Below are 53,482 nucleotides of genomic sequence, written 5' to 3' on the forward strand. Positions count from 1 at the left end.
ATGCTATGAAAGTAACTCCAGACCCAGGCAGGTGGGGAGGAAGCGGGGACAGGAGAAAAGGAGACATAAGTGGAAAGGCCAGAGGCCAGTCACCTCAGCAGCTCCGAGAGACTTGTCATGTCTGAAAGTGCAAATGTCAATGGATTTTAACCATCTTGAGGTGGCGATCTTTTTAAAAGCTCAATGAATATGGAAGTCAACTCCTTCAAATGCAAAATAGCTGGCGCTCTGGCTGGAGGCTTGTTGGGTTAGGGGTATTTCATCCCCACCTACCTCCTTCTCCCACCCCCACCCCACCCCCACCCCCCCCCCAAAATAGGTACAAAAGGTTGCAGTTCTGCAGCATTACCGTTACAGGGAAGGCACTGGTTACCCACCAGCAGGCGGAAGGAAGACAGGGTCGTGTCACTTCAGAGCTAAGTGCCATAGTGCCTTAAGTCTTACTAGGGGCTGGATGTCTGTCAGGGAGAAGGTGTAAGGTGGGGTAGAAAAGGTGGAGAAAGAGGAATAAGGGAAAGAGGAGTGGCAGCTGGGGGAGGGGCAACCAAAACCATTAGCATTAAAAATCTTCCTACAAGCTGGATTCTCAACCCATTAAAACATCTAGTATCCTAAAATATTGATCTGCATCTGGTTTCGTTTTTCTTCTTAAACAAATCTAGACCTTTTCTGATTAAGGCTCCTAAAAAATCCTTCCCTCCTCCCACCCACTTTCTCAAGCCCCTCACTTTCCCATCTAAAGTATCAAACCCAAACCTACCAGCTTTCGTCTGCAGGGCTGCAGAGCCGACCTTACCAAGCTGTCAGGCATGAGTCTTTAGCACTGTGAGTCACATGCGACATCTGTGTGTATGGTGGGCACCAGGGCTGCCTCTCTTGGTCCAGTGGAGTCAGGGCCAGATGTGACAAGATGGGGTGAGGGGTGGAGGGCATGAGGTGAATATCAGAGATTTCTGGCTGGTGGTCTGGCTTACTGGCCCTGTTCCCCACCCTTTCGCCCCCTCTGTAGAGGAAACAAGGCCTTCTGCATTCCTCCCTGCCCCACCTCCCTCCTCCCTGCTTCCTCTGGATTTGGGCGGCACAGCTCTTGGGGCTTGGAAAGCTTTCTTCTATCCAGTGAGGTAACAGCGTTCTGCCTTCAAGCGAAGTACATGGTGCGCAGAGTATCCTGGTGAACCTGCACGGCTTTGGCCAGGGCCTGGGGGTCCCGCCCATTGCTCTGCCCCGATATGTGGCTCCCCTCTCCACTGAAAAGGAAAAATGAAAGAAGTCCTTCCAGGTGAACTGAGCTGCTACTAATTCCTTCCCCCACCCCTAGGATGCCAATTCCCATAACAATTTAAGAGAAAACCCCAACCCAGATTTGGGCTGACAAGCCCAAGGACATCAAATCGGACAATATTCATCTCCTACTACCCAAGGAAAATTGAGAGGGTCTGGTACCAGAGGCTGAAGCAAAAAGGAAGCCAGCCTGATCCCAGGCCTCACCTGTCATGCTCCTTGTCCACTAGGTGGTATCGTGCCCGGAAAGCCACCAAGCGGGCATAGTAGGCAGGTGCTGGAATTGAGACGGAGCGTGTGCATCGTACATAAGTGTGGCACAGCTGGTACGTCAAGATCTGAAGCTCATCCGCTGTGAAACGGTTGTCATCCCAAAGGACATAGTAATGGGATGGTCGGCTGGTGCCCTGGGAAGATAGGAAGGTGAGGGGCCCCAGGTTGGGCAGAGGGGATGGTTGATGATAAGGAACAGGATCACTATTGAGAGTATGGCTGGGTTGGAAGACTCACCCATGAAAAGGCAGACACAAAGCCACCTATGTCATAAAGCACCCATCTTATGGGCAACCTGCCTAAGACGTTCAAAGTGCACTTATGTTCAAGTGCACAAAGGGCTTATTAAGAGAACAATCCTGATTTGAATGCCACTCAGTGAGGAATGATATATTCTAGAGACAGTGGGAATAATCAACTAATCTTTGACCCATTGGAAACCCCAGGACATAGCCCAGCTACCTGGATGCCTGCGTGGCTGCACAGATAGAAGTCAAACTCAAATGGGTGGGTGATGTTGGTGTCCACAGTGGTCCCAGCTGGGATGTTACCACTCTTCCCAATCTGTATAGAGACAAAGACAACCGAGATCCCAAGATCTGCACGACCCTAACTAGGGCCCCGACTCAATTCTAATCTGATTCCATCAGAATCCCAAGAGTAAAGTAGAAGTTGCTGTTCCCAGAGGGTACTGGGAATTGAAATAATAGGCTTCTAAAGTCACACAGACCTGTGTTTAAGTGCTGCTTTCACAATTTATTAGCTGTGTGATCTTAGCAAGTCATTTAACCTTTCTGAGGCTAAACTGGAGATAATAACAGTACCTACCTCACAGGGCTGCTGTGAGGAAGACGCCTTGTACAGTGTCTGGCACATAGGAGAAGTTCAATAAATGGAAGTTCCCTTTCCCTTCTCTGGGAGCTGGTCTATATATGGGGTCTATAGGCCAGGGAGCTAGGAGGAGGGAGATGAAGTATAAGGGAAGGAGGGGAGAAGGGGGAAACAAAGGGAAGGAAGCAGCAGAGCAAGGACCACAAGAGCTAGGGGGAAGAAAGGGGCCAGGGAAGATGGACAGGCCAAGGACTAAATCCCCAGATTTATTTCAAGGGCTTCTTCCGTATTAAGAGAAGGGAGACAAGATAAGGGTATGGGTGGCTTTCTCAATCCCTCACTCACTCGCTCATTCTTGTCAGCACAAAAAAGGCGGGTGTGATGGCGTTTCTGCACCACAATATAAGTGATCCCGGGCTGGTAGTCCTTTTCCAGTTTGATGCAGGCATCACGAATGGCCAGCAGCTCATAGTGGAGGATCTAGGCACAGGGTGAGGAGGGAGACAAAGAGACATACAGCTCCTCTTGAGTTCACACATCTTTCTGAACTAAGGGGTTGCCACTTGTAATACGGCTTTTTATTCAGCCTCTCTTTATAAGCTGACACTCAACGATTAGAGATGATAAGCCCTTCCTACCAAAATCAGCCTTATACAGGCATACCTCAGAGATATTGTGGGTTCAGTTCCAGATCACTACAATAAAGTAAGTCACACAAATTTTCTGGTTTCCCAGTGCATATAAAAGTTATGCTTACACTATGCTATAGCCTATTAAGTGTGCAGTAGCATTATGTCTAAAAAAAAAAAAAAAAAGTACATACCTTAATTAAAAAATACTTTATGGCTAAAAATTGCTAACTATCACCTGAGCCAGTGAGTCGTAGTAGTAACATCAAAGATCACTGATCACAGATCACCATAACAAATATAATAATAATGAAAAAGTTTGAAATATTGCAAGAATTAACAAAATGTGACACAGAGACATGAAGTTAGCAAATGCTGTTGGAAAAATGGTGCCGACAGACTTGCTGGACGCAGGGTTGCCACAAACCTTCAATTTGTAAAAAATGCAGTATCTGCGAAGCACAATAAAGCGAAGTGCAATAAAACGAGGTATGCCTGTAGACAGTTCACATGATATGTTCCTATAAAACCTAGCTGGGAGGCTTAGTATCAGCAGAGAGCACTCACCTGGTTCCTATGTATAATTAGACCTAACATCAAGACACAGAACCAAGGTTCAGAGAGAAATCACAATGCCCAAAGTAAGGCTGAATTTAGGATCAGAAGGAAAATGGAAGTTACCCATGAGCTCTAAGAGCAGACAGGATTGGGACCACCATAGAAGACTAGACACATAGTTCAGAAATGGGTATAGAGGGAGTAGATAAATTCAGTCCTGAAAAAAAGCAGTATTATACAAAAATGGACTAGCTAAAGAAGCCACAGGTGAAAAACCATAGTCAGTAGTTGCCTTGTGGCCTTGGATGTCAGGTATAGGGAGTAAAAATTGTATGGCAAAAGTAAATACAATTTAGAATCAATTAGAACTAGGTTTAAACCCAAGCTTTATCTAATTTTATTACCTTGCAAGTTACTTAACCCCTTTAAGTCTCATTTTCTCCACATTGACTAAAGTTACTAATAAGATCAGCCTCACAAAACTGTTGTGAAGACTAAAACAAATAATTAAGTAAAAACATAAAAAACCTAGTAGTGGCTTAATAACTGCTGACTGCTTTGCTTATTAAGCAGTTTGAATTTTAACCCCAGGCTATGTGAGGTCACTAGACATCTCTAAACAGACATGTTATGATAAATGCATCTGGTATTTTAGGAAACACTGTATGACTTGGAGGAAATTGAGCATAATGGTTAAGAGCATGAACTTTGGAATCTAACCAATTTGTTTGAATCCCAGCTCTACCACTTATTAGCCTGGATGACACTGAAGAAATCATTTAACATTTTCAAGCCTCAGTTTCATCATCTATCAAGTGGAATAATAATTATTTCATAGGGTTATTGTAAGCATTAAATAGAATACATACAAAGTGCTTAGCTCAGTTTACGGCACATAAGAGGTACCCAATAAATGGTAGTTATATTACTATGTATTAAATGGTAGTCAAGGAGACCAGTTCAGTACACTAATCTAAACAACAGAATATGAAGGCTTAGCAGGGAGAAAGAATAGGAGGAACATCGTGAAGGTCAGTAGCAGTGATTCTCAAAGTGTGGTCTCCAGACCAGCAGCATCACCTAAGAACCTGTCAGAACTACAAATTTTAGGGCCCCATCCTAGACTCACTAAAGCAGAAATTCTAAGGGTAGAGCTCTGCAAACTACTTTAATAAGCCCTCCAAAAGATTTTGATGGATGCTAAAGTTTGAGAACCACTGGTCTAAAGAATCAGTCTTCAACAAGGACCAACTAGTAAAAAGGCACTGAGGGTCTTTTATTACAAGAAGAAAGGTCTATCAGTGATTGTACAGGCCATCTCTCAATTGTGATCTCTGCTTCCAAGACTACTCCATTAAGCAAACCTAAGTAGTAGCACCTCCCAGTGTCAACAGCTCAGAAAAGACAGCAGTACCCTCTGCTACCATCAGGCCCCTTGGCCTCAATGTGAAGGTTTTCTTGACCTATTGTGGGCCCTACCTGGGGGAGCTGGCCTTCAGGAACCCCATCTCGGTAGAAGATGATGCGGGTAGGCTTGAAGCGGGTGGACTTGTAGAACTGGATGAGCAGCTCACGTACCATGTAGGATAAGTCTTCAATGATCTCCTGCCGTGGTCGCTGCACCCGCACAGTAGCACAGTAACGGCTGGGGTGGGCATCCATACTGCCTACCACCTGATAACCAAAGAGGCAGGATCAGCTCCCAGAACCTCCACCCTCCCAACACTGTTAGGTTCTGGGTTTGGGGAAAGGCCTCTTAGCAAAACAACTATGCAACTGAATGAGGTTTTTTGGATTCAATAAGCCCTGGTTCAATCTCTGTTCTATCACACATGTGGAAGTTACTTAACCCACGTGATCATCTTGTTCCTCCTCTGAAATGGAGATAAGAATACCACCTAGTTGCAGTGCTGTTGTAGCACATATAAGTCATCTTGCACAGGGCCTAACCCACAGTAGGTACTTGATAAGTTTGATTTCCCTACTCCTTGCAGAGGGGCATGTGAAGGTTTGGCACTACTAGCTCAAAGAGTGACCTCATTCAAAAACAAGTTTATCTTTTTTTCAATTCAAGTGCTAATCTACGCTAGGAACCATAGTGAAGAGTGTTCTTGTGGGTGGTGGGAATAACATCATTTTCTAAGGGGACAATAGCCAAAGCCTACTAGGATGGATGGCCACAAGGAAATTAAAGATAAGCATAGTATAGGGTTCCCCACATTTACTGAGATAGGCCCAGTCTGCCTAGAGAAACTTGAGGGTTGAAGAAAGAGAAGTGGGAAAGAAGGCCTGGTCCCTTTAGCCAATTCAGAAGCCCCTATGAGACAGGGAGCAAAGATGTCAGGAGAGGGATTGGAGAGCTATCTAATCTACTAGGTGGATCAGGGGTAGGGATGGGGAAGAGTAAAGGACAATCGCAGCAACTAAGTAACTCCCTTAAGAGGGATTTCAGAGAAGAGGTAAGTTCGTTCCCATATTCCAAAAGTGGGCACAGAGAGAGAGAGGGAAACTCGAACACAGAACAAAAGTGATGGAGACAGGGCCAAGTCTCTGGCCACAGCCTACACTCTCACTGCTCTCTCTCTGAAAAGAAAATGCCATGCAGAGTTAGTTTTATTAAGAAACCAAGGGAGTGGTTAATGGGGATGATCAGCTGAAATAAAAAGATCTTCTGAAGGGTCAAGCACCAGAGCTGAGGGAAGGAAATCATGTGTAATCTTGGGGGCTCAGAGCTAAGAGAAGAACCTTATGAGGAAGTTGGAAAGTATCACTCACTGCTGTGATAGAAGGTTTTTTCCCATCCCCTGCTGGGGGGTGTGTAACATCTGCTCCCAGGAATATCACTGGTTGTTGAAAGACAGCAGAGCTAAACAAGGAAGAGAAAACAAATGGTGAGGAGTTGGGTCTTCTCTTCCTGGCACCATCTAGCACCCACTTTGGTCCTCTCTCCCTTGTGTGTGATTCACTTGGCCTGGACAGGGTCCTATTGTTTCATCAATCACCAGTATGGTACCTTGCTTGACAAGGGCAAGTGGGCAATAGAGTTCATACCGTTGGTGTGGAACTAGGATGTTGTTAATGCCACCAAGTTTGACATTGATCTTCAGGCAAAGGTTGGACAGAGTCTGAGGCGAGGTCTTGACCACATTCTTCACTTGCACACACTGTGTAGCCATTCCCAAGAGTGTATCTCCAACACGTTTCACTTCAGCTATGAGCAGGGAGAGAAATGATTAGTGCATTCAACAAATATTTACTGAATGCCTCCTAGATGCCAGGAAGTATATGAGGTGCTAGGGAACACAATGATGACCAGAAACACACAGGGTCCCTACTCTTATAGTGCTTACTATCCAGTGACTAATTTTAAAAATCATGAAAAGTATAACAATGATAAATGCTACAACAGAAAACTTCATGGAGCTATGACAGCATATAACGTGGGGGTAATAACGTAGTCAGGAAAGGATTCTTGAGTAAGTAATGACTGAACTGAAATCTAAAGGTAGAAGAGAACTTAGAAGGGAGAGGGAATATGGGAAAGAGCATTCCACGCAGAGGGAAGAGCGTGCAAAAATGTACTCTGATAGGAGAAAGCAACATACATTTGAGAAACTGAAAGGCCAAAGTAACTACAAAGGAGAATAAAGGAACCACAGTGTGAGAGAAATGTGGTCATTAGACCGATCTAGGGAAGAAATGAGGGTAGCTTAAGAAGGCAGCTGTCAAGATGGAAAGAAACAGATTCAAGACACTATATACGTAAGGGAAAATAATTTTTATGGATAACCTCTGAGTTTCTAGATTTTTATAATAGAATAGATAGATCATAAGTTCTTTTTGAGACATTTTTAGTTTGAAGTGTTTTTTGGTCATCCCAGTGAGGATATCCATCAGGCAACTGAGTATAGTAGTTGGAAGTTCAGGAGTAGTCTGAAATGGAGATGTAAATTTATGAGATATTTAGGCACAGGCAGTAATTGAAAACATGATCTTGAGATCACCAAGGAAGAGAACAGAGTGAAAGGAGAAGAGGGCTTAGACCTGTATCTTTGAACTCACAATACTTGCAGAACAGGAAGATGATGAGTCTGCAAAGGACAAAAATTCAGAGAACCAAGAGAAAGATCAAGACAGTATTATATCATGAATGCCAGGGAAGAAAGAGTGTTTCAAGAAGGAGCAAGTGTTCAACTAAGTCAAATGCTGCTAAGAGATTGGTAAAATGAGGACCAGAATTTTGTGATAGTGAGGCAAAAATTAATGTATAGAGGCAAAAACTGTTTTTGGTAATACAAAGTACCAAGGAGGAGATGTAGGATCAATGAACGGTATGATATGTTTTCAATGGGAGAGATTTGAGAATGTTTAAAAAGCTAAAGGGATCATTTCTACTTCCAAGAGATAAAGTTAGAGGCAAACCAGTGTCTCTGCACATAACATTCAGAAAAGCCAAATAAAATATAGAAATCATCTTTTTGTAGGCAGCAGAGAAGTGCTAAGACAAGAACTGGAAGAGTTAACACTGCAGAGAGGGAGAGAATCTCACAGAGGTGAGCCATCTGCTGCAGCTGCTTTTGCCCTGGGTACATTTGCTGATTCGAGGTGTGGGCAGGAGGCTGAGATTCTAGGCTTTGCACCAAAAGAGGAACCACTGCCAAGGGACAGAGAAAGCAACAGTTTCTGGCGAACACAGGCTAGTTCTAAATGTGAAAGGTTAAAAAAAAACATTTAAAAGAAAACACAGACTAGTATCTTCATGACCTTGGGATTTCCTAAACAGGACTCAGAAAGTACTAGCCATAAAGGAAAAATATTGATAAATAGGACTACATTAAAATTTTAAATTTCTGTTCAACAAAAGAACCCATTAAGAAAGTAAAAAGGCAAGCCACAGATATGTATAATACATATAAATTTAAATAAAGGAATTATAAAGAACATCTATAAATCAATAAGAGAAAGGTTGTGAAGCCAGTAACAAAAGGAAAAGACTTGAGCAGCCACTTCTCAAAAGAGGCTCGTGAAACAGCCAATAAAAATATAAAAAGATACTCAACTTTATCAATCACCAGAGAATTCAAATTAAAGCAAAATGCAGTATCACTAAACACCCATAAGAATGGCTAAAATGAAAGCGACAATACCAAGTTTGGTAAGGATATAAATAACTACAACTCTCATTTGCTGCTGTTGGAAGTATACATTTGTACACTTAAAATCCCTCCTAGTTACACACCCAATAGAAATGGGCACATATGTTCAAAGGACATGTACAAGAATGTTCACTGAAGCATTATTTATAATAGTAAAAACTGGAACCAACCCAAATATGTCCATTAACAGTAGAATGTATAAATACATGTAAATTGTGTTATCATATAATGGAAAAATTGTAGCAAACTACAGCTAAACAAACATGGATAAATCTTACAAACATAATGTTGAGTGAAAGAAGCCAGACACAAAAAAAGGTACATGGTATATGACTCCATTTATATAAAGTTCAAAGACAGTCAAAACTAATCTATGGTGTTAGAAGCCAAAATAATAGTGGTTAACACTGATGGGGAGTTGTAGTGATTGGTAGCCTGGGATTGTGGTAATGTTCTACTATCAGAACTAGGTACTGGTTACCTTGCTATGACATTTTGTGAGAATTAATTGACTGGACACAAAAGATCTCTATATGTATATTGTACTTCAATAAAAAGTTTACATTAAAAAAATTGTACCAGTTTAGTGGAGGAAGGAGTTAAAAATACTAAGGACAGGATGAGGTATGGTAGCAGATTAGAACTGGACAAATGTGACACTATCCTTTTACACTCTCAGGGCAGTCACAATGCATGTGGACCTTGCTTTGACCATCACTTGGCCTACCAGGAAGGAGGATGAAGGATCTTTAAAAGAATCTGACTGTTCCTCTTATCTGCAGGCTTAATTCCTAGGCAATGCCCCCATTACCTAAGTGGTATTCGATATAATCAAAGAACAGCATGTAAGTGGAAGAAACCCAAGGTCCTAATCAAGGTATGAGACTGGAGAGAGGTATAACATGACTGAGCCCAGGGAAGGGAAAATTTTCTGAGTAAGCACTGACTTCTCCAAGCATGCCGCACTATACTCCACATGCAGGCCAGAAACACTGGATTCTCCCTTTATGGAGGAAACCAGAAACATGGATAATTATTCAAGGCAGTTCTCCTAAAAAGCATCCGATAAATCATTAAGAAAAAGGTAGTGAAGCCAATAAAAAAGGAAAAGACTTGAGCAGGCACTTCTCCAAAGAGGCTAGTGAAACAGCCAATAGAAATATAAAAAGACACTCCACTTTATCGATCACAAGGGACATCAATTTATGGCCCAAGAGAGACATGGATTGGAGGTCAACCAACTTCCATAAGTATTGAGTATCATGTGAGTGGAAGGCTCTACCTTGGGTATATATGTGCAGAGGGAAGAAGGTTTCAGAGCAGAATCAGATCCACTCCATGCTCAAAACAATATCAAACAAGACCGTAATTGATCAGCAGCCTGATACAATTTCTAGAGGAATCCAAAAAGAGACGAGTTAATCCTGTAGGTAGGATGACAAGAGAAAGCTTCCAGGAATAAGTACATTTAAACTAGCATTTCAAGGATAGAGAGAATTTTAAGGGCAAGGTGGGGGATAAAAAGAGTACTTAGATATTCTAGGCAAAGGCAAATGATGTAAGCAAAACCAGAGACTAGACAGCAGAGACAAGGAATAAGCATTTAGAGCACCTACTATGTCACAGGCACTGTGTTAGATGCTGCCTTTTATATAATTAATTAATGAGGCTGAGAAAGGTTAGGTAATTTGCCTAAGACAGTAAACTGGCATAGCCAGGATTAAAATCCAGTTCTATCTAATTCCAGAACAAGTGATCTTTCTGGTATGTGTGGCAAAGGGAACAGTACATGAAGCTGAAAAGGTTAAACTAAGATCAGGGCCCTAAAAAACTTTTATTCTGTGAATGGGGGCTAATGAAGGTTTTTTTTTTTCTTTGAGAGTACAATCACAAAAAGTCTCATCCAGTAACCTATACAAGAAAGATTTAAGAAGAAATGTTAGAACTAAATTGAGAAGAGTGGGTGGAGAGCAGGGAATACATCTTAATACTGTAAAAAAGAGCATTAGAGGTGAGGCAAAGAGAAGACAGACTGTCCCCAAAGTCTGGATGAAGGTACCCAGAAGCAATTGTGATGCCAACACAGAAGAGAAAAGTAAAGAGAAGGGCTTACTGGTAGACAGAGGAGACAAGTTACTAAAGAGATGGTTCACCAAAACACTTTGTAAGAGCAGACAGCACATCTGTTTTATCCACCAATGTATTCGGGATCTAGCAGTGTTTCTTTTCACACACAGTAGGTGATCAATAAACTCTTGTGGAAGGGAGATAGGTCAAAGGGAGAGATCGGAACTGCAAAGAGGTCAAGGGTGGAATCAAGATTTTAATAATACAATATAACATACAGTAACAATAGTTGATCACTGAAACAACTGAAATGGATGAGAATTTCACTAGAATGAAAAGGCAGAGAGGGCAGAGTACAGAAATCTGGAAAATGCCAGGCATTCCTGGTAATGACAAAAACAATTAAGGAGAGACAGGAGAAAATATCAAGAAGTCAAGAAGAGAAAGGTCATTGGTGACCCTCTACAGAGGAGGTTTAGGAGAATGGCAGAGGTAAAATAAATGAAAAAGGCTAAGGAGTAAGTGGCTGGTGAGGAAGTGGGGGTAGAAAATGTAGAGAACTCATTTAAAAACGCTGATGAAGAAAAACAAGAAAATAGGAAGAAAAAAGCTAAAGGAGATGGCATGACTGTGGTAATGTGCTCTAGCGTGGGGGATCTAAAGATGTTTGAGGGTTCAAGGGTCCCAAAGGTAAAAGGATGGAATAGAAACAAGAGCACATGTGGGTTCAGTAAGATAAAAGCAGAGACACCTCTTCCTTTGAAGAGGAGAGGTGGAGAAGGAAAAAAAGAGTAAGAGAAAAGCACTGAGTCAGAGATGTATATAGTCATTCTCATTCTGAAAAGAGAGGAAAAGAGAGGGAAAGCTTCTCAAAAAGTCTACATCATTCCCAGCAGTGGAACACCAACAGAACCACCACAAATTCTGCTTGGGTGTGCTGCCCTATGTCCTGACAGACAATGCACTCCTAAGAATAGGAATCTGGACTGACCCATCTCTGTATCCGGCTCAGCTTAGCCTGGCATACACACCAGCACACAGAGGACCCCGGTAAATGTCACTGGGAGGAACTGTGAGCAGGTAAACAGGACCAGAGATGACTAACTGGCTCATATAGGCTAATATTTCTCCTCTAAGAAGAGCACTGACGCTAAGGAACAGCTCTGGCTAGAGCCAAGAATCCACACTGAGTCGGCCCTAGGATCTTCCAGGGAGCTACCCTGAGAAGAGTCCTATCATCGTAATCACTGTCCCAACAGAACTGTACCATACACTGGCGTCTTCCCTGGCAGGATGACGATAATGAGCTGCAGCCCTGAGTAGGTGTTCTTGAGATGCCGGAACATGGGCTCCACGCTGTCTGCCCCCTGCGCATATTTGCAGAAGCAAGGCTGGCCCTGGATGGGCATCCCTGCATCCTTGGAAATCTTCCGCAGCTGGTCTGTGAAGTTCCTGCAGCACAAGTATGGTCATGACAGGAGGCAGGTAAGTCCCACTTTAATACCTCTAACCAAATGCCTCCATCTTAGGGGCCTAGCACTATGACAGGCACTGACAGATTCTAAGATGAATGAGACATCATCACATCTAGTGTAAAGAGCACATTTACAGTTGGATAGGACAAGACAGAGCTTGCTAAGTGTTCAATGGTACAAGCAGAGAGCTGAGGGAGCCCAGAGAAGGGACCTGTGGGAATTCTCAAAGTCCCCCCATGTTGTCCCATTCAAGCAGCTGATTCCTATGTTTTAAGTCTACAGCAATAGGAAGATGCCCAAGAGGAAGGCCTCTTGGCTCAAATTAAAATAAATAAGGTTCCAACAGTGATCAGAGCACAGGAGATGCTCAGAAAAAAATGAGCTCCCTCCTCCCCTACTGGTTCTTTGAAGCCTGAGAGCAAATAATTAAACAAGCGTCTTTCTTTTGGCTTTAGAGCTTTACCCTAGGAAAGGAAGACAAAGCTGGAAGAGAGGGTTCACATGCAATAGATTAAAAAAAAAAATCGAGCTACATAAATATAATGACAGACTGAAAGGAGCAGCAGGAAATTCAATTTGTGAAAGTCCTGCATTTAGATTAAAAGCAACAATGTACAAATAGAGAACAAAAGCAATTGTTTAGGGGATGTTATTATATAGCATATAAATATCAATAAGATGGATTCAAAAGCCTATACAGTGAGGAAATACATTTTTTACTTATTTAGTTAAAAAGAAAAAAAAAACATAAGATTAATACAGTACAACACTGCTGTATAAAATTTTAAATCACCTATATACATATAGGTATATAAAATACATAAATTGGGTAGGAAGGTTATAATAATTCATGACAGTGACTGCATCAGAAAGGAGGAACGGGACTAGAATGGAGGATATAAAGGAATGTCAAATTTATCTTTAATATTTTATTTAGTTTTTAAAAAGCATAAAATAAATATGACAATACTCTGGATGATGGACACATGGATGTTTTCCATATTATTCTATTTTAAAAAATTTTTTCAAATAAACATTAGAATAAAAAATACAACCTATTATTTCATGTAAATAAGAGCCAGGGCTCTGATGGACAACTAACAGTGTTTCTTCCATTTCTCTGCTTTGTATACAACTACAGTATAGCTATTAAAAAAGCCAATGTGTTACCAGATTCCATCAATAAGTGGGTCTCTACTTCAAGGAAAGTGGTTTTCCCTATCTTCTATTACCAGATCACACTTGGGATATTATGTCCAGTGCTGGGGGCCACGAAGTGTTTAGAGAACTCTAGGATGGAGAAAGTCTTAAAATCCTGTCCTAAAAGTGATACAGCTGAGGTAACAGGGCTTCTTTAGCCAGAAGAAAATTCTGAGGGTTGACCCTAGGACTCCCTTATACCTCCCCAATTACCAATTTCTCCACCTCATCTCTTCCCCTTTTGTCTCAGTGGAAAGGATGGCTTTTCCTGTGCTTTGGATCCCATTCCCTCATACACATGTAGGAACTTTGTTCTATTTCCTTTCTAGTTTCTCTGGGTTCTATTTTCAGCCTCTGTTCACTATGCACATTCTCCCTGGACAATCTCATCCACTGCCACAGCCAAAAACTCTCAAATCTTAATCTTTAGCCCAGAACCATACATGCAACTGGGTACCCTGACCCAGGTGTACAAGTCACATTTTTACTCCCTGAATCTAGGGATCATTGCAAGAAGGGGTTGTCTGATGAACTGACTCCTTCCAACTCTGAGATTCTAGGTTTATCAGTTTCTGTACCCCAAAATATCCAAAACAGCAAATTGCTTCTCAAAAGAATGGGACAGGGGAAGGACACGGGAATGAGAGAGAAACACACCAAGAGTGGAGCTACCAACAATGTGACACAAAGGCACAGAGCTGAGAGCCTTTCTAATATTGGTTAAGGACCAGCCTTCCAAAGCGTGGCCAAGGCTAAGAGCAGCCTGGCCTACATGGGGCTAAAATCCCAAGAACCCAGGAAAGGAGACAAGAGGAACACATTTAAGAGAAACTATAATTGTGTGGAAGTAGTTATGTATCTGTGAGGGTAGGAGGGCCAGAGTCTCCATATTCATCAGGGGCTGCTGTAACTAATTCTTATGAAAATCCCAAGGCCAGCTGAACCCCCCAGGGCACACATCTCTACTAATTCTCATCACTGCCCGAAGTGGTCAGCTACACTGATTCTTTCTCAGCCCCAGAGTGCACTGACCTTACTCCAGATCCAGAGAAAAAAAAAAGCTACCACTTCAAAAGACTGCAGGAACACTGAACTGTACACTTTAAATGGGTAAATTTTGTGGTATTTGAAAAATATCTCAATAAAGCTGTTTTAAAAAAAGAAGACTGCAGGGGAAGGGTTGGTGACTTCTTCACTTACTTATTCACTCATTCAAGACCATTACTCCCCTAACCTGTTCCTTTAAACCATTTGGCTATATCACTTTCTTGATTGCTGTCATCTACTCCCAGCCACTCAGCCACAGGTGGCTCAGAGGCCCTTACAATTCATGTTCACCTAATTCAGGTCACTTGGACCCGACTGAACAAATTCTGTGCACAGGAAAGGACAGCTCAGAGTACCAGCTGAACTTTTATTTCCAATTAGGAATATAAGCTTTGAAACCTCAGAACTGATTTGATCCCAATCTGACACTTTCTTGATATGCAAACCTTGTACAAGTTACTTAACCTCTTTGAGCCTCAGTCTCCTGAAAATGGAAATACCACCACCTACTCACTGTGAAGATGAAATAAGAGAACATAAAATTAGGTACAATGTTGGCACAAACATTATAGTCATCACTACTACTGTTTACCACCCATGTTAATAATTGTAACAATAAAATAATTCAGGTCTCCCTTAGGAGATTCATGTCCTGAAATCATCATCTCTGACACAGATATGGCTCCTTATCAAGACTCCTGACCACAGATGGACAGAAAAGAAGCAGGCAGAAGTGTGAGCCAGACAGCACAGGGGGGGAGAGTCAAGACTCAGAAAGAACAGACTACAGATCAAATCGTGGCCCCTTGGGAGTAGAGGAAGTTAGGCAGCTCTAGGGTCCTTCCCACCCTCCCATCCATACACCCAACCTCCTTACTTGAGCACTTCTTCTCGACACTGTTTTTGGGGTGCGAAGCAGGCAATGGCCCAGACTTTGATCTCAATCCCATTGTAGAACTGTTTCCCCCGCATGTCCCAGACACCCTGATTGGGTGTGGCAATGGCCCGGTTCTGGGGATAGGCAAAGGGGGCGTCCAGGTGAGCCTCAGTAGAGCCAGGTGGGTAGGGGAGCAAAAGCCACTGGCTATACAACCCAACCTCCCCCCACATGTCCCAGAGATGTTGTCTGGCCCTGACCCTGCTCACCCGGCCGCCGTACTGCAAGATGGGCGCCGGCAGCACTCGCCCCGTCACCTCCGTCATGTCATCCTTCACCTTGATCCCAAATTCCTGGATGTAGGGATCTAGGTTGTAGCTGGCATTCTTCATCTGTAAGACAGAAGAAGGGGATCTCAGGAGAGCAGTAGCTTGGCAATACTTCTCACCCTCCAGGTCCCAAGCAGAAAGCCCTGAAGAACAGCTGAGGCTGGCAAGAAATAGCCCTAAAAAGGGGGTTGGGGGGAAGTGGAAGATGAGGTAAGTGGGAATGGATAACATAGGGAAGTAATACAGGAGAGAAAAAGAGATAGGAAACAAAGTAGCTACAGGGTCAAGAAGCAAGAGCAGTCCTATGGAGTCCCAGGTAACAAATTCAGACTTTTGTTTTCCTAAGGGTCCTGCCAGGGCAGAAAGGCATCTATGCTACCAGGGACTCCCATGACTGAGCAACCAAGCATACGTTTCTCTGCATCCTCACTGACCAGGCGGCTGATCTCCTCTTGTCTGTCTGGGGCCGATCTAGCTGTAGCCTTTATCATGGTTGAAGTCTGGTTGTCAGTCAGCTTCTTAATGCAGCGCTGCCCAGCCACAATGTTACAGACCTAAGGAAACAAGAATAGGTACCGCTGGCTTGAGTATAGTCCACCCTATACCCAGAGCCCCATAGTAAGGGAAGAGAACTTGGCTGTCAGTCCTGGGAAACGGACTAGAATATCCCTTGTTCATAGACAGGTAAGTTAGAAAATATCCACGTGCAATACAAAAGGTAATACAGCCACTTGTGATTAAGAGCTTAGGATCCAGAGGCAGATCTGGGCTCAGGGCTCATATATTAAATAGGGAGAACAGTAACGATCTCCTAGGACTGTCTGGAGACTAAATTAAATAAAGCACTTAAAGAACCAAGTACAGTTCTGAACATAGTAAACACTCAGTAAGTTGTAGCATAAATTATTATTTACCAAAGGACCCAGTCTAGAGCTCTTCTGAATACTAAAAAACACAATACACACAAACTGGATGCCTAGGTAGTAGACAGCTCTCCAATGGTAGCAGGCAGTCAGTCGTTCCACACTGCAACACACCAGGAGAACTAGCAGTGACTCTTAACTCTTGAGCCCGAGCCTACAGATGATCACTGAGCCCTTGGACTATAGAAATCAATGTCTGTTGACTGCCAGTGTGCTCTGTTGGTGTGAGGAACATCCTGCCACATGGTTCCTCTGTATTGGGCCCAAGAGAACACAATGGAGATCAGAAAAGACTTTCCAGTGATATGTAAGACTTCCATTGCCCAATATACTATATTCAGGAAGCAGTGAACAGGAAGCCTTTTGGCAAAGTAGAGAGAATTCAAGAACACTTGAGTTTGAAGTCCAGCTTTGCCAACTCTAGAAGATGCTACCTTGGGCAGGACTCTTAACCACTCTAAGACTCTGCTTCTTTAATTTTAGCCACCGGAAAAAGCACTAGCTGTCTCTTGAAGCTGTTGTGAGGATTTAGATGAAATGAAATGTAAAACTTGTTCCCATAGGGCCAATAAACTAAGTACTGCTTCTCTGCCTAATTTCCAGAGTTCATGCTGAACAATGGTAGGGAAAACCAGGACAAGGTCACCTGCCCTTAAACTCTGTACCTCAAAGAATTAGTCAATTCCCTTAATGAAAATCCAGAATTGTTAAAATTTGTGAGGTTGCTCTCTTGAAGGTAACTTAAAGTTGTAGAACTCTTTACGGATAATTTCAACTACAGAATCAACACTGGGAAAAAGACTAAAGCAGGGATGTAGAGAAATTGGACCCCTTGTGCATTGCTGGTGGGAATGTAAAATGATACAGATGCTGTGGAAAACAGTATGGTGATTCCTCAAAAAATTAAACACAGAATTACCATATGATCCAGTAATTCCACTTCTAGGTATGTACTCAAAAGAAATGAAAGCAGGGACTAGAACAAATATTTGTAAGCCTATATTCATAGCAGCATTATTCATAATAGCTAGAAGGTGAAAGCAACCCAAGTGTCCATCAATGAATGAATAGATAAACAAAATGCGGTATATACATACATGGAAATATTATTCAGCCTTAAAAAGGAAGGGAATTCTGACGTATGCTACAATATAGATGAACCCTGAAGACATTATGTTAAGTGAAATAGGCCACTTAAAAAAAGGCCATATATTATATAATTCCATTTATATGAAATGTCCAGAATAGGCAAATCCACAGAGACAGAAGTAGATCAGTGGTTAGTAGGGGCTGGTGAGGAGGGCAGAAGGAATGGTAAGTGACTGTTAATGGGTATGGGCTTTCTTCTGGGAGCGATGAAAATGTTTTAGAATCAGACAACAGTAATGGTTGCGCAACTCTGTGAATTAACTAAAACCCACTGAATTGTACATTTTAAGAGGGTGAATTTTATGGAATGTGAATTATATCTCAAAATAGCAATTCTAAAAAAAAACTATCACCTACAATAGCCTATGTGATTTGACCCTGTACCTCTCTCCAAAATCATCTCCTACTACTTCTCCCCTCATACACTACATACCAGCCACTAAGCCTTCTGTCTCTCTAAGAAGATCCAAGCTCCCTGCTGCTTTAGAGTCTTTGTACTCGCTATTAAACTCTTGCCTGGAAGGCTCTTTCTTCAGGTTGTAAAAGGTTGGTTCTATCTCATAATTTGGGACTCAGCTCAAATGTCTCCTAAAAGAAGCCTTCCCTGGTGGTCCAATGGTTAAGATTCCACACTCGCACAGGTTCGATCCCTGGTTGGGGAAGTTCCACATGCCGTCAGTGTGGCCAAAAAGAAAAAAAAAAAAGAAGCCTTCCCTGACCACAATAACTAAAGTGAATCTCCAACCCGCTCCACCCTTATGACTATCCCCTTAACCTGTTTTATTATTCTTATAGCACTTACCACCAACTGAAACTATCTTATTTATCAATTTATTACCTATCTCCCCCTTCTAGATTATAAGCTCCATGACAGCAGGGACCTTATCTGTCTTGTTAATCTCTGCTTTCCCCACACCTAAGAGTGTATGACTCATAGAAGAAGTTCAATAAATATTTGTTAAATAAACAAGCAACAGTAAAAATCAAAATACATAAGTTATTCACCTTGGAAACTACTGTTTAAACAGAAGTAATGTCAATTTGCTAACAAATCTCAGCTTGCAGTAGATATTACCCAAAGCCTATCTACTTAGCTGTAATTGCCGTTAAAGACTTCTGTTTACATCTCAGAGAACATATTGTCTTCATCCCACTTTCTGTGCATCAGCAGCTATTACTAAGTCAGAGTTCTTGGGCTTTGGGATCTCTTCTCCCTTCAGCCTAATTTCCTCTGGTTAGTTCTGAAATCCCAAAAGCTCACAGAAGGCTTAAGTTTTGGTCCCAGCTATCTGACTCCTGCTGTTAGAACAGAGTAAGATGGTAATCTAGGCTAGTGCTTCTCCAACTTAAATGTTCATATGAATCCTCTTTAGATTCTGTTAAAAGAGATACTGATTCAGTAGGTCTAGGTGGAACCTGAGATTCTGCATTTCAAACAAGCTCTCAGGTAATACCTATGCTCTTGGTCCACTGACCACACTTTGAGCAGCACTGGACTAGACGATGAAGCAGTCAGAGATAGTTTCTCATTAGACATTTTGGCTAGTGTATAGAAAACCAAATACAGCCCAGTGGTTCTCCATTTGCATTCTATGACTTAATGCAAATGACTTAAGAGCATTACTATTCTTTAACTGCAGAATTTCAAAGGTCTGCTGAAGCATAAAAATGTGACAAATCTTGGAGCAAACTTTTTCAAAAGGAACACATTGGGTTTCCCTCGTGGCGCAGTGGTTAAGAATCCGATGCCTGCCAATGCAGGGGACACGGGTTCAATCCCTGGTCTGGGAAGATCCCACATGCCGCGGAGCAGCTAAGCCCATGCGCCACAACTACTGAGCCTGCACTCTAGAGCCCTTGAGCCACTACTGAGCCCTTGAGCCACAACTACTGAGCCCGCGTACCTAGAGCCTGTGCTCCTCAGGAAGAGAAGCCACTGCAATGAGAAGCCCGCGCACCGCAACGAAGAGTAGCCCCCGCTCGCCACAACTAGAGAAAGCCCGCGCACAGCAACGAAGACCCAATGCAGCCAAACATAAATTAATTAATTATTTTTTTTAAAAAAAGGAACACATTGATCACTGGGGATATAGGATTCACGTTACAGGTAACGTTCATGTCCATTTTCTGTAAAATAACGTATACTTGTATCTTTAGGTCATTTAGATCCCCAGCTCCGGACAGGGAAAGAGAAATTAAGAGGACATGAGTGTAGGTATCTGAAATCTCTGTCCTGAATGAACTAATTACTTATTAAACAATAAATACAGCTTTCGCCTCTGCCTGGCAGTCCTGAAAGAATACGAGAGCAGGATGCGGGATAAGTAAAGAACTCAGCAGTTAAGAATGAGGCCTGGGGCTTCCCTGGTGGCGCAGTGGTTGAGAGTCTGCCTGCCAATGCAGGGGACACGGGTTTGAGCCCTGGTCTGGGAAGATCCCACAAGCCGCGGAGCGACTAGGCCCGTGGGCCACAATTACTAAGCCTGCGCGTCTGGAGCCTGTGCTCCGCAACAAGAGAGGCCGCGATAGTGAGAGGCCCGCGCACCGCGATGAGGAGTGGCCCCCGCTTGTCACAACTAGAGAAGGCCCTCGCACAGAAACGAAGACCCAACACAGCCATAAATAAATAAATAAATAAGTGGATACATGTATTAAAAAAAAAAAAAAAAAAAGAATGAGGCCTACATTTCACAGAATGACCTCTCAGAACATCAATTTTCCAAACCTAAAAATGATGAGAGACTACAAATAGAAGAACAGACCTCTGATGATCAGTGTGCAGGTACCATGCTTGTTCCCCAGCCAGGCCATTACTTGGCAGTCTCACCTCTAGGGGCAGGTAGGTATGCTTTTGTTCCTGGCCAACTTGCAGGCAGGGCAGGTGGGGATACTTGAGCTGAAGGTTATATTTCTGCTTGAAATACTGTGCCACTGTGCACTCCACAGTCTGTCCACTCTCCAGCTGCAAAGGAAACCTGTTTGGGGGAAGGGAAAGAGGTGTCATAGCCCAGCATTCAGTAACACCTTTCTAGACCTACAACCATGGGAAGCGCCAGACTTGACTTCATCCCTATCCAACCTCTTCGAGCACTCCCACCACTCATGGGAAAGCAGAGGAAATACAGGGCTCCAAGAGTGAAGCCAAAGATTTGAAAGGCAAGTTCCACAATGGTCAGATCATATCTGACTCATCTGTATTTCTAGTGTTGTACATGAAGCCTGACACACAGTAGGCACTCATAGTCCAGCACAGTCTGAGGTGAAGAAGGTACATGGAATCAGTGACAACTTTCCCAAGGGTCTAGCCCAGGATCTCAACTTTCTTTTTCAGGAGGAAGAGTAAGTTGAGAGAGATTCTAACATTTATAGAACTGAGAAAGAAGCCAGAGAAAGACACCTGCTCTCTAGCAAACGCCCAAGAAGGAAAGGTGGAGACCAAGAAGGTAAAAATGGTAGGGAGAGTATCAATGGATCTGGGAAGGTTAGGGGAGGGATGCCAAATTCCCACAGCTTATCTTCAAAAACAGGGCTCATCCTCAGGGCCAGGTGTGGGTGCAGAGAAAGTGAACAGAGTATGTTGAAATATCGGCCCTCTTCTACCAACAGTATGGCTTAGCAGCCGTGTCAACTTACGTCTGATGGCTGGCAGGGCGGCGGGTAACATTACACACGCGGTATTTCCTCTTCATCTGTCCACAGTGGGTCACTTCCACCTTCAGGCCTGGGATACACACACTGCTTGTCAGGGTTGGAAAAGGTTGCTCATGTGCCCAGGCTTGGCCTCTCCCCTGAATATATCCCAATGGGATTTCCTTTTAGGACTAAAGAGAAAGTAGCACTGATTCCCCTCCCCGCCTGGTTGGGTCCTCACCCTTGATCTCCTTGGTGAAGCGCACACGCTGAGAGTCCGTGAGGGGCTTGGGCTGCTCATCTATGTTCCTGATGTCCAGCACCTCACACATGAACTCAATCACTGGCTGCGCCTTGTAGAAGGCAGTGGCTGAGACTGTGGGGACATGGTAGGTACAGCTCAGCTCAGGTTCTGTCTTCCAGAATAAACAGAAGCACTGCTCTTTACACCCTCTTCTTTATAGGGTATTGGGATGGGGGAGGGGTCCCAGGGCTGTCGGGATTAGACTAGGAGTGTGGTTACAGAGCTGGGAGGGATGAGGCTGGGAGTGTGGTCACTGGACTCAGGGTGCCCCTGGCTCCATAGCTCTCCCCACTCACCATCAATGTTGAGCATCATCTTCCACATGGCAGGGCGCACAGACTGGTGAAAGCCGAACCAGACCTCGCGCCCACCCCCCAGCGGGTGGTAGTAGCCCTCAGGCGGTGAGAAGAAGGAGCGGCCCACAGGGGTGTACCTGGCAGGGACAGGCAGAGAACTGGTCCCTCGGGCACAGGCCCCCACCCTGTGAGGCATCCTGGGCACGGAGGAGCCCTGGCCTGGAAGGCAGGACACCAGGGCTTTAATTCCAGCTCTGATCCTTTACTAGTTGTGTGACTGACCTTGTGCAAGTCTCTCCCCTTTTACTGCCCTGCAGGGACAGATGGGGTGAGGTCCAAAGATATCTAAAAGGGACAGGGCCAAAGTTTTAAACCATCTAAATGTATATGCACACTTGCCTGGTATATGGTAGGGCTTCAAAGAATTTTTTATTTGAAAGGCACACGGTGGGACCTTAATATATGCTCATTCCCCTCCTCCTCCCACAGCACTTCTGCCACCACTTGTAGCCCAGATACTAACTACACCCAGTACCTCATGGATGCCAGGTGCCTCATGGCCACATCCAGGGCTTGCACAGACTCCAGGGGAACGGGGATCTGGCCACTAACCAAGGCCTCATGCAGCATGCGCCAGCTCACAATGGCTAGCCACTTGATGGAGACCTTGAAGATTCGATCCTTCCCTTCCCCAGGGATTGTCACCTCGAAGTCAACCTTCAGCAAAGAGAAAGGGGTGAAAGATTGCTGATGCTGTCCCACAGTCCAATATTCCTTGCCTTGCCCCTATTATCCTTCACCCCATAGATTTCCCAAGAATCTCCTTCTTAAGCTGATAGGGACTCACAATGAAAACTTCAGAGTAAATCCAGCCCCTTAGTCTCCAGCTACCTTGGCTCAGTGTATCTGTCCCTCTCATCCACACTTAGTAGGAAGTCCCTTAGGTCTATTTTAAGTCTAATCTCAGTCTGTTTGGACAGGAACAGACATACAGGAGGCTAAATAAACATCAGCACCTACTCATCCCTCACCCTAAAACACACTTTCTCAGCACAAAAGATGAAAGGGATCTCTGGACTGCCAGACTCCAAACAGGCTTAGTTGAGTTCTGTCCCTCCCCAGACCCCTGACACAGGTCCAACGTGACTCCCAACCTTACCCGTTCATTGCCAATGGGCAGTGCTGTGACAGTGTAAATGTTCTTCTTTCCATCATACACGGGCTTGCGATCACCAAAGATCTGAGGCTTGAAATGCTGGACCATGTATTCCACCACTTCCCTGTGGGGAATGGGAAAGGCCAGTGGAAGCTGAAAGACTACCACTTCAAGCTCTTGGAAGTAATTTAAAGTCCAGGCAATGTCCCATCTGCTATATTCTGTCCTACCAGCTACTAATCTCTACTCTATAGCAGTGCTTCTCAAGCTTCAACATTCATATGAATCACCTAGAGATCTAAAATGCAGGTTCTGATTCAGCAGATTTAGAGCAAAGTCTGAAATTCTACGTTTCTAACATGCTCCCAGGTGATATTTTTGGTCCTCGGATCACCAAGGCTCCGAAGGACCTAAAAGAGTAGTTGTGAGTGCCTTCTGAGCAGAGGGGGAGGCTGAGGGGAGAAGGGCTTAATCTCAGGGTCTGTCCAGAATTAGGAACAAAATCTAGGCTGCTCCAATCCCCAAGCTGTTAATCAAGAAAGGTAGATGGGGAAGAGACCTGAATTGGAATAGGAATAAAGTGTGGAAGACGAACCTCATCTCTTCCATCTCTCTGAAGTCCTTAGTTCTACCACCCTGTTTTCTCTCCATTATCGTCTCTTTCTTGATTTCACTTCCTGTCCTCTGCTACTTAGATTCCAGAGTATCCAACTAGCCTTCAAAATCCCAGTCCATCCAGCTATCTGAACTCTTCGCTTTCTAAACCAAAGCTCTTGAATACTATTAGATAAAAAGACTCAAACTATACATTGGAAGCAACTGTAAACATATGGTTTTAATGCCAATTAGGCCTCAGTGCTGCCCAGCAATCTTTTTCATATCTCTGATCACTTCCATCCTCATAGATTGTGTCAAACCTTCTCCACTACCCCCCTAACGACAGAATCCATTCCTACCTCAGATCAAACAGCATCTTTAATAATTTTGAAAAGAGTAGAACATAGAAGGCAAGGCCACCCTCAAGTTCCCAGACATATAAACAAATACATTTATATACACTTGCCTCTTTTCCTCTTTCTTTCCTCTCACACTTGAAATATCCCTTCCATATATAATTTTTAAACATCTGAAAATATGTTCAACTTCACTCAGTAGAGAAATACAATTTAAAATTAGACCAAGATTCTCTACTTATCAGAATGCCGACAATTAAAAAATCCAATATACTGAATTGGTGCGGATATGGGGGGATACCTTACTGATGGGAGTATAAATTGGTACAACTTACCTTAAAAAAAACTGGCAACATCTCAAAAATTTTAAATGTATTATGCCAGCAATTCCAGCCTAGGAACTTATCCTACAGATACACTTGTATTTGCGTGCAAAAATGTATCTATATTAATATTCTACACAGTTTCATTTTCGTAGCAAAAGTTTAGACTCAACCTAAATGTTCCTGAATAGATTCATTAAATAGGTTATAACATATCCATTCAATGGAATATCTATGAAGCTATGCAAAAGAATGAGACAGATATGTAGGTACTGATACGTATTACTTTCCAAACTATATTGTTCAGTGGAAAAAAGCAAGGTGCAGAGCAGTGTACATAAGATTCTGTATTCTGTGTGCTTTAAAAATGTTCTATAAACATATATGCTTGCATATGTACAGAAAAATATCTGGAAGTGTACTCAAGAATGGTAATAATGAATGCATCTGGGGAAAGGGACTAGGAGACAGGAGGCCAAGGTAATACGAGACATTTTTCATTGCTATTCTTCCTGTAATATTAAAATTTTTTTTTACATTGTGCATATATATATATGTCCTCCTGCCTCAGCAAGGACATCCCACTCATTCCTCTCCTCTCTGTCTTGTACTTTTAACCTCTCCTGCACTAGTTCCTTCTCGGTTTATAAACATACCCATGTCTCATTCTTAAAAACATTTCATTTATTCATTTCAACAAATAATGAAATGCAGTAGGCACTATACTTGACCCCTATAATCTTCTCTAGCCAACATATTCCCTCTCTCCCCATGCTTCACTATCAAGCTATCTAGAAAAAAGCTATCTGTTCTCACTATCCCTACAACATTACCTTCCATTTATTCCTTAACTCACTGTTAGATTTACTAGCCTAACTCCTCTAATGAAACTACTGTGGCAAAAGGTACCAATTGTCTCCTAATAGCCAAATCCAGTGATATTTTTCAACATTTACCTTACTTAGAATCTCTTCCTCAAGAACTTTCTTGAATTTGGTGATATCACCCTCTACTAGTTTTTCTTTTACCCCTCTGGATTCTCTTTTAAGGCTGCGAGACTCAGGAAAATAAGGACTACTGGACTTAGTGGCTTAAACGTGCATTACTTACCGGTTGACTCTGCGAGGACACTTATCCGGCTTGATATCCACCTCGTAGTGGTAGACGTCAATCTTAGGGATGTCCACTTCAAAGTAGTTGGCCAGGAGCTTGATCGGTTTCCCCACGGTGCCAATGCCAGGCCGGCGAGGTGCCTGGAACACCTGCTGCAGGGGGGGCAGGTAGGCGCCTGCAGCTACAAGACAGAGAGGCTGGTGAGGGTAGAGTCTGGTAATCTCCTTACCACTCTGATCAGAGAAGGCACAAGGCCTCCTAGAACGGGAGCAGCAAAGTGTAGGAAAAGCCTCTTTCCTGCCTACCCAACCCAACTGAGGGCTTCCACTGGCTGAAACAACCCAGGCTCATTTTTTAAAAACTCTTTCCAGTTAGGAAAATTACCCTTGTTGTCTATCTTAAATTCATCAAATGAGTATGTAATAACTTCCTATTACACGTTAAGTAGACGGGCTAAATCTGGCTCTAGTAACAAAACTCTTTCTTCCCTCTACTAGATGAAGACTCCATCAGGTATCTAGCAGACCAAGAAAGCCCTATTATCTGTCAGCCAGATGCTCACTTCACTCATCACCATTCTGAACACAAAATAGTATCATCTTAATGCTCCTCTGCACTGCAGGCAGGAGGAAGACCTAAAGAAGGCCAAGTGCTGGGGCGGGGGGATGGGGGGAGGGCACGCAAGGAAGAGGGCAGTGTCTGAGAAAAGATTAAGGCAACCAAATGGCTGAGGATGGAGCAGAAAAGGAGAAAAGGCTAAAAGGATAGATTTTGGAGACTAAGGAAAGTAGAGAGGCTGAAACACGGAGCTGGTGAAGAGGCTGGAACTGGAGGTCACAGCCCAAAAATGCTTGAACTGGGAAGGAGGAAAGGCTGGAGTTAGGGGCTGAGGCAAGATAGTTTAGAGTTGAGAGCCTGGGCAAGAAGCAAGGCTGCAAGTGGGGAGACAATGAAGAAGAAGTTCAAAAGAAGAAAAAGCTAGGGAATGAAGACAGGCTAAATATAGGAGACTGAGGCAAGAGTAAACTAGAGTAGAGGACTTGGGAAGGAGGAGCAGACATTAGCATGCTGGAGAAGACGAGATTACTGGTTCTGGGAAGAAGAATACAAGATTCTTTCCAGGCCCACAGCTCCTTCTACACAGAGGGCCCAGACAGTAGCAGAAGGGGTTTAAGACAGAGGCAGCCCTTGGGAAAGGGCTAGGGCAGGGTCAACTCCCACTACTTTCTCCTCCACTGCCACCAGCCTGATTGCTGCCCCTGGTTTTATTTTCTAGCTTGAGGGGGAAGGGAAGAAAAGAGGAAACTGACTAAGAAAACCCTCCGTCAGCATCTACTATTGTCTTTGCCAGCAGAGGACCAGCCCAGGTGGGAGGAAAGAGGGACAAAACAGCCCAGAACCTCCCATTACCAGAGATCTGCTTTCACAGTTGTCGAGGCTGGGGGGATGGGGCATATCCTCAGCTGGGGGGTCAGGAAGAGGTCAGAACCATTCAAGGGAGGGGCATGCTTTCCAGAGCTAAGCTGCTGTGTCTCCTTCTAACCACCTGTCAAGCCTACCCTACTCCACAGACAGGGAAACACAGACGGGAATGGCAGCCCAGCCTGGGGAGAAAAGGCCTTCAGGATTCAGCTACCTGGGGAAGTGAAAGCTTAACTACTAGCACCTGGCCACATACCCCAGAAAGAGCTGAACAGAAATTACACACAAGCCATAGATAGACATACACATCCAAACACATACTTAGACCTGGACAGTGTACCTTCATACACATACGCCTCACCAGCCTAGATTGTGAGTTCTTCAAAGATACAGACTGTATCTGCCTTGGTCACTGCTCAATCTCCAGTGCCTGGCATATAGGTGTTCAATATACAGATACTAAATGAATTAACAAACAGATCCATAGACACACCACAAAGAACACACAAGCATACACAGCACACAAACACACAAACACCTGCACACTGCTCAGAAACAATTATAAACCCGGCACAGGACAAACATGACCCTAGTGGAAGTAGCTGGTAAGAGATACCCTTTCCCTCCCCAAGTTCTTACATTCCATTCACCTCCTTAGCCTCCCAGGCTGAATAATTGTTAGGAGCCTTGGGAGAAAGACATCCCCTAGAGCTAGGGGCTGGGTAGAAATGATGGGGGATGGGATAGACACTCTAGCCTCAAAGCCTTCTCTTCCCCAGAAACAGGACTACACACCAGACTTAGCCTTAGGCACCCTCCACTCCTAGGAGGCTTTGGAAAAACAGGGAGCCCCCACCCTCCCCTTCATACCCAAACTAGGGAAGGCAAGAGGAAGAGAGAACCTCTCTCCCACTCCACTCCCCTGCAAGCCTTACAGCAGTACAAAGTTCCTCCCCTAACCCCACCCTGCCCCCAGCTTTTAGTCTGAGAAAGGGAGACACTTCCCTTCAGACCCAGACAGGGACAGACGGCCACTTTGTGATGCAGATGAGGGCCCCAGCACAGAGGACAAAGCTTGGGCCTTGGGGGAAAGGGGCGGGGCCCTTCCCTGCAGACAAAAGCAAGGAGGGAGGGGCTATGAAAAGGACACTCCCCCTCCCCCATCCTCAACCAGCCCTGAGAAGGAAAAGTAACAGAGCTGAAACGCCTGGCTCAGGGATTCCTTCCCTGCAGTTCTGAGGCCCACATACCTCCCAATAAGCTAGACAGCCCACTCAAAAGACAAACTCAAGGCTGGGTTAGCTGTCCGGTAAGCAAAGAGTAAAAGGCCAATCGCTCCAAAAAGAATTTGTCCACACACTGAGTACACACAAATTATTAAATATCCACACATGTGCTTAACCATTTATGTTCACACTGGAATGTGATTCAATTCAAAAAATAAAGACGTACTTGTGTCAGGGCCTAGACATTGGTTGGTTCCACAGATAAATCAGACACCACCTCTACCCTCTGGGAGCTCCCAGTCCAGTATATGTGCTTGTAACACACCTGAGCACAGAAGGCACACCTGGCCATAAGCCCAGTGAAGCCAGCAACAATACCTTGCTTTGTGTACGTACTGTGTCTCCAAGAAAATAGTCTGAGCCTAGTAAGGAGGCAGTTATGGGATCCCTCCACTCACAGCTTCCAGAATGAATTTCAACTACACCTCTTGATGAGGTAAAGCCTGCCCCATTAGGCTACAGCTAACTCCAGATACCAGGCTCTAGTTCCTTCCCTAGAAGCTATAAATCTGTAGCATGAACCAAAAAAAAGTCAACTTTTTCATCACTCTAGAGACCATTAGGAATTCATCATAATAGATCATTAGCAGTCTGGTATGGGTGCCAGCTCCCAGCAATCCATCTGGACCTCTGTGACCTCTACTACTGTAGTCCCTGGGTTGCTGCAAGTAGTCTCCAGCCCAGAAAACCAGGAGAGCTCCTGGAATGGAGAAAGGGGCCTAAGGGAAGGAGGAAGTAGTTTTCTAAAGTCAGTTGCTCCCTGCATTCCACCTTAAGGCTTACACAGCCTTTACAAGGTTGTTTTTGTCCTGGGGAAAGTAGTCACTAAGTACTTATAGATCACTGAATGGATGACTCGAATGAGTCGGCAGGAGCTATTTCCTTAAGGGGATTAGATCTGGTATAAAAGACAAAGATGTTTCAACCAGAAATGAAATTCCTGTCCCAAATGGAAATCCTATTCCCACCCCGAGATCAAATGGAAGGAAGTAGTGAGACAAGACCTAAAGGATTCCCAGGTCCAGACTGCTCCTCCCATCAAAAGGGTAAGAGACAGGACACAGGAGGTGCCACCACTACACAGCACATCCAGGGACTCTGGTCTTCTTGGGGCAGCCTTGCCTCAGTTTCTGCTCTATTCTTACCGCCTTTTCTCCTGATTGTAAATAAGGAGAAGTTAAGGCTATCACCTGGGACACCATGGTGAAGGCTATAAACTTCCCCCTACCCCAAACAACTTATTTGTGACAAAAGGCTAGCTTGACGACCTTGGGTCTAATAACATGGCCCTGACAGTTTCTGGGGACTAGAGAGAGGAAAAAGAAAAGATACCCAGTGGGGGACAACAAACATAAAAATATTAAGGTATAGAAAGATTAGGCTGTCGACTCAGGAGACATTCAATACAGAGGTCATTTTCCTTGGATTAAAAGATCCCAACTCTGCTCACTGTTGGACCGTGCAAACGTGCAAACCAGGCAGAAAACCCCTTCTAGGTAAACCTGGTCCTGGCCTTGGTACCTCAGTAACCAACACATTTTTTAAGGCCTGTCTTCAAGGAGGACCCGTCCATAACCTAATACATTGCTTCCATCCCAGTCTTTCCTCACCCCAGTGGCAGAATAAGGCACTTGAGCAGTTTCCCTCAACCTATTCTTGGCAAATTATGACTGAAGGTTTTCAGGGCCAAGTGCAAGAGCCCCAAGATGGGGAAGGGACCCATTTCCACTTGTACTCTGCCAGCATAACCTAAGAGAGACTGCAGCCCAACAGTGCGCTCCTTTTTCCAAGCCAACCTGCGGGTCTGGGGGTGGGGGGTTCGGGCGGCCACGCCCCCACCACATCGGGCAACCCGTTCCAGCTGCCACCTCCGCGCATGCTCCGGCGCCTCCGCTCCATCTCCCTAGACTCGTTGGGGGGGGGGGGTGGAATCCCGGGGCTGGATCCCCACCCACTGCCCCCTGACCCTCGCCCCCGCGTCAGGCCCGGCTGGGGCGGAGCTCACAGCCCAGCTCTGGCGCCTTCTCCCAAAAGACATCAGCCCAGCCCAGCCCGGCTGAGCCCCCGCCCCCGGCATGCGGCAGCTCTGGGCCCATCTGTGTCGACCCCCTCCTCTCCTGGACACCTGGGGCCCGCCCCCTGCCACCTGCCGGGCCTCTCCCTAGGCCTCCCGGGATCTCCGAGAGTCCTTACGTGCGTTCAGGCCCTTCTCCCAGAGCACTTCCCACCTCCAGGAGTGCATACAGCCTCCTTTGATAAATGGCCCCCGTCTCAGAGCTCCCTTCACAAGGTTCCCCCCGGAACTGCACACAGCCCCCTTCAAACTGGGCCCCCCATCTCGTAAGAGCCCCTTTCCTCACTCAGGAAACCTTTCCTCACTCGGAAATCCTGCTCTTCACGCGGGAGTCCCCTAGTCCTTGGAGCATGCACCGTGCCCCTCTGCCGGGGGCCCTTACCTGCTCCCGAGGGTCCCGCTTCCATCCCATATACCCGTGCGGAGGTCAGGCGGCCCGGAGACTGTGGAGTCCAGCGTGAAGGGCCTAGGTACCCCGCACTTTAGCTGCTTGGGCTCCCGGGCCGGGCTCGGCTACCCCCCCAAGCCCGGCCACTCGCGCCGCCACCCCCGCAGCCTCCGTTGCAGCCGCCGCCGCGGAGCCTGCAGCAGCTCCCCCAGCTAGCGCCCGGCCAGCTGCCAGTGCGCAGGCGCGACCGCCAGGCCCAGGGGGCGGACGGGAACGAGTCAAACGGGGCGCTCCGACAGCAACAAAGGCCAATGGAGAGGGGCGGGGGCATCGGGGACCGGAGGCAGCGGCCCCTGGCGGTCACCCGTCGCCATGCAGCCCGGCGGGAGGGCTCCGGTAGAGGCGCCGCGGAACCACGCAGTGGCTTAAGTGGGGCGGGGCGGGAGGACAACCCCCCGCAGCAGCCTCCGGCCTTTTCTTTCCCCAAACCTGTCCCTCCAAGCCTACACACAGCCTCCCCCCTTCACACAGGGCCACGCGCACATTTCCACCTCATTCCCAGGTCACCCTCACACACTCCGAGAGCCCCGTCACCCAGGGGCCCTGCCTCCCACCTCTCCTCCCAATCACCCTCATCCTTCAAGCCTCGGCTGCAAAGCGATTGCCTCCGCGAAGCCTTTCTCCGTCCCTAGTCACTGAACTCACTGACGCCACCCTCTCTTCCAGGCCGACTACCGGGCGCTGAGACCACAGATATGAAAGAGACTGCCTACCCTGGAAGATGTCGCAGTCTCAACTTGAGTGCAGCTACTGAGCTCTACCTGCGGGACCTGGGAAGCACCTGTCTCCACTTTCTCATCTACAGCTCACGCCTGAACTCAGTCAATCCGCTTCTGCCCTCACCACGTCACTTAAAACACTTTTTGTGTCGAAATTCAAAGGATAATTTTCAACTCTTATTTCTCTGCAGCATCTGACACTTTGCCTCTCCTTCCTTTTTGAGCCTTCTACTTGGCTTCAGCATTTTCTGAGGTCTCCTATTGCCTAAGCCCTTTTCAGCCTTCTTCAAGGGCCCCCCTCTTGCTTTTGATTCATTAAATAACAGTGTTCACCATGGTTTCAAACCCAGCTCTCTTCTCATTCCACTCTCCACTTTTCCCTTAAAGGTCTCATCCATTCTTATGGCTCAACTATCCTTCCAAATCTCTATTCCCAACCATGTCTCAGACTCATATTTCCAAGTGTCTGCTGGACAGCTCCACCTGGATCTACCAGCACTTCAAATTTCAAGAGTCCAAAACCAAACTCTATCTTTCCCCCACAAACGTGCTTGTCCTATACCTCCTGTCTCTGCGAAGGGCACCTTCATCCCAGAAATGACAGTTTCTCTCTCTCCCTTGCTTCTTCCCCTATACAGCTGTTCACAAAGACCTGACATGTTTACCTCCTGAACTGCTCTCACATGATCTCCCTGACATTCTTCTGATGGCTCCTTGTGCTGGTGCAGACCTTTACCATACATACCTTGCCAAAAGTATCACAATCACCTCCTTGCTGGTCTCACGGTTTCGGGGAACATTTCTCCTATTTGGTCTGCATCAACTGATAGGTGGTAAGAGACCCCTGCTCAAACATCACTTTTCCATATATTCATTCATATGTATGCATCCATCTGTATTTTTTGATGCCTACTTTACACTAGATGCTGTGCAGAAGGCTAGGAACTTAAGAGAGAGACCATATCCAGTCGCTACCCATTGGGAAGATTAATTTCTGACACTTTTCATAGTATGCTTTGCTTTTCTCTAGCAGAGGTTCTCAAATAGCAGGCATCAGAATCACCTGGAGGGCTTGTTAAAACACTGAATGTTAAGCACCGCCTCCAGAATTTGTGATTCAGTAGGTCTTGGGTGGGACCCAAAGAATACGTGTTTCTGATAAGTTTCCAGATGGGGCTGCTGCTGCTGATCTGGGGACCACACTTTAAGAACTACTGCTCTACAAGATAAAGTTAACAACAAAGACTCTAGAGCCACACTGTTTTGGTTCCAATCCTGGTGCTGCCATTTACTAGCTGTGAAAATTACTTAACTTCTCTGTGTCCCAATTTCCTCCTCCCCTATTTTAGGGGGTGAAAATAGTACCTACCTCATTGGACTGTTGTTAATATACATAAAGACCTTAGAACAGTACCTAGAAGAATGCAGGTGAAGTATTGGCTACTACCATAATTACTATCTGTCTCTTGTACTACATTCTAAATTCTTTAAGAGCAGGGACCATATCAGATGCACTTCTGTCCCCCTTTAGTGGTTGGCACAAGCTGTGCCCAGAATGATCAGTAAATTTGGGTTGATCTGTATCAAATAGATGGCATCAAAACATCCTCAGAAATAGCAAGATCTTTGCCTTGGTGTAACTAAGCTAGAAGCTCAGCATTCCTTAAGAAGAGTTTGAATCCCCTGTTCTAAATACGAACCCTCACACTTAACTTTGTGGAAAGGCACTGGTCACTATTCTGATCCACCTCTGAAGTGGCTAGTGGAGTCAAGCCTGGCCCTGGCCTTGCAGGGTCTCTCTGCAGAGTGTCTTCATCATCAAGGATTTCACTCTTGGCTAGGCAAAGTGGTAGAGTATAAAGGAATTCCAGATAGTATCTTGTTTCCTTATTCAGACCTCTTCCAGTAACTCCTGATGTACCTTCCCAGAAAGCTATTGGCTCCTTCTGTTTCCAGTTCAATCCTTCCATCTCAATCCATAGCTAAGTCACACCCAAGGGCCTCTGCTACGTAGGCCAGACCTCAGATCTTTCCACTTACACACCTTCCCTAAACCCAGAGTTTCCTGGCCCCAAAACAACAAGAATGGCCTAAGAAAAAAACTGTATCTCCATCTATATTTTCCTTTTTTAAAATATTTAAAAAACAGCCTGGGAACAATGAAATCAAGGTAGTATAGTAGACATAAAACAAATCGTATACCCTATTATCAGGAAATGAATCACTAACACCTTCTGCATGCACCATCTCTTTTTATCTATAATAAAATGTATTTCTTATATAATATTTCAGGACATAATTTTTAAAATCAGAAATCATGAACAATGGAATTAATAAATGTCACCTTGTACTTTGAAAAGACTTATGCAATTGGTAGACTTTTTAAAATTATGTTATCATTGACATACATAAACTGCACATATATAAAGTATACAATTTAATCAATTCTAACATATGTATCAACCTGTGAAACCATCATCACAATCAAGACAGTGAACATATTTATCTCCCCAATTTTAAAACTCATCAAAGAGATTTAACAAATACAAGGGAATTTTTTACATAACTATAGACTAATGAATTTGATACCTGATCAAAAGTTTAAACTACAGACAATTTTTTTCCTTTAAAAAATGCAAAACAGAATGAAAAGCAAGAATTGAGCAACAATTAAGGAGGACACTGAGAAAATTATCAAAAATTACCAAACAACATCTGGCCCAGAAGGTTTACTGTGTAATATTTCCAACCATTCCTTAAAGAGATAATTCTGTTCCATGTTATACGAATGGTTCTAGAACATGAGAAAAAGGGGAATTTTCCTAATTTGTTCACAATAGCAGATAAAATCCACATCTCTTATCATATGATGATATTACAAAAAGAAATCTCAGGAACATGGATGCAAAAATCACAAGTCAAATACTAGCCTACAGAATTCTGTAAGAGATTAATTAAAATTATGACAATATTAACACTTAACATTATTAAGTATTTACTTAACATTAAGTGTCAGGCACTGTTCCAACACTTTACATAAGTTAACTCACATAATCCTCACAAAAATCCTGGTGCATCACAGAACATACAGGTGAGCTTGGGCTAAGAAGCAATAGGTAAATAAACAGCACAGGCAGGTACTATCATTAAAAATAAAGACACAGAGGGACTTCCCTGGTGGTCCAGCAGTTAGGACTCCATGCTCCCAATGCAGGGGGCCCGGGTTCGATCCCTGGTCAGGGAATTAGATCCTGCATGCAGCAACTAAAAAAGATCCCACACACTGCAACAAAGATCCCACGTGCTGCAACTAAGACCCAGCGCAGCCAAATTAATTAATTTTTAAAAAAATGAAGGGCTTCCCCGGTGGCGCAGTGGTTGAGAATCCGCCTGCCAATGCAGGGGACACAGGTTCGATCCCTGGTCCGGGAAGATCCCACATGCCGCGGAGCAACAAAGCTCGTGTGCCACAACTACTGAGCCTGTGCTCTAGAGCCCGTGAGCCACAACTACTGAGCCCACGTGCCGCAACTACTGAAGCCCGCGCGCCTAGAGCCCGTGCTCCACAATGAGAGAAGCCACTGCAATGAGAAGCCCGCGCACTGCAACGAAGAGTAGCCCCCGCTCGCCGCAACTAGAGAAAGTCCGCACACAGCAACGAAGACCCAACACAGCCAAAAATAAATTAATTAATTAAATAAATGTAAGAAAAAAAATTTTTTTAAAAAATGAAGACACAGAGAGGCTAAGTAACTTGCTCAAGATCACATAGCTTGCAACTAGCAGAGGCAGAACATGAACCCATGCTATATGGTTCCAGGGTCAACACTCTTCACAACGCTATATGACATTATTATTAAAAGAGCACATATCACAAGCATAACGGTAATTCAGGGATGGTTCAAAAATAAATATATACCATATATGTAGATTAACAAAAAATAAACAGGATAATTGTAATAGATAAAAATATTTGATAAATTTTAAGACCCATTCTTAATAAAAATAATTAAAATCAATCATCCTTAGCAAGATAATAGAATATCTATCTTTAGCTAGTGGAGAAGCAGAGATGCTTTCCTGTTTTTAAGAAATAAATGAGGTCACTCTTCACCACTAATACTATTTTAATACTGCTTTGGATATTTTAGCCAGAGCAGAGGGAGTCAGAGACAGAGAAAGAGAGAGAGAGAGAAATAAAATTAAGTATATAAGAAAAAATCTCTATTGCAGTTGTTGCAATTATATAATAAGAAAATATACAGTCTTGCTAATTTTAAAATTAGTAAGACTAAGTGGAAAGAGTCAAGAAAATAAGCAAAAATCTATAGCATTCACTGTTGGTATAAGTAATAACTAATTAGAAACTATAAGGGTAAAATATCTCATTTAAAATACTTAGAAATAAATTTAATGAGAGATGCTTGTGTTCTATGAGAAAATCTGTAAGAATCAATAAGACATAGAAAAAAGTAAGTTAAGTAGAGTTAAAAGTGAAAACTCTGAGAGTTTTCTTAAACAGAAAAAGTGAGTTAAGTAGAGAGAGATGCCAAGTTCCTGGATGGAAAAACCAAATAATGTAATAATGCCTGTTGGACCCTTGTTTTCCAGCCCCAAGTTCTGAGGACTAGCATCAGGTATTTCCATCATTCCCTGTGTATTGAGCTTTAGAAATACAAAGAGATAAGGATGTATTAGAGCCAGTTCCTACCCCTAAGAAGAGACAAACATACAGTTGAGTGCTATCCAATATAAATATCATGTGAGATACATTTGTAATTTTAGATTTCTAACAGCCACATTATAAAAAGTAAAAAGAAACAGGTGAAATTAATTTTAATATTTTATTTAACCTCCAAATATTATCATTTCAACATATCAATATAAAAAATTATTAATATTTTACATATTTTTATATAAGTCTTTGAAATCTGGTGTGTATTTTACACTCATAGCACATGTTAATTCAGACTAGCCACAAATTTAAGTGCTTAATACATGTGGCAAATGGCTACTGCACTGGACAGCACAGATGGTCATTTCAATGCAATTTTGAGTATCAGAAAGGCAAGCATGGGTGCCATGGGAACTAAGAGGAGATATGTCTAACTCAGTCTGGGATAATCAGGGTAGGTTTCCTAGAAGAGATACCTACTTAAACAGGCCTGGGAGGATGAGCAGGAATTAGCCAGGCAAAGGAAGGATGGGAGAAAGGCATTCTAAGCAGCATTAACGGAGAGCATGAAAGTAAGAAAGAGCACTTATACCAGGAACTATCAGTAGTGCTATCCTAGCATAAAGAAGGAAGCAAGAAACACTGAGAAGAGGCTAGAGAAGTACACCATTCCCAAATCTGCCCATTCTCTCCCCAGCCTAAGCCAGGGGAGGGGCAGCAGGGGGAGGAATGGAAGGAGCTGTCCCTGGTTCTGACATCCAAGGCAGATTCACAGTGTAGTTCCACCCAAGCGGGAACTGACCCAGATCAAGTCTATTTCTTTGGGCATTCTGCAGCACACATGGAAGCCCCAAAACCCTACACCTGGGCTGGCAGAACAGGAGAGTCCTTTGGACAGGCTGGCCCTGAGTGGGTTAGAGAATCTTAGGAACATCCAAGTCTAGGAACAGAACTCTGGGATATCGAAGTTAAGGGTCAGGTATGTCCAGGAAAGGCATCCTCTTTAAAATAAAAGTAGATGTAGATCTACTACACCAAATGAACCCCAAAGATGGTAGTCAACCTGTGGTGTCCTATCTTGATCCCTTAGTGAACGTAAATAACAACTCAACTTTCGACCCAGAATCTATCTGGGTGGATGTTACCAAGCTGCTGATCAGTGGAAAGGATAGGGGCAGAATTGACTCCTATTATCTTCCTTCACCTCCATTAATATACAAGGGGGCTCAACGGAAAAGTATTTTTAATAAATATGGCCCCAGTATATCAATGGGCCAAGGAAAAAGACTGTCTGCATAAGTAGGACTATATAATTATCATTCATTCTTAAGAGAGTCAATATAGAATAATAATCCTATATCTATTAATTTAAAAATTTTTATTACGTACTCAATGATCAAGATATTGTGATGGAACTGATACACTGGCATTTTATACCAGTGCGATCCTTTGGAAAGCAATTTGGCAATATTTATCAACAGCCATAACCATGTTTCTGCTCTTTGACTTATAATATTCCACCCAGTTACATACTGAAACACCTGGAATCAGACAAACCTGGGTCAAATCTCAGCTCTACCACATGTAAACATGTGATCTCAAGCAAAGCACAGTCCCACTATTAATTGTAATTTCCTCATCTGTAAAAATCTCATAGAGGACTTCCCTGGTGGTGCAGTGGTTAAGAATCCGCCTGCCAATGCAGGGGACATGGGTTCAATCCCTGGTCTGGGAAGATTCCACATGCCATGGAGCAACTAAGCCTGTGTGCCACAACTACTGAGCCTGTGCTCTAGAGCCCGCGAGCCACAACAACTGAGCCCACACGCCACAACTACTGAAGCCCACGTGCCTAGAGTCCATGCTCCGCAACAAGAGAAGCCACTGCAATGAGAAGCCCGCGCACCGCAACAAAGAATAGCCCCTGCTCGCCACAAGAAGAGAAAGCCCACGCGCAGCAACGAAGACCCAATGCAGCCAAAAATAAATAAACAAATATTTATTAAAAAAAAAAAGAAAGAAAGAAAAGCAAGGAAAAGATAAACCCAAATTTCAAGATGGCAGTTACATCTGAGAGGGAAAAGAATGGGACTGGGTTTTGAAGGAACACAACTCAAAAGGTAAAGGTTAAAAAAAAAAACAGAATACAAAGATAAAAGTAATATTCTTTATCTTTTCTTTTTCTCTTTTTTTTTTTGGTAAACTGAATGGTAGGAAGTTCGGTTATAGGTGTCTGTTACAGCATTCTTCTTTATACTGTATGTATGTTATAAATATTCTCTTGTAACTATGTGATATTAGGCAACTTATTTAGTCTTACTGTGCCTCAGTTTTCTCCTCTGTAAGTCAGGAAAAACAATAACACCCACACCTATAAGGCTGTTGGGAGAATTTAATTGTTTAATATTGATACATATTAAAGTGCCTCAATTTAATGTGTAAACGTTCACGTACTGCCTGTTTTCAGTGTGGTACTCTGTACCTCAATTATATGTACTGTCCCCCAGACTAAGACTGCTTTTATCCTCTCTAGAGAATGAACCTTCAATCTTCTATCAGGTTGCATATAGCAGAGATGGGCAGGCATCTGACGATTGTGAAGCCAGAGAGGATCTAACAGATTTTTACCATTCTTTCAACCTATCTTCCTATTTTCAGCCCCACTTCACCCCCATGTCCAGAGATTCCTGGTGCCTCCTATTCCAAACCTGTGTGTGTATGTGTGTGAAAGAAAGCTTGAGAGAGAGAAAAGGATGGTGGTCCACAGGGAAAATTATCAATAGTTTGCCTTTTGGTTTTCTCCCACATCACTTTAGGATTTAGCTTTCTGGGATATGCAAAGTCAGTGACCATTGGTCCATAGGCTTTCTAACTTCCAAAATTTTGTAAATGTTTTCTCTTTTTTTCAATGTATTATTTATTTACTTATTATTTTATCCATTTATTTTTGTTTTGTGGGGTTAGTGGAAGAAACAGGTAAATATGGGTGTGTAATCCACCATCTTTAATCAGAAGCAAGGTCTCATTCTTAAATATGAGGCAGTGTAAGCAAAGGAAACCATTAACAAACAGCTCATACAGCTCAATATCAAAAAAACAAATAACCTAGGACTTCCCTGGTGGCGCAGTGGTTGAGAATCTGCCTGCTAATGCAGGGGACACGGGTTCGTGCCCTCGTCTGGGAAGATCCCACATGCCGCGGAGCAACTAGACCCATGAGCCACAACTACTGAGCCTGCGCGTCTGGAGCCTGTGCTCCACAACAAGAGAGGCCACGATAGTGAGAGGCCCGCGCACCGCGATGAAGAGTGGCCCCCGCTTGCCGCAACTAGAGAAAGCCCTAGCACAGAAACAAAGACCCAACATAGCAATCAATCAATCAATCAATCAAACTTAAAAAAAAAAAATAACCCAATCAAAAAATGGGCAGAAGACCTAAACAGACATTTATCCAAAGAAGACATAAAGATGGCCAACAGGGGCTTCCCTGGTGGCACAGTGGTTAAGAATCCACCTGCCAATGCAGGGGACACGGGTTCGAGCCATGGTCCAGAAAGATCCCACATGCTGCAGAGCAACTAAGCCTGTGTGCCACAACTACTGAGCCTGCGCGCTAGAGCCCGCGAGCCACAACTACTGAACCCACGTGCCACAACTACTGAAGCCCGCATGCCTAGGGCCCGTGCTCTGCAACAAGAGAAGCCACCACAATGAGAAGCCTGCACACCTCAATGAAGAGTGGCCCCCGCTTGCCGCAACAAAAGAAAGCCCGCATGCAGCAACAAAGACCCAACACAGCCAAAAATAAATAAAATGAATAAATTTTAAAAAAATGCCAACAGGCACATGAAAAGATGCTCATCATCGCTAATTATTAGAGAAATGCAAATCAAAACTACAATGAGGTATCAGCTCACACCAGTCAGAATGGCCATCATCAAAAAGTCTACAAATAATAAATGCTGGAGAGGGTGTGGAGAAAAGGGAACCCTCCTACACTGTTGGTGGGAATGTAAATTGGTGCAGCCACTATGGAAAACAGTATGGAGGTTCCTTAAAAAACTAAAAATAGAGCTACCATATGATCCAGCAATCCTGCTCCTGTGCATATATACCAAGAAAACTCTAATTTGAAAAGATACATGCACCCCATAGCAGCACTATTTACAATAGCCAAGACATGGAAGCAATCTAAGTGTCCATCGACAGATGAATGGATAAAGACGATGTGGCATATATATATATATATATATATATATAATGGAATATTATTCAGCCCTAAAAATGAATGAACTAATGCCATTTACAGCAACATGGGTGGACCTAGAGATTATCATACTAAGTGAAGTCAGACAGAGAAAGACAAATATCATATATCACTTATATGTGGAATCTAAAAAAAGATACAAATGAACTTATTTATAAAACAGAAACAGACTCACAGACATAGAAAACAAACTTATGGTTACCAAAAGGGAAGGGGGGTAGGGATAAATCAGGAGCTTGGGATTAACAGATACACATTATTATACATAAAATAGATAAAACAACAAGGTTCTACTATATAGCACAGGGAACTCTATTCAGTATCTTGAAATAACCTATAATAGTAAAGAATCTGAAAAAGAATATACATATGTATGTGTATGCATATGTATGTGTGTGTGCATATATATATATGTAAAACTGAATCACTTTGCTGTATACCAGAAACTAACACAACATTGTATATCAACAGTACATCAATCAATCAATAAATAAGAGGCAGTGTAGAATAGTGGTTAAGAACACATGTCCTAGGGGACTTCCCTGGTGGCACAGTGGTTAAGAATCTATCTGCCTGCCAGATTTCCCTGGTGGCGCAGTGGTTAAGAATCTGCCTGCCAATGCAGGGGACATGGGTTCGAGCCCTGGTCCAGGAAGATCCCACATGCTGTGGACCAACTAAGTCTGTGCGCCACAACTACCGAGCCCGTGCTCTAGAGCCTGAGTGCCCCAACTACTGAAGCCCACATGCCTAGAGCCCATGCTCTGCAACAAGAAAAGCCACCACAGCGAGAAGCCTGCGCACGACAATGAAGAGTAGCCCCTGCTCGCTGCAACTAGAGAAAGCCCGTGCGCAGCAATGAAGACCCGACACAGCCCAAAATAAATTAATTAATTTAAAAAAAAATTAAAAAAAGAATCTGCCTGCCAATGCAGGGGACACAGGTTCGAGCCCTGGTCAGGGAAGATCCCACATGCCATGGAGCAACTAAGCCCGTGCGCCACAACTACTGAGCCTGCACTCTAGAGCCCGTGAGCCACAACTACTGAAGCCTGCGCGCCCTAGAGCCCATGCTCCGTAACAAGAGAAGCCATTGCAATGAGAAGCCCACATACCTCAACAAAGAGTAGCCCCCATTCACCACAACTAGAGAAAGCCTGCATGCAGCAATGAAGACCAAACGCAGCCAAAAGAAATAAATTTTTAAAAAATTATTAAAAAAAAAAAGAACACATGTCCCAGACTGCCTTGGTTAGTTAATATCTTGGCTCCACCACTTTCCAACTGTGTGACCTTTGTTAAATTACTCAAGCTCTCATTTCCTTCATTTCAGCATCTATAAATTGAAGGTAGTAGCACCTACTTCATTAGTTATTATGATGATTAAATAAGTTAATATTTGTAAGAGCTTAGAACTTGCCCACAACGCTGTAAGTGCTCAATAAATGTTAGCTAACATTATTTGAGGAAAGTCCCCAACATGAAAGTCAGAGAACAAAACAAACTGTAAACACAACTCAAAGTAAATAGAGACCATGCAAATGGAACACAAGAAAACTTCCCCCCAAACTGCATTTTACATTCTCAGAAAAATAAGATACTGCACTCATTAAACGGGAGGAGACTACAACAACAGGACCAATTTAGAGTAAAATATTAAGATAAGTAACATTTTAAATTCATACACGAAAGATAAAGTTGAGAAAATTATCCCAGAAAGTAGAACAAAAAGCAGAGATGGAAAATAGAAGAGAGAATGAAATAAAATTAGAGGTGCCACTCATTAGGTCCCACAGCTGAACAACAGAAGATCCAATTCAGGAGAGAGGAGGGAAACAATGGAAGAGAAGAAATTATCAAAGATCTAATACAAAAAAACTTTCTCAGACCTAAAAGGCTGAGTTTCCTGTAGGGGACCATTCTGCGCTCAACACACTGAGAGGGAAAAAAAGGAGAAAAAAAAACTCACATAAGAGCAGATCACAGTAAAATTTCAAAATTTCAGAGAAAGAAAGAGATCTTAGAGCACTTAGCACACTTTCTTGTTTATTATTTTGTCTGTTTTATGTGAGGGCAGGGACTATGCCCACCCTCCTCACTGATATATCCAGAGCCAAATGCGGTGCCCAGAGAAGAGTAGGTACATAATATTCGTTGAATCAATCTTGCATAATTTTAAAAAATACACCAATCTCTCCACTCACCCTCGGAAACCCCTCATTACTGATGGCAGGCATTTCAGGGCTGGGAAAGTCACTCATTGATTAGACTACTGAATCCCAAAAGGAACACCCAACATTTTTTTTAGATTGTCATTATGCTTGGAAGGAAAGACCTCAGGGTTTGGAGTCCAAAATCGCTAAAGCCGAACGCGGCTCTTACTTACAAGCTTGTGGGACCTGGGATTACTCAACCCGTTCAACAAAAACTTACTGACCACCAGCCATGGGGCCGGGGTGCATGTGGGGAAGGGGTACTTTGGTGATAAGTACAAAAGAGTCCTATCCCTCCAAGAGTTCATGGTTGAATAGGGAGACCAACGAGGAGAAAAAAAAAATTACCACAGCCTCCCGACGCGTCATTCCCCACCCTCTCGAGCCCATTTTCCACAGAGCTTCAAAATATCGTTTCAAAATGAACACCGGCTTAAATCACTTGCCTGCTTAGTGTGCTTCCATGGCGCTTCTGTGCCCTCAGGATATAAAGTCGCTGAGTTCTGGAAGGCCTCAGGCATCCCTGCCGCGCGCCTCTCACGCGGCTCCTTCTCACCATGGCGGCCTCTCAGGTCTATCTGCGTCTGCAACTAGCCAGGTTGCCCAGCTGGGATCTGATTGGTGAGCGTGGAGGAAGGACTGAGCATGCGCGACCTAGCCCCTCCTCCCACCTCTCACTTCAGAGCCTCAGGGCTGCAGAAAGCTGGCCTTCTTGCAACAGCTGACTCCCCATTCTGCAGAGGTTTAACTGACATTCAATAACTGCAAGTGGGCAATCTGATGAGTTTTGACGTAAGTATACACGTTACCCCATCACTACAATCAAGACAATGAACATATCCATCACCCTCAAAAGTTTCCTCCTGCCCTCGGTAATCCTACCTCTTGCCTCTCCTTGCCTTCCCCTCCTGCAACCACTGATCTGCTTTCTGTCACCAAAGATGAGTTTTCATTTTCTCGTATTTTATATAACTGGAATAAATTCTTTTTTTTTTTTTTTTTTTTTTTGGCTGCTTCTTTCTCTCACCATAATTATTTTGAGATTCACCCATGTAGTTGTGTGTATCAAGAGTTCATTGTGGGCTTCCCTGGTGAGGCAGTGGTTAGGAATCCACCTGCCAATGCAGGGGACACGGGTTCGAGCCCTGGTCCAGGAGGATCCCACATGCCGCGGAGCAACTGAGCCCGTGCGCCACAACTGCTGAGCCTGTGCTCTGGAGCCCATGAGCCACAACTGCTGAGCCTGCACGCCACAACTACTGAAGCCTGCAAGCCTAGAGCCCGCGCTCTGCAGCAGGAGAGGCCACGGCAGTGAGAAGCCCGCGCGCCGCAACAAAGAGTAGCCCCTGCTCACCACAACTGGAGAGAGCCCGCGCATAGCAACGAGGACCCAATGCAGCCAAAAATAAATAGATAGATAGATAAATAAATAAAAATTTTTAAAAAAAGAGTTCATTGCTTTTCAATGCTGAATAGTATTCCATTATGTGGCTATATGACCATTTGTTTATTCATTCTCATGTTGGTGGGCATTTGAGTTGTTTTCAGTTTGAGACCATTACAAGTAAAACTGCTATAAACATTTGTCTACAAGTCTCTGGGACAGTTGCTTGGGTAAACACCTAGGAGTCAAATGACTGGGATTTAGGGTAGGTGCATAACTTTAAAAGAACTTAAAGAACTTTTTAAAAAGTAGCCAACCTGCTTTCCAAAGTGACTGCCTCACTTTACATTCTCACAAGTGTTAGAGAATTCCAGTTGCTCCACATCGTCCTGAACAGTTGGTACCCACAATCTTTTTAATTTTAGTCGTTCCAGTGGGAGTACGGTGGTATCTCATTGTGGTTTCAATTTACACTTTCCTAATGACAAATTATGTTTATTTCCCATTTGCATATTTTCTTTTCTTTTTTAAAAAAATTTATTTACTTATTTGGCTGCGCCGGGTCTTAGTTGTGGCACGGCATTTGGGATCTAGTTCCCTGACCAGGGATCGAACCCGGGGCCCCTGCATTGGGAGCGCTGAATCTTAACCGCTGGACCACCAGGGAGATCCTCATTTGTATATTTTCTTAGGTGAAGTGTCTGTTCAAATCTGTCAATCATTTTTAATTGGGTTATTTGTCTTCTTAAGTTGTAGGAATTCTTCATATATTCTAGATAAAGTCCTTTATCAGATATACATTTTGCAAATATTTTCTTTCAGGTTATGGCTTGCCTGTTCATTTTCATAGCAGTGTCTTATGAAGAGCAAAATTTTCAATTTTCATGAAATCCAATTTATTGATTTTTTTTTCCTTTTGTATTTGATGCTTTTTGTGTTATGTTTTAAAAATCTGGGTCACTGAGATTTTCTTCCATGTTTTCTTCTAGAAGTTTTACAGTTTTAGCTTTTACATTTAGTTCTATCATCCTTTTTTTTTTTATAAATTTATTTATTGATTTATTTTTGCTGTGTTGGGTCTTTGTTGCTGTGCATGGGCTTTCTCTAGTTGCGGTGAGCGGGGGCTACTCTTCGTTGCAGTGCACAGGCTTCTCATTGTCGTGGCTTCTCTTGTGGAGCACAGGCTCTAGGTGCGCAGACCTCAGTAGTTGTGGCACGTGGGCTCAGTAGTTGTGGCTTGCGGGCTCTAGAGCTCAGGCTCAGTAGTTGTGGCACACGGGCTTAGTTGCTCCGTGGCATGTGGGATCTTCCCAGGCCAGGGCTCGAACCCGTGTCCCTTGCATTGGCAGGCGGATTCTTAACCACTGCACCACCACGGAAGCCCTCTATCATCCTTTTTGAGCTACTTTTTATATATGGTGAAAGGTAAAGGTCAGGTTCATCGGTTCATCTTTTTTTAGCACAAGTCTATCCAATTGTTGAAAAGATTCCTCCAGTTAACATGCCCTGGAACTTGTGTTGAAAATCAATTAGCCATTTATGCACGGGTCTATTTCTGGACACTTTATTCTGTTCCATATATCTATCTTGATGCCAACTGTCTTGATTATTGTAGCTTTATAATAAGTCTTGAATCAGGTAGTGTATTCGTTACCTATCGCTGCATAACAAATTACCACAAATTTGGAGGCTTAAAACAATATACGTTTATTATCTCACAGTTGCTGTGGGTTAAGGATCCAGGCATGTCTTAGATCATCTGCTTAGCATCTCACAGGCTATAGTCAAAGTGTGGGCTGGGCTGGGTTCTCATCTGGAGGCTTGACTAGGAAAAAAAATCCACTTTCCAGCTCCTGTGCTTGTCATTTGGTTCACTGCAACTGTATAACCAAGAGCTTCTGTTTTTGTTGACTGGTGGCTGGAGGCCACCCTCAGGTCCTAGAGGCCGCTCACATCACAACTCCTTGCCACATTGGCATCCCCAACACAGCCGAAAGGGAGAGAGAGAGAGAGACGGGGCGGCGGGGGGTGGGGGGGAGGACTTTCTAGTGAGTCTGCTAGCAAACAGAATCGTATATAAATTAAGGTAATCACAAAAATAACATCCTATCACGTTTGCCATATTTTATTGGTTACAAGCAAGTCACAGGCCCTGTCCACACTCAAGAGGGGAGGGATTATACAAATGCCTTAACACCAGGATGTGGGGACCATAGGGCCATCTTAGACTACATCCTCCACAGATAAGTTCCAAATATGTTTTTCTTTTCAAAGTTGTTTTTGGCTATTCTAGGTCCTTTGAATTTCCAAATAAATTTTAGAATTAGCAATAAATTTCTACCAAAAAAGCTTGCTGAAGTTTTTATTGGAATTTATTTATAGATCAATTTGGGTACAAATAACACCATAACACTATCAAGTCTTCTGATCCATGATCATATTGCATCTCTTCATTTATGTAGGTCTTTAATTTCTATCAGCAATGTTTTCTAGTTTTCAATGTACAGATCTTGCACATTTTTTTCAAATTGGTTCCTAAACACTTATTTTTGATGCTATTTAAATGGGATTTAATTTTTTTTTCCATTTTATTCTAAATTGCTTAATCAGTAAATTTGGAAAAGTAGACTCTTCCCTTTGTGGAAAACCAAGGTTTTCCTGTGCTTACTATGACTAGGAAGGCAAGCATGTTAAGTAAAGGGGAATGTTACACTCCCATTTGCCCTCACTTCTAAGCAAGTCCTCTTATCTAAGTCTTATCAGCAATAAAACTGACATCTTGCTCTTCGTCCAACTATCTGATATCTATGGCTATTTTTCAGTTGGTTCTGAACTGTTGTAGGGAAGGGAGTGTGATTTATTAACCCCCTAAAACCTCAACATCTCCTCCATCTGACTGGTGAAGCCTACTTGCTTCCTGTGTTCATGACAACTTCCTGACATTCCCTCCCATGTGTCCTTGCTTGCACTTCCTGTGATGCATGTGGCAATACTTAGCTGCTCTCCTTTGTTAATATAGCCTTCTCCACCCTCCTCCTCCTCCTCCCTCTAAATATGTAAAAGTCTCAAAAGCATGAAGAAAAACCCATACTTATCTTTGTAGCCCCAATGCTTAACACAATGTTAAGCAGGCAATAGGTATTCAATAAATGCTTGCCTAATGAATTATGACCACAAAATGACATGACTTCAGTCTTGAAAAAGGGTAACTGTTAGTTATGTAATAGTTAATGAAATAACAGAACACAAAATCCTGTACGCATTAAGATTACAACTATATAAAAATGTGTGTGCATTGAAAGGTGATATGTAAAATAAATTGCCGTTGTGTTTGGTATCTTTTTAACAAGAATTTTCTTAACCTTTCACTATTGCTGATGTCTGAATTGCCTCCCCCGACACACACACATGTGGGTTCGGGGTGGGGGTTAATGTCACATGGGACACCGAGACTCTGAGGGCAACCAAGTGAAGGAAGTTAGAGAAAGCAGGATTAAACACGAGAGAAACCAAGTCCAAATGCCAACCAAGTCCAGGGGCCAGGAGCAGGGTCAAGGAAAGAGATCACAGAGACTGGAGTTCAGAATTAGAAGAGACAGGATCACTGGTGAGCAAAGTTTAGGGTGGAGGGGAGTTCAAGCATGACTTCCTTAAATATCTGTGGGAGTCGTTTGTTTCACTTATGATTTTAAAAATTTTTGCTATTTTAATATTTTCTTTTAATTTAAGTTGTTCCTATTATTATAGTCTCCTCTTGTTTAATGAATGCAGTATCTTCTTTTATCTTTCCGAGAATATAAAATACAATTTGGGGGGCTTCTCGTGGCACAGTGGTTAAGACTCTGAGCTCCCAATGCAGGGGGCCCAGATTCGATGCCTGGTCAGGGAACTAGATCCCACATGCATGCCACAACTAAGAGTTCGCATGCCACAACTAAGGAGCTGGTGAGCCACAACTAAGGAGCCCGTGAGCCACAACTAAGACCTGGAGCAACCAAATAAGTACATAAATAAAATAAATATTAAGGGACTTCCCTGGTGGTGCAGTGGATAAGAATCTGCCTGCCAATGCAGGGGACACGGGTTTGAGCCCTGGTCTGGGAAGATCCCACATGCTGTGGAGCAACTAAGCAACTACTGAGCCTGCGCTCCAGAGTCCATGTGCCACAACTATTGAGCCTGCATGCCGCAACTACTGAAGCCCACGTACCTAGAGCCCGTGCTCCGCAACAAGAGAAGCCACCACAAGGAGAAGCCCGCACACCTCAACGAAGAGTAGCCCCTGCTCGCTGCAACTAGAGAAAGCCTGCTCACAGCAACGAAGACCCAATGCAGCCAAATAAATAAATAAATAAAATTTAAAATTTAAAATCTTAAAATAAATAAATATTTTTTAAAAGACCCAATGCAGCCAAATAAATTTTAAAAATTAAAAAGAAAAACAATTTGGGGGGGAAGTTTTCTTGTGCTCCCTTTGCATGGTCTCTATTTTCTTTGAGTTATGTTTACTGTTTGTTTTGTTCTCTGACTTCTGTGTTGGGGAATTTCCTCAAATGATATTAGTTAACATCTATTGAGCATCTACTATATGCCAGACACTGCGTGCTGGTTTCACAAAGATGAATAAGACAAAGTTCTAAGCAGGATAAATACAAAGATTCCTAGGCCTATTAAAGTGTTGAAAATCAAAAACAAAGAGAAGATACTAAGAGCAGCCTGTACTGGTCAGGGTTCCCCAGAGAAACAGAACGAATAGGATATAGACATAGCTATAGTTAGATATATAGATATATATACTGATGGCTTCCAAATCCCTTTCTCCAGTCCATATATACCACCCTCAAATCAAATCCATCCAAAATTGAACTCATCACATTCTTACTTCCCACAAATCACAAATCTGCTTCTTCTGTGTTCATTTTCTCAATGGCACTATTATCTACCCAGCTACACAAGCCAGAAACCTGAGAGCCCTCCTAATGAGTCTACTTCCTTCCCTGCACTCTCTATATCCACTTTCCCCAAGTTCTGCTTCTTCTAAATTCTGAATATCTCGTGTTCATTCCTTCTCTCCAATTGCACTATCACTGCTCAAGTTCAAGCCTCATCATCTTTAGCTTGAGCTACCACAGTAAAACTCTCAGAACTTCAGCTTCAAACTACCCACAACACTACTGACAGCCTAAGTAACACAAATCAGACTGTGCTATTGTACCTGTGGACAAACTCTAAACTCCTTAGAATGCCATGCAAGTCCTGTCCTGTCCTGTCAGGAACTGGTGCTTGCCTCTGTGGTCCAGCCTTATCACTTCCACTTCCCTTATAATCCAAGAGTACTGAAATTACTTGTAATTCATCCCAACAAGTCATGATCTTTGTTTTCCCCTCCGTGCCTTTGCCCATGAAAAGAATCCTTAGAATGCCTACTTCCACCTTGTTCATTTATAAAACTCTTATTTATTCTTTATAAGACATCTCAGTCATCATTTCTTCTAAGAAGCCTTCCTTGATCTCCCCAAGCTGGGTTAGCAGCCTCTCTAAGTGGTCCCATGGTTATGTGTATATATTTCTCATAATACTTAGCCCTTAAAGCTACCTTGTTACATATGTGGCCCCCAAGTTTACAAGTGAACCTTTCAATGACCAGAACTTGTGTCTTTCATCTTTATATTTCTTAGCACATAATAGGAGCTCCAAAAATGTTTGTTAAACTAAAATAATTTCTTTCCTTCTCCAGTCAATTTGTAATATAGTTGCTAGCTTCCTCATCTGATTTTGTCCCTCTTCTCCTTAAAGATTTGCCAATAGCTTCTGGAGAATAAAGTCAACATAGAGGAAATCAGAGCCAAGAGATAAAGAAAAAGAGACAGAAGAGGAACATGCCTTGTCTGTGACTTGCCTACTTGCTGGCCACTCCCTGACACAGGAGTCATTATGTGACACATCCCCCAGGGACTGATTCAAGGATGGACATGAACAGGACACAAATGGAGGGGGAAGAAGTGGGAGGAAGGCCATTTGGACTCACTTGAAACACACAAAATAATGGGGTTCCCGTAAGAAAGAGGGATTCTATCACCCAAAGAAGTAATAAAGGAAAGAATTGAAGTAGATAAAAATTATAGCTAATCTACTGTAAGGGAACAGTGTGTCTAGAATCCCCTTGTTCCCCACTTATCCACCTGGCAAAGTCTGACTCATGCTTCATGATCTATCCCAAAATTCATGACTCTGTAGTCTTTCCTGACTCCCCATGACAAAAGTTGTTGTTTCCCTTTTTAAGTTCCTATAATTTCACGCTCAGTAGCAGGTATAATGAAGTTAGATAGGCCTGGCTTCAATTCTAACTTTGACTCCTCATCTTTAAAACGGGGATACCACCATCAACCTCAAAGGACTGTGGCTGCGATTAAAGATGTCAGTATAAAGTGACTGCATATATTAGGCACTCAGATGTTAATCTTGCTCCCTCCTCCTCCCCACCTTATGCCGTATTAGAATGAATTCTTTGGAGAACTAAGTTTTTACTCTTCTGTATTCCCAGCACCTAGGCAGAGCTTGGCATGTAATTGATAATGATAATTGTTTGATAATAGACAAATATGGAGAGGGGGATACTGTACCGATGGAAAAAACAATTACCTGTAGTAAAGTTGGCTGTATGTAGGACTTGCTCCTCTGGTAAACTATAAATTCCCTGAGTATAAGGGCCACATTGTGCAAATCTCTGCATTATCCTTGCCATGACTTAACAAAAGGGCTTTGCTGGTAAGAATTAAAAGACTTGAGATTGGATAGCCCCAGGATGGGTGAATTTGGGCAGCTCTTCCTCTGAAGAAGTCAGTCTTATAAAGTACGTGGCTATGCTGCCCTCTGAAGACTACAGATTTTTCTCAGAACATCACTGAAATAGATCTCCCTATTAAGAGCTATACCCAGAACTCTAATGAAGCTTTAAGTTTTCACATGTGAAATGTTGCAAGAAGCTCTTCTAAATTTCCCAAATAACAATTTCTAAAAATAGGGAGACCCAGGAGTTAAAAACACAAAGTTTTCTCATTGTTCTTCTTTCTCAAATTTCTTATCCTGAGGAAACTGTTTTTAAAAAGTAAGCATGGGGAATTCCCCGGCGGTCCAGTGGTTAGGATTCTGTGCTTTCACTGCCGAAGGTGTGGGTTCAATTCCTGGTTGAGAAACAAAGATCCCACAAGCTTCGCGGTGTGGCCAAAAAAAAAAAGTAACCATGTGTATTGCTATTACAGTATACGCTATATTTATTAGACAATTGACAAGAAAAACAATGTTTGGCACAAGAATGCCAATTTATTCTTTTATGGACACATGAACACAAAATATCCCTGCAGGCCAAAAAAAATTGCAAAATTTAAACAACCATCATCTTATCTCAACTCGGGGATACCACCCCTCCCTTAATAGTTTAGAAAGTACCTCGTATTGCTAGAGACATACATCCAGTCCAAATTTAATAAAATACATTTTAGAACATTACAGGCCTAACAATATAGAAACAAAAATGACACCATTAGTCAAATGAACAAATGCAAACATTTTTCAGCTACTAGACATAGAAAGAGCATGAATACGTCAATAGCAAGGGGTAAGAAAATGGTTAATCGATAACAAGATCTTCCCTTTAATTTTACAAGGAAAAAATCCTTGGAGTTGAAGCAGTATTGATACAATGCCCTCAGCCTCCACTTTCTTAAAATGAAAGCAGAGCTACCACCTTGCCATTGAGCAAGAAAATCTTACAGCACATCCACAAAGGGTTGCTAGGGCAGGGCAGAGAGGGTGAGCCTGGTTTAACAGTGGATTACCTTTTCCCACAGGAAGGGTAGGTAGCTGAGCCAGGTAGGTAAGCTCTGATATAGGCTGGGCACCAGATCTTAAAATACAGACCATACAGAATATGTCTGCTTGTAAATCATCTCCTTTGGAAGCAGCAAATAGAATTTACAGTAAGAATGAATATGTTCTGCCTGCCCAGACTGCTGGGCAGCTAGTTCACTCTACAGCTAACAACAACAACAAAACATAATTGGTTCAACATTTGGATCTTCACCACTCTTTTAGTGTCCCCGTGCCTTATCCCAAAATTGTTAACTCTTTAGCATTGCTACATTTAAATCTTTCACACCACATGACAGTGCCTAAACAGGCTGCATTAAAAAAAACCAAACCGCCTACACCTACTTCTAGAGAATGCACACCTCCCATTGATTGACACATGCATAATGATTCAGTCAGTCCCAAGGGGTTAACGTGTTCAAATTGTCAAGCCAAATTAAAACTATGCATTCAGACCTGCTTGCAATAAGTATTGCTGCAACTCGGATTCTGCAGTAATTACCTCTTAAAGATTCACCGCTCAGCAAGTTTTTTCCAACAATCCTAATTCTTCTATATTTCTTTCCTTTTGTCCAAAACGGCAGCATTACACCCTCAAAGGTACTGTTTTCCTATAAAAATAGGCCTCCCGGCTTTTCCTCCACCACTACACTGATTTGCCCCAGTGTACTAGGACTAACTGAGGTCTTACAAACTACAGTTCAAGGTCGAGTGTATAGCCCATCTGCAAGCACGTCAGGGCTTCCTGGCACTCCGCCTTGCTCCCTGCTCCATACATGCCAGGAGATGGTGAGAAGTGACGCTTCTTCTGTGCATTATTAACAAGCAAGTCCGAGGCACTCAAGTGCAGATGGGGTGCCCACTGGCCAGCCAGCCAGCCACCAAGAGTTCTTCACATCCTGGACTCCAGCAAGTCATCCTTTTCCTAGAGAAAACTTCCGTTTTTCCTCCTCTTGCGTCCAGGGTGGCCAAGCTGAAGGGTATTTTCTGCGCTCTCCCTGAACAAGTGTGAATAAAAAGCAGCAGCCAGCCCCTCACCAACGTGTCCTGATTTGTAGTGTCCAAGTGAGGTATTTGCAAAAAAGGAAAATCTTAAGAAATTAACATCTGCCATCTCCTTCACTCCTGCCTATCTTGTGCCTCAATTACAGAGCTTGCTTTCACCCCACTCTATGAAGAGAACAAGGACGTCTGCACTTGTATCTTAATGAGCTTTAGGACTCCATATACATTATAAAACTCTCAGAGACCAGTCTCAGCAAACACTGGTGGCGCCGCTGATCAACAGCACATGGAAATGTAAACTTCAATGTATTTACAAGCTTGTTTAAAAGACTGAAGAAAAACAGTGCTTTATATTGCTGGGATTTTGAGAAGGCTAGTTTAAGAGATTTGGACCAGCTAATGAGTTCAAGCAACATCCTTCACCGTTAGATCCAGTGTTTCCCCCACCAGCAGTTTCCAGACAGAGGTGGCAAAACCGTTTTACCACACTGCATCTATCTCTTCCCCCAGCACCTTCCTCAGCCATATGGAGTGGCTCTGGGCCTTTTAT

General features: G+C 43.4%; 1 protein-coding gene across 3 annotated transcripts; it reads right to left on the reverse strand.

Annotated features, from left to right (window-relative positions):
• Window positions 1–315: 315 nt before the first annotated feature.
• LOC133088747 (protein argonaute-1) lies at window positions 316–30,954 on the reverse strand. 3 transcript variants are annotated; one of them, XM_061186797.1, is made up of 19 exons: window positions 30,735–30,954; window positions 25,568–25,751; window positions 23,185–23,305; window positions 22,561–22,742; window positions 22,026–22,162; window positions 21,667–21,801; window positions 21,429–21,516; window positions 20,623–20,770; window positions 16,158–16,277; window positions 15,664–15,786; window positions 15,395–15,528; window positions 12,063–12,247; window positions 6,624–6,783; window positions 6,348–6,438; window positions 5,052–5,246; window positions 2,731–2,865; window positions 2,017–2,118; window positions 1,489–1,688; window positions 316–1,247 (listed from the first exon to the last, which is right to left on the reverse strand). In XM_061186797.1, exons 1-19 carry the CDS (start codon window positions 30,757–30,759, stop codon window positions 1,139–1,141), a joined length of 2,574 nt encoding a protein of 857 aa, XP_061042780.1. In that variant the 5' UTR covers window positions 30,760–30,954; the 3' UTR covers window positions 316–1,138. The 3 variants fall into 3 exon arrangements, with proteins under 3 accessions (XP_061042780.1, XP_061042781.1, XP_061042782.1); XM_061186798.1 differs by lacking the exon at window positions 2,017–2,118; XM_061186799.1 differs by lacking the exons at window positions 23,185–23,305; window positions 25,568–25,751; window positions 30,735–30,954 and having other exon boundaries at window positions 22,026–22,244; window positions 22,561–22,614.
• Window positions 30,955–53,482: the final 22,528 nt, after the last annotated feature.

Source organism: Eubalaena glacialis, chromosome 3 (assembly GCF_028564815.1).
Source record: "Eubalaena glacialis isolate mEubGla1 chromosome 3, mEubGla1.1.hap2.+ XY, whole genome shotgun sequence".
Lineage (NCBI taxonomy): Eukaryota > Metazoa > Chordata > Mammalia > Artiodactyla > Balaenidae > Eubalaena > Eubalaena glacialis.

Excerpts from the sequence above, each read along its gene's own strand:
- LOC133088747 (XM_061186797.1), bottom strand. The coding sequence starts at position 30,759 with ATGGAAGCGGGACCCTCGGGAGCAG. Across the intron at positions 20,771-21,428 it reads CGCCCTGCCAGCCATCAGAC|GTTTCCTTTGCAGCTGGAGA; the intron begins GTAAGTTGACAC and ends TCCCCCAAACAG. Across the intron at positions 1,248-1,488 it reads GTGGACAAGGAGCATGACAG|TGGAGAGGGGAGCCACATAT; the intron begins GTGAGGCCTGGG and ends TTTCCTTTTCAG.